The sequence below is a fragment of the Bicyclus anynana genome, chromosome 9 (assembly GCF_947172395.1).
Source record: "Bicyclus anynana chromosome 9, ilBicAnyn1.1, whole genome shotgun sequence".
NCBI lineage: Eukaryota > Metazoa > Arthropoda > Insecta > Lepidoptera > Nymphalidae > Bicyclus > Bicyclus anynana.
Window position 1 is genome coordinate 6,949,884 of NC_069091.1, and position 72,089 is coordinate 7,021,972.

Sequence of the window (72,089 nt, forward strand, 5' to 3'; positions counted from 1 at the left end):
GTGTTCCCGGTAAACCGCGGGCATTCTTGTGAGTTCCCTTAGTTTCTGTCAATACCGTCTGTGGTTTCCTCGGCTTCTCGCGCTATAAGGCGAAATGGCGTGCCATTCCATTTTCCACCAATGTAAATTGAGTAATGATTATTCGTGGATTTATAATATTTTTCATATCGGTTACAGATAAGAATGGCGGTATATTCGGTAGAAAAAGGAAATATAACTCACTTGCTCTATACGTACAAGTTAAAGGATCCATGCAAACATTTCGCTTTAGAAGCAATGATAAGGAGTTTTACAAAGACTTCCAGCTGTTACGTAAATAAGGTATTGTTATAATAAAAAAGGTACCTGAGCATTTTTTACTATTAAGCTGTTCACTGATGATAAGTCACGGTAGTAAGCGGGAGATGGAGTGAGCTATGCTCAAAGTATCTCTGAGTGATCGAATCAGCAATGAAGAGTTCGCTGAACCAAACCTGAACCTGAAAAGAACCAAAGTCACCATAGTAACATGTAACGTTCAGAGTCGTAAAGCTGAAATGACGATCGGTGGGGCCCATAGTTCGTAGAGCCGATACGATGGACGTGGCCGGGTTCCTAAGGTGCTGGAATCCACATTGAAAAACGCAGTGTTGGTCGACTCTCCGCTTAGTAAACCGATAAACCTAGTGCATTTTATAAATTGTACTGTAAAAAATAACGAAGTGTAAATTTTGTAGAGTTACATTGCAATTATGAGTTTTATAATAGAGAATGCTTTAATGACAAGTTGTGAACGGTTCATACTCTACTTTATCTAATATCATGCATGCAAAAACTAAAAGCGCGTAAAATATAAATAGTTGTGTTTGTACTACATCAGTCGGAGATTGTTCAATATCAGAGCTCGTAGCAGAGCCTATAATTTTGCTAAAAATAACACTTAAAATATATCACTAACAACCCATATTCGGCTCACTGTTGAGCACGAGTCTCCTCTCAGAATAAGAGGGGTTTAGGCCAATAGTCCACCAAGCTGCACTGGCCCAATGCAGATTGACAGACTTCACACACGTAGAGAATCAAGAAAATTCTCAGGTATGCAGGTTTCCTCACGATATCACCGTTTGAGACGTGATATTTAATTTCTTAAAATGTACATAACTGAAAAGTTGGAGATGGATTGGGCTATCACGGCTTAAAAAAAAGTATATCTAGTAGTAAGTAATTAAATTAATACTGTAATTCCAGAGACAATTAATTATTATGCAAACATTAGATTAACACCAACCAACTTAGCACCGCTCAATCTTTGAAAGACTGCGCCAGTTGCATAAATATTATATACCAACTTGAAGTTTGATAACATAAAGTAAACTATCTGTGTTATAATTGTAAAAAAGTTACATTTTGATACACTTTCCATAAAAAGAGTAGGGTTAGGTAACTTTTTAATTTATACGATATACATTGTGATTATGATATAGGTACCTATACATTTGTCACTATAATATAGTTTTTTAATTTGATGATTGGAGTATTATGATTCGAAATTTGATAAATGATCTTTTGTCGGTTTCAGGGTCTATCAGGATACAACCATGATGTAAATTTAAAAGAATTCTCATCAGTGTTTTTCGGTAGATCCTTTTTTTATGGTGAATATCTTATAAAGGTGCAAGCATTTTCAAAGAAAGGTAACATAATGTGTATGTATATGGGTATTTTGTTCACAAAGAAACATGATATGATACAGATTACATGATGTATGCCATGATGCAGATTTATGTATCAATATATTAAATAAAATATTTGGTTCTCTTTTATATATTATTATAAATGTGCTTAATTAAAACTTCACAATTTTTCTCACCCATCCCCTTACCAGTACAGACATGCAAGGCTTATGAACTGTGACAACCCTACGTAGTAGCATTCAGTGACGGTTTTATCCTTGATACTATCCAAAATCCTACTATATTTTAAGCGCAAATTTTTGTTTGGATGTTTATTACTCTTTAACGCCGCAACTACTGAACCGATTTTGAATGGAAATAAATATTACTCTGGATTAACACATAGGCTACTTTTCAACCCGGAAAAATTCATGGTTCCCGAGGGATTAGTGAAAAACTAAATTTCACTCGGACGAGGTCGCGGGGGTCCGCTACTAAAATATAAAAACAAAAATTATAAACAGAAGAAGAAGAAGAAAGAACAAAACAAGAAGAAGAATATGAAGTCGGTCCTATTAACAATTTTTGGCTGGTGGTAGGCTTCGGCCGTGGCTATCTACCCTACCGGCAAAGACGTATCGCCAAGCGATTTAGTGTTCCGGTACGATGTCGTGTAGAAGCGAAAGGGGTAGGATTTTCATCCTTCTCCCTAACAAGTTAGCCCGCTGCCGTCTAAGATTGCATCATCACATCATCAGATGAGATTGTAGGCAAGGGCTAACTAAATGTAAAAATAAATAAAAAAAAAGTTCAAGTGGCGCCCCAGGAAGTATATTTTTTATTGCTATTAGGTACTTTTGATTAGGCTGGTTGGATCAAATTCAAATTTCATTTATTTCAATTAGGCTTAGTTCACAAGCACGTCGAAACGTCAGGTACTAAATTTTATTAGATGATGGTGATAATAATTACCTCGGAGAGCACGTTGAGCTTTCGATCCCAGTCTACTCTACTCTGTCTACTCAGGTAGGTAGTGCTATGAAATACCGAGTTTCCCTTCTAAGAAAATTCAGTGAAAATTCGAAGCCCGGTGTTAGAACATTAGTGATCTTAAGCACATCCCTCGTGTGTAGGGAGAGCACTTTAAGCAATCGTTTTCGATCACTATTTATTCTACGGAACCCTACATTGCGCGTGACCCGACAGGCACTTGGTTTTTAGTTTTGAATACCCCTTACCCGGGCAAACGAACACACAAATAGTGTAAAAATAAAGCACACTTACAAACTGCTTACATAATAATTGGTAATCATGATAAGGTAATTAAAAAAAAAACATATTTTTTTATTTTCAGTCAATATCATGATTACCAATTATTATGTAAACAGTTTGTAAGTGTGCTATATTTTTATTCTTCAGGGTTTCAAAAAAGGAATTAATGTCCTTAACTTATACTTGAAAGTTATTTTTAAAGTCACAGACATAAAGCAAAATGCTTTCCAAAAACTCCTTTTGGTGATCTTTTGTTTTTTCGAGAAAATCGTAGATATGTATAGTAAAATAAAATAGACTTTAAAAGAGGTCTTTAAAGTTATTGTACCAATTAAATAGTAATGATTATAGGAACTGATTAGTATCAACTTCAAAATGATATGTTTAAAAACCCATCACTGGAAATGAAATTTAGGTGGTATTTTGTGGTTCATTAATGAGACGCAAGCACGTCCTTATTGTACCTGAACCATGTTTATCTCTTTATGCACAATAGTTTTATTATTGGCAATTTCCAGAGCTAACAGTGGTATAGTAAACTTAAGTATTCAGGATCCAAATCGCTTTGTAAGTAACGGACTATTTTTGTTTGATACAGTAACATTATGAAAAAATATGAGGTGTCACCTCATCAGGATTTTTTTTATAAATATTTTTCATCAAAAATTTTTAATGTATATTACATAGGTAGTATAAATCTCCTCTCTTTTTAAGACCTTCTTATGATTTTTTTACATCTTCATAAAAAAAACTAAATTTTAATGATTTTTACATGAGTATTTTAATAAAAAGTTATACATCGTTTCATACGCTACTTTGTCTAATAATTGATATAATTGCACATAAATAATTTATTATAATATTTTTTCAATTTCATAATAAATTTAAGTTTTATAAAACGAGAATAGAATAGAGTTTATAGACTATTAATACACAATTTCAATTCATGTTGCTTTGTTAAGTTATTGTTTTGTACTTATATAATAATTATCTATGACTTATTATTTTTCAGGTAAGTACAATAAATAATTAAGTATAGGTATTCATTTTTGATATTTGGTCGCTAACTATTGGGCCTCATAAAAAGGTTCAGAGTCACACAGCGAGCGATGGAACGAGCTATGTTAGGAGTATCTCTGCGTGATCGAATCAGAAATAAGGAGATCAGCGGAAGAACCAAACTCACCGACATAGCTCAACGAGTCGCGAAGCTAAAGAGGCAATGGGCGGAGCACATAGTTTGAAGAGCCGATGGACGTTGTGGTGCAACCCGACGTGCTGCAATGGCGACACCGCACTAGGAAACGCAGTGTTGGTCAACCCCACACCATGGACTGACGACATCAAGCGAGTCGCAGGGGTTCGCTGGATGCAGGCGGCACAGGATCGTGATGTTTGGAAGTCCCTACAAAAGGCCTATGTCCAGCAGTGGACGTACATGTGCTAAAATGATGATGCTGATAATTTAAATTTTTAAAATTTTTCATAGTTTCAAAACATTGTATTTTAAAATTTGTATAACATAAATAATATTAATTGAACAATAAAGGAATAACTTTGCAGGGACCTTATAATTTGAATATTACGAGATTAGATTTATGCATGGGGCCTAAGAGCAAGAATTTAACCAGAATAGAAATTAGTTTGACTTCTAAAGGTGACGCTCTCTTAAACTTCACATATCTTGAGTCGACCCCCGTAGATGAGGTGAGTGTAAATTATGGGCTAAGCATAGATGTAGTCGCTTATTATAGTCTGGCAAGTTCGTTGATGACACTCCCATGATATGCGGGCGACGAGGGGAAAGACTGCGCGGGTGTAAAATCATGCGTCCGGGGAAGTGAGGTGCGTCAGTCGTGGGTTTTTCATTCATCACCCGCTCCCGCATCTAGAGTGTTACGAATGAAGTTGTCAAGCTATAGTTTGACGGTCTCCGTGGCGCAGTGGAACGCGCGGTGGATTTACAAGACTTAGGTCCTGGGTTCAATCCCTGGCTGTGCCGATTAAGATTTTCTTAATTGGTACAGATCTGGCTGGTGGGAGGCTTCGGCCATGGCTAGTACACCCTAACGGCAAAGACGTACCGTCAAGTGATTTAGCGTTTCGGTACGATGTCGTGTAGAAACTGAAAAAGGTGTGGATTTTCATCCTTCTCTTAACAAGTTAGCCCGCTTCCATCTTAGATTGCATCATCACTTACCATCAGGTGAGATTGTAGTCAAGGGCTAACTTTAAGAAGAATAAAAAAAATGAGAACCTCCTCCTTTTTTTAAGCCGGTTAAAAAGTAGCCGCGTGTCTTCCCGGTAATAGCGCGCATTCTCGTGAGATCCCCTAGTCTCTGTCTATACCGTCTATGGTTTCCTCGAGAAGTGTATTCTTGCGCTATGAGGCAAAATGGCGTGCCATTCCATTTTCCAGCATTGTAAATTGACTCATTTTGATTAATCGTGGATATATAACATTTTTCATATCGGTTACAGATAAAAATGGCGGTATATTCGGTAGAAAAAAGAAAAATAAATCAATTGCTCTATACGTACAAGTTAACGGATCCATGCAAACATTTCGCTATATATGCAATGATATGGAGTTTGACAAAGACATCCAGCTGTTTTATGAATAAGGTACCACGAAAATTCTACCGATGAGCCGCGATAGCCCAGTGGATAAGACCTCTGCCTCCGATTCCGGAAGGTGTGGGTTCGAATCCGGTCCGGGGCATGCACCTCCAACTTTTCAGTTGTGTGCATTTTAAGAAATTAAATATCACGTGTCTCAAACGGTGAAGGCAATCGTGAGGAAACCTGCATACCAGAGAATTTTCTTAATTCTCTGCGTGTGTGAAGTCTGCCAATCCGCATTGGGCCAGCTATTTTTAAAGCGATATTTTTTTTAAATTAAATGATCATTTGTTGGTTTCAGGGACTATCAGGATACAACCTTGTTATGAATTTAAAAGAATATTCATCAGTGTTTTTCGGTAGATCCTTTTTTTATGGAGAATATCTTATAAAGGTGCAAGCATTTTCAAAAAGTGGTAACATAATGTGTATGTATATGGGTATTTTGTTCACTAAGAAACATGATTTGGTACAGATTACATGATATATACCATGATACAGATTTATGTATAAAAATATTATTTTACTATAATAAATGTGCTTACAACTCCACTATATTTTTTTCCGATCTCCTTACCACTACAAGCAAGGTGTCTGAACTGTGTCAACCCTACGTAGCAGCAGTCAGTGACGGCTTGATACTATCCATACTAATATTATAAATGTGAAAGTGTGTGTCTGTCTGTCGTTTGAAAGGATGGAGAGAGTGACATAGGCTACTTTTAGTCTCTTTCTTACCCCCTACTACCCTAAAATGGGGGGTGGAAGTTTGTATGGAGCATACCGCAAATTTCAAGGTAGATAGCTAAAAATTGGCATGCAAACTATTTGTTACTAAACTGCTTACATAATAATTGGTAATCATAATATTGACCTAAAATATTTTTTTTTATTTTTTATTTTCAGTAAACAACTTTCAAGTATAAGTTAAGGAAATTAACTTCTTTTTAAAACCCTGAAGAATAAAAATATAGCACACTTACAAACTGCTTACATAATTGGTAATCATGTTAATGACTGAAAATAAAAAAAAAAAATTCTTCAGGGTTTCAAAAAATAAATTAATTACCTTAACTTATACTTGAAAGTTGTTTTTTATTATTTTTATTGTCACAGACATAAACCAAAATGCTTTCCAACAAAAAGTTCTTTTTGTGATCTTTTGTTTTTCGACAAAATCGTAGATATGTATAGTAAAATAAAATAGATTTTAATAGAGGTCTTTAAAGTTATTGTATCAACTAGATAGTAATGATTATGGGATCTGATTAGTATCAACTTGAAAATGACATGTTTAAAAACCCATCACTGGAAATGAAATTTAGGTGGTATTTTGTGGTTCATTGATGAGACGCAAGCACGTCATTATTGTACCTGAACCATGTTTATCTCTTTATGCACAATAGTTTTATTATTGGCAATTTCCATAGCTAACAGTGGTATAGTAAACTTAAGTATTCAGGATCCAAATCGCTTTGTAAGTAATAGATTTTTTGTTATGAAAATCACCGGGTTTTTTTTCATCAGACAAGTTTTAATGTCCATTATGTAGAGAGTTTAGATGTTTTTCTTTACAAGTTAGCCCTTGACTACAATCTCACCTGATGGTAAGTGATCATGCAGTCTAAGATGGAAGCGGGCTAACTTGTTAGGTGGAGGATGAAAATCCACACACACCCCTTTCGGTTTCTAAACGGCAATGCATCGGAACGCTAAATCGCTTGGCGGTGCGTCTTTGTCGGTAGGGTGGTAACTAGCCACGGCCGAAGTCAGCCAAAAAATCTCTTTTTAAGATTTTTCGATATTTTAAGGTAATAAGAAGGACTTTATAAAACGAACGAATTTAAGCGCATTTTATAAAACGAACAAATTTTTATAACAAGTATTTAATTCTGCATCGTTTCAAACTCTTTTTTATATTTTTATCTTATGCATGCAGTGATATATGAATAATCTTAAAAATTATAACATTTTTTCAATTTCATAATTTAAGATTTATGTTATGAATTTTTTTTTATTGAGAAAGAAAGAATTTAAGCTAACTCATCCTAATAACTATTACAAATCATGTCCACATAATCGTATCGATAAAGATCACTATTACACATTTTGAATTCATGTTGCTTAATTAAGTTTTTTTTATGCTATCATTGCTTATTACATTGAAGGTAAAATATCATGATCATCATCAACCCATATTCAGCTCACTATTAAGCACGAATCTCTTCTCAGAATGAAAGGGGTTAGGCTAATAGCACAGTAGATATAACAAGCAGTATAATAACTCGGCCGTATTTTTGAAATAAATACCTACAGCCGCGCGCACCGTAAACATGTGATAGGGCTGCCCGACTCCAGCATTTTAATTACATTTGCCAACTTTGTGTTTCCATTTAGTTATGTGATTGTAAATATACTTTTTTAAATAAACAAATAAAATACTTTGTAAATTGTAGTAAAATAGGAAGTGATCAATAAAATGCGTGTTGTTTTTTGATTGGTAGATTTAAATAAGGCTGATACTAATCAATGATCTTGAAGGACCTTCATATATTTATATTGGTGATGCCATCCAGGTATTACCACCACACTAGGTGACCAAATAATAAAAAATCGGTCAAGTGCGTGTCGGGCCACGCGCAGTGTAGGGTTCCGTAGATTATGTTAGCACTTTAATCCCTTATGTAATGCACATAAATACCGATAACGATACCCCCACACTATAGAATAGACGATAAAAAATTTATCCTGACTTGTAGGGAAGGAACTACAAAAAACAAATTGTGATTGACCGGGTTCGCTAGTAGTTTAATAAAAAAAAAAGTGTGTCAGCTCCGTCGCACGAATGGAGTTTACTCTTTTCAATAGCAACGCCTGAAAAGTGAAAGGTGCGCAACCGAGGTGCAGCGCTGCGTGCGCGCCCGCCAACAGCGTGCACGTGCGTGCGGACGCGCTAGGCATGTGCACGCTATGGCGGCTACGTACGGTGAAAGGTGCGCAGACTAGGTTGCGCACAAAAAACGTACCGAGGGGTATAAATGAAAAATCGATTGTTAAGGAGTAAACTCCAATAAGTTATGAAATGACATGCGTTACGTTTTTTGTGCGCAACCTATTCTGCGCACCTTTCACCGTGCGCTGTGCCGCCAACAACTTGCACATCGCACCCATGTGCACGCTGTAGACGGGTGCGCACGCCGCGGCCTGCTGCACCTCGGTTGCGCACCTTTCACTTATAAGGCGCGAGTATTGAGACGTGCTTCGAGCTAACTTTTTGTTTTTTTTAACATACACACTTTTTTTTGTTGGTAAACAGTGCACATCGAGTAGGGCTTTAGTAATACTTATGTTAAAGAAGACTAAATGTATAGAATTGTAAAATAACTAATAGACTTTATAATATACTTCACATTATATATTTTACTCTTACAATGATATAATCATTAAACAAACAAGCCCAATAACATATAGTATATAGGTATAGTCGCCTATACAGCATACCCTATGTACGTCTCAATACACTCACAGCTAAATTAGAAAGTTGCGCACTAAAGGTGACACTTTTTCGTTAGTTCAGTTGGTTTTACCCCTCGGATTTTTCTCATACCGGGCGCCTTATATATAAAAAATCGATTCTTAAGGAGTAAACTCCAATAAACTCCAAAAATCTGGATAGGTATATTAATATCAGCTGGCTCTTTACTCTTTTTATTCAAATACATTAAAGTATGAGCAACACAATAATGTTGTTAAATTCAAACAACTTCTTTACTTAACTTCTTAATTACATTAAAATACAGGTATACAAAACATACATGTCATAAGATTTAAATCTATGTATTACATAATAATCAAAGAAAACAACCTAAATGAAGAAGTTAATAAATAATTATTTAATAAAATTATATTACCGTTTACGTCATTTACCTATTTACACAATTTTATCATTGAAGCATTTATTTATATATATATTTTTTAAATTATGCCTTTAGAATACAAAATATTAATCAAACTTTATAAAAATAATAACTTTTTTCCTAGTCGTCATAATTAAAAAATCCAATACACTGCGTTCGTCACCGCGGCACAGTCGCAACGGTCTTCACCCCACGATCACCCCACGTACGAGGTGCGTAGGTATAGCTCGCGTTTCGACCTTTAGTATGAAGTCCACCTACTGTTATACTGTGCTAATAGTCCACCACGCTGGCCTTATGCGAATTGGGAGACTTGACACATATAGATAAAATTAAGAAAATTATTAGGTATGCAGGTTTCCTTAAAAAATAATTAATTATTAAATAGTATTTTCATTGTCACGTTTTGCATACTTTCAAAATGTTATTTTATTTGCAGGGACCGTATAATTTGAATTATACGAGATTAGATTTATGCATGGGACCTAAGAGCAAGAATTTAACCAAAACAGAAATTAGTTTGACTTCTAGTGGTAACGCTCTCTTAAATTTCACATATCTTGAATCTACTGTCTTAGATGAGGTAAGTGAAAAATGTAGACATTGTATACATATATAATACTAGAAATATATAAAACTAAAAAACTTAGGAATTAAGTTTAAGTTCTCTTGGGATCGGGCACGTGTCGGTAAACGTGAAGAGGGTACCGAATGATGATTATGATGATGATGATGATGATGATGATGATGATGATGATTGGTTACAGGTAAGAATGGCGGTATATTCGGTAGAAAAAGGGAAAATAACTCACTTGCTCTATACGTACAAGTTAAAGGATCCATGCAAACATTTCGCTTTAAATACAATGATAAGGACTTTTACAAAGACTTCCAGCTGTTACATAAATAAGGTATACCTAAGCAATTCTTATTATTAAGCTCACACACACACACTCACAGATCCGAGAATTACTTGCTAATTAATGGCCTTATATGAAGGCTCAGAGTCACTCAGCGGGAGATGGAGTGAGCTATGTTCGGATATCTCTGCATGATCGAATCAGTAATAAGAGTTCGCTGAAGAGCCTAAGTCACTGAAATAGTTGAAAGAGTCACAAAGCTGAAGTGACAATCGGTGAGGCCCATAGTTAGAAGATAGATAGATGTGGTCGAGTTCTCAAGAAGCTCATGTACAAGCAACGTAATGTTTATTTCGTACGATACGTAGTTACGATTTTTTTTTTATTCTTTACAAGTTAGCCCTTGATTACAATCTCACCTGATGGTAAGTGATGATGCAATCTAAGATGGAAGCGGGTTAACTCGTTAGGAGGAGGATGAAAAACCACACCCCTATCGGTTTCTACACGACATCGTACCGGAACGCTAAATCGCTTGGCGGTACGTCTTTGTCGGTAGGGTGGTAACTAGCCACGGCCGAAGCCTCCCACCAGCCAGACCTGAACCAATTAAGAAAACCTCAATCGGCCCAGCCGGGTTCGAACCCAGGACCTCCGTCTTGTAAATCCACCGCGCACACCACTGCGCCACGGAGGTCGTTAAAAATAATGATAACTTATCGGTTTCAGGGACTATCAGCATACAACCACATTATAAATTTAAAAGAAAGTTCATTAGTGTTTTTCGGTAAATCCTTTTTTTATGGTGAATATCTTATAAAATTGCTAGCACTTTCAAAGAAAGGTAACATAGTGTGTGTGTATATGGGTATGTTGTTCACTAAGAAATCTGTATCAGAATTAAAAATGACTAATAAATAAATGTGCTTACAGAAACTCCTCAATATTTCTTTTCCATCTCCTTACCACTACAGACAAGCAGGCGTCTGAAGTGTGATAACCATAGATTTACGATTCGGTACAAGTACCTAATAGATCGGTGATGCGAAAGAGATGATAACCCTACGTGTTAGCAGTCAGTGACGGTTCTATCCTTGATATCACAGAACACAGTACAGAAAACGCTTAAATCCGAGACAGAACAGATATCGCTAAAGCTAACGTTTTTCATAAATCCGTGACAGAACAGATATCGCTAAAGCTAACGTTTTTCATAAATCCGTGACAGAACAGATAACGCTAAAACTAACGCTTTTCTTATATCCATGACGAACAGATATCGCTAAAGCTAACGCTTTTCTTATATCCATGACAGAACAGATATCGCTAAAGCTAACGCTTTTCTTATATCCGTGACAGAACAGATATCGCTAAAACTAACACTATTCATATATCTGTGACAGAACAGATATCCCTATAGCTAATTGATACTAACCAAAATTGTTCTCGTTTGGACCGATTTGGACGGCACCCAATCTTATGTTGAGATGAACCATATACGCAGGAGATATTATAACGCACATGTGTGTGCGCACGCACAGGTGCACTCTCTGTTCAATCATTGTCATAGTCCGATGATCGCATACCGACACGACCGGTGAGAAATCAAAGAGGAGAAAAATTTTAATAGAATGGAGATGGTAAGTGGCGGTCTTACTTCCGTGCTTCGCAGAGTACGTAAAGCCGTCGGCCCTGCTCCTGATCTCTATAAAATATTAGAGTAAGTATGTCAATTAGTATTTGTTACTTGTGTTAACAAAAACTTTGAACTTATATAGAAACATTTTTGTGATTTCATCGGGCAGTTGGTTATAATTGACCGTAAACGAATGATTACCTTTGTAGCATGCTGTTGTGTAATTTGTGTAAGTTCATACAAAGCAAACAATGAACTAGATACTAATTATTTCATCTGAACAGAATCTACTTGACGTGTTTAAAAATCCATCAGTGGAGTTGAAGTGAGGGGTATTTGCAGCTCATTAATGAGTCGTACACACGTCATTAGTAGCTACACGTGAACAAAAAATATATATTTGCGATCCTCTCATATATTTGCGACCTAGCACATTCGTGTATCACACGATACAGTTTAAAAAAGTATTTTTTTTTTAAATTACCGTTTTGCCCCCCAAAAATAATTTTAATATTCAAAAATTTTAGAGTAATTTTCCGGAAATCTTCAAGTAAAAACCTAACTTCTGAAGCTTATGATGTCTATTTTAATGGTGGTGCCTGTCTGCATGAGTGTGTTTGTGTGTGTGTGTGTGTATGTGAGAGAGAGAGAGAGAGAGAATCCATTTTAACGAAACAGGTAGATACGATTACGTCTTTTGTCAATTGTCTAGTAGACCTAAGATGCGTTATATCTTGTGGAGACATAACGACATATTGTCGAACAAACGAACCGCCGAACCACGAGTAAATATAGGCATATTCTAGGCAAGCGCGCCTCAACTCACCATTGCTTATGATATTCATCAGGCATGTTTGTAATCAACGTCAATCTTATTTGCTTTTACTTTAATTTAAAAGAATATATGACAGTTAGGTTTTTCAGATAATATATTGCCTTACTTCACCAGCTTGCTATTTCAAACAGTATCTTAGCCTTTCGTAGATACCAATTGCTAATCTCGCCTATCTTGATGTTGGTACATAAGTAGGTATTCAAAAAAATATTAGTAATGTAACAGTTAAACTTTTTTTTTTTTAATAAGAAAGCGCTTAGCTGCAATCATGCCTGATCATGCCGTCTATGGTGGAACGCGCTTGTCTGGAAGATGCCTATTCACTCTTGTCTTGAAGATACCCATATTGTAAGTGGTGGGGAAAACTGAAGCTGGGAGAGAATTCCACATCTTTTAACTGCCACAACTGTTAACTGCCTGGTTAAATGTTTTTGTTGAATGGAAAATTATTTAAATAATTTAAAACGTATAGTCTTAATAGTGTCTTTAATCATTTTATAGTAATATATTTATAAATACTTATAATACTTTATAGATTTTTGTTATAATCTTACATCAACTTATTTTACCTACTACATGTATTATAAATAACAATAAAGGACTTATTATGTTAACATTATAAAATCCTAATAATTAATAACAATTGCTAAAACTAATTGGTGGTTTGTTTAATGAGATAATAATTCTCATGGACTTGTGTGTAAATATATACCACACGCCGTTCGTTTATGATTAGTCAGGATTATTTGTGCCATGCACATTCGGCGCTCCTTAATTTTATTAATGTTTAAAAATCAAGGGTTTATATAAATTATCTTTAATCAAAGTAACAAATGAGCTTAAATTTTCTTCATTATCAACATCGATTTTATACTATTAGACATGTTACCTGTCTACAAAATCACCGTTTAAAATGAACAGAATTTATCTACTCCACTGAGCGCACACATGCACAATTTTGTGTTTTATTCCATTTTGCGTTGTATTCATTATCAACCTATTCGGCTTAGGGGTTAGGCCAATAGTCCACCACACTAGCCCAATACGGATTGGCAGACTTCACACACGCAGAGAATTAAGAAAAATCTCAGGTATGCAGGTTTCCTCACGATTTTTGTCCTTCACCGTTGAGACACGTGATATTTAATTTCTCAAAATACACAAAACTGAAAAGTTGGAGGTGCAAGCCCCGGACCAGATTCGAACGCCTCCGAATCGAAGCCAGAGGTTATTTTCACTGGGCTATCACGTCTCTTAAAAATAATCGCCATTGGTATGATTGTTCAGTATCCTGAGACCAAACCACTCTATACATTTCGTTCATTATCCATTATGTAGTAAGTAGTCAGTATGGAATATCACACTGTCTGTGTATTAATTATATATATATATGTACTAATACATATATACATTATATAATAACTCTGGCGTGACTTTCGTTAACTAGAAAAGTTATCCAAAAGCTTTTGTATATCAACATTTTTGTCAGATCATGCTTTGCCATACACAAGCTTTACATTATTAGCTACTTACGCAATAATGAATTTAAACTTAAAAATCAGTAATATTAAAATTGTACTAGTAGGTGTTTACAATACAAGTTGTCATAACTTATTTATTGTATTCTTTAATTGATCGGCCAAACGGTAACATTTTAAAGACTCAACGAACTGTAGACGCTTGAAGATTTACTAATAAAGACAACTAAGCTAAGGGTAAAAATTAATTAAATGGATTTTAAAACTGTTACAATCGTAAGCAGAGTTTCTCAAAAACGAGCAACAGTTTCTAAGCAAGGAAGACATTAATGCAAATAACATAATAGCCGAAATGTCTCTACATAAAGATGCACTATCATGGGCCATTAAAATCGCTCCATTCATAGGCAATATGGACTACTTATGACTTCACAATTATATGAAACAATTTACTGAAATACTTGGAAATGCCAAAGTTGAACCAACACCGTGTTGAAGAAGATGGAGTAATATGGATCAATTTAGAACAACTGGGCGATATAATAATGCATTAAAAATTTAGTTAAACAGTACTTGCTAGCAAAACACCGCCATAAATCGACAGACCAACGTAAGATGACAAGAAAATTTACTAATACGTCCCTAATGTTTATAGATTTTTGGTAATATGTGTCAGGAACATTGAACAGTGTGGAATGTTTGGAGAAATTTTGCCGTAACAATTGCCGAATTTGGTTGAAAATGCTCCAGATTGCTCCTATAATTGCTCCAGATTGATCTATACGTGTTGCCAAGTAGAAGTTGCTCCATTTCTCGTGTGTAACTTGTACCTTTACAGCCTTTTGTTTGATAGACATTTTAATGTTATAGCTTTACTTTTTGCCATAGACAACTAGAAGATGATAGTTGGTGCTTATGTTTACATGGTTAATGTTATTGTTTACGTGATTAATAAGTTGCATGTCGCGCACAATTTTTACATAGTCTTCTAAGAAGCTGTCTTGCATGTCTGCTGGTAGTTTGAAGGGGCTCACTGCACTTACTGCTCCTGAAAAAAACAATTCAAAACATTACAGTGTAAATATTCAAAAGTGCTTGTAAACAAAACCTACTTTATTTGACGAGAACGAATATTATAGGGAATATAAGCAACTTATTCTAATAATCCTAACTATGGGCCTCAAAATAACTCAGCGGGCGATGGGATGAGCAATGCTTGGCGTTTCTCTGCGTGATCAAATGAGAAATAAGGAGATCCGCAGACAAACCAAAGTCACTGCATAGCTCTGCGAGAAGTGGCAATCACTTACCATCAGGTGAGACTGTAGTCAAGGGCCAACTTGTGAAGAATAAAAAAAATCCCGGCAATTTATCTTTAACATTTTGATAGTGGTCATATAAGTAAGGAGGAGGAGACTATTTTGACGGCCTCCGTGGTGCAGTGGTATGCAATTGCCGATTGAGATTTTCTTAATTGGTCCAGGTCTGGCTGGTGGGAGGCTTCAGCCGTGGCTAGTTACCACCCTACCGACAAAGACGTACCGCAAAGCGATTTAGCGTTCCGGTCCGATGTCGTGTAGAAACCGAAAGGAGTGTGGATTTTCATCCTCCTCCTAACAATTTAGCCCGCTTCCATATTAGACTGCATCATCACTTACCATCAGGTGAGATTGTAGTCAAGGGCTAACTTGTAATAATAAAAAAAAAGGAGGCCTAGCCCTTAAACGTTACGTTAAAAATGCTGATAATTATGAATATTGTCTATTATTGTTACTTACTTTTAAGAGCCTCAACGCTGGTGTAAATGTAAGACTTCCCTATACACTTCACCTCTACGCCGGTGAACCCAATAGACGTCATCATTCTTTTGATTTCTTTTTCTGGATCCTAAAAAAGGAAATTGCTATTGATTTTTCAGGTTTAAGGACATATTTTATGTATTACTAGCCGACCCAGTCAAGCTTTGCTTTGACTCATACCCCTATTCTATTCTATTCCTACTTCTATTCCTACCCTACCCCTACCCTACCCCTACCCTACCCCTACCCTACCCCTACCCTACCCCTACCCTACCCCTACCCTACCCTACCCTACCCCTACCCTACCCCTACCCTACCCCTACCCTACCCCTACCCTACCCCTACCCTATCCCTACCCTGTCAAAGCAATTTCGCCGCGGTGACATGATTCGGAGAATTTTTTTTGTTTCTTTTTCCAACGGCAAAAGGAACAAATATGTAACTCTCAATCAAAGAAGCATAATTGTTTCACTTACGGGTTGTAGCATTTTCTGCTGCGGCTCCCGGTCTTGATTCTGTCTCCCTGATATGACACGGTGCTAATATGTCAACGCATGTAGCGTCCTACTTTAGGGCATCTATTAACTATTTAGCTGGTGGGAGGCTTCGGCCGTAGCTAGTTACCACCCTACCGGCAAAGACGTACCGCCGAGCGATTAAGCGATATACGTAGATACGATGTCGTGTAGAAACCGAAAGGGGTGTGGATTTTCATCCTCCCTCTGAACAAGTTAGCTCGCTTCCATCTTAGACTGCATCATCACTTACCATCAGGTGACATTGTAGTCAAGGGCTAACTTTAAAAAAAAAAACTAAAAAAAAAATCGGTTGTCTCTAAAGCTTACTGACGATAGTTGAACGTGACAACGTCATGAGAAAATACTGATCGAATGGTTGCATTTTTCAAGAGAAAATGTTCGTTTTTCTAAAATACTGTTTAGTAATCTTTTTAGACCAGAATATACTTTTTTTTTGTAAAAAAAGTTTACAACCCTAGAGCGAGGGAACGACGCATGACGTCATCTTTTTTCGACCATGCAGCTTCATCGAATTATAAGACGTTGTCACGTCAAAATGTTTAGTTTAAAAAAAAAAAATCTTACCCGAGAATCGTGGTAAGGTGATACGAATTGGTCGACGTCCTTCAACCAGTAGCTCCATTTTGGACTCCGCGCCAGGATCCGGTACACATCAAACACTGGCATATGACCCAAGAATATCAGCAAACAGTCTCCACCTTTACCTAGCAGCTTGTAGATGTTGGTGAAAGCGGTCCTGAAAATTACAAATTAGGGTTCCGTCATTAAAATAATCTACTAACTTATCCATTATACTAGCGGACGCCTGCGACTTCGTCCGCGTGGAATTAAGTTTTGTTAATGTCATAAATGCAAAAGCATTTATGACATTAGTAGGATAGGATAGGATGCGCCGTGATAGCCCAGTGGATATGACCTCTGCCTCCAATTCCGGAGGGTGTGTGTTCGAAACTGGTCCAGGGCATGCACCTCCAACTTTTCAGTTGTGTGCATTTTAAAAATTTAAATATCACGTGTCTCTAACGGTGAAGGAAAAAAATAGTGAGGATACCTGCATACGAGAGAATTTTCTTAATTCTCTGCGAATTGTGTGAAGTCTGCCAATCCGTATTGGGCCAGCGTTGTGGACTAAGGCTTAGCCGCTCTCATTCTGAGAGGAGACTGGAGCTCAGCAGTGAGTCTGGCCCGGAATCGGAGGCAGAGTTCATATCCACTGGGCTATCACGGCTCTCTCTTAATAACTTTGGTTTTATTTATTTGTAGCAGAAACTCGCGGTTCCAACCGCGAAGTTTCCATTATCATGGGAATACGCGGAATATATTATATATACGAATACTCAACGAGTCGCGAAGCTAAAGTGACAATGGGCGGGGCACATAGTTTTAAGAGCCGATGGACGTTGGCGTCGCAAGGTGCTGGAATGGCGACCCCACACTAGAAAGCGCAGAGTTAGTCGACCAGATGGACTGACGACATCAAGCAAAACGCAGGGATTCGTTGCAGGCTGCTTAGGTCCGTGCATAGGCGTATATAGCGGGTGGGCCGGGTGGGTCGAGCCCACCCTTGAGTAGTCCAGTGCCCACTCTAGGATACTGGGCTACCAATTTGAAATTCTATGATGGACGCCGAAATACTAATAATTTTACACAAAATATCAAATAATAACAATTACAACTTATAATAAGGATTTTGAAAAATATATTAGGACCTTTTCTGATACCTATACGATAGATACAAAGAAAAAATAATAAATAAGTCGAGCCGTTTCAGAGGTCTACGTCCACAAATATTGCTAACGAAATGAGCGTCGACTCTGTTCAGTGATGTGGGCCCACCCCAGGAAATAATCCTAGATACGCCAATGGGTCCGTGATGTTTGGAAGTCCCTACAAAATGCCTAGGTCCTGCAGCGGTAGTCAATATGATGATGATGTCGTCGTCATCAACCCATATTCGGCTCACTGCTGAGCTCGAGTCTCCACTCAGAATGAGAGGGATTAGGCCAATAGTCCACCACGCTGGCCCAATGCGGATTGGCAGACTTCACACACGCAGAGAATTAAGAAAATTCTCTGGTAACCAGGTTTCCTCACGATGTTTTCCTTCACCAATTGAGACAGATGATATTTAATTTCTTAAAATGCACACAACTGAAAAGGTGGAGGTGCATGCCCTATACCCTCCGGAATCGGATGCAGAGGTCCGGAGAGAGAGATGATGATGATGTAATAAACATTAAATCTAAAAAAAGAACAATATCAACTAATAAAATACAAGTATGTGATAAGTTGCGCAGTTCATCACATTGTTCTGAAAGAGATTCAGCCGAACAACTTGAAGGACAAACATAACACGTGTTGGGTTCATAACGAGTACTTACTTATAGTTTGACTACAGGTTTCCAAATATAAAAGGTACAATACGAGTAGGTACCTCCATTGATGAATTACGAAGCATCAAAGTATTCCTTAAATATAACTAGTCCCCATAGAGCCGTGATAGCCCAGTGGATACGACCTCTCCCTATTCCTGCCATTCCGGAGGGTGTGGGTTCGAATCATATTTTTTCGTGACGTGAAAATTTTAATAATTAAATATTTTTTTTACAATACGAACCAAAACGCTGTCGGCCATGATGGTCTATATTTTAACTGTTTCATGACGTTACGTTAACAAATATTTAACAATCGGAGCGTTTGACAAAAATATTAGCAATTATTATGACGTCTTGCGCCTACATCAAGTAACATTTTGACGTCACAAAACGGTCGACAGGGTTTTTGACGTATGGAAAATTTGAAAAAATTCATGATTTTTAAAAATTTACTTTTACAGTAAATCCTTAACTTTTATTAATTAAGATCGATATATTTCGGACCCTTATTCCCTGTACCTACTATACGAAATTAATTTGTAATAAGTCCATATTTTTTTCCAATTAAGCACGCATCATCGTCACTAAATAATAAAGCATTAACTTTTAATTTAATAAAAACTAGCCGACGTCGACGCTTTTACCCACGGAGTTTCCATTCGAGAAAACGGGAATAAAATATAGCCTATGACACTCACACGTATCTAATTTCTAGTAGTAAAAGAATTTTCAAAATTGAATCAGTAGATCCAGAGATTACCCCCTACAATAACACAAACCTTACCTCTTTATAAGTAATATTAGTAGACATAGAAAACTGTCATTAATTTAAATACTTATATAAATTCAATAGGAGATTCTTGGATATGGTTTTAATTCAAAACTAAAATATAAATTGAAGCATATTAAAAAAAAGTAAAAAAAAAAAGAAAAATATACTTACTCTTGGTGCTTTATCCAGTGGAGCGCGTAAAAAGAAAATGCGTGATCGAAATTTCCTCTCATCTCATCGGGCAAACGTCCCTCTATATCGAGCACTTTGAAGCTGGTATGACTAGTAGCGTGGTGCTTATTCGCAAACTGGACCATTTTCTCGCTAATATCACAGCCTACGAGCTTCTTGTAATTATAAGGCAAAAACGTTTTCAGGATACTACTAGTCACACTTCCATCCCCACAGCCTATGTCGATGACTGTATCACCATCGTTTTTCCATTTGATTTTCTTCGCGTATTCTTCTAAACACTGAAGGGCATCCCTTTTCTGTAAAGTGTTGCTTTGTTGATACAATTCGGCATTGTTCATTTTTGTTTTTTTTTTTTTGGTTGTATTTTTTTTTATTGACGCGTGAGCGTGCGTTAGGACGCTCTGTTCGGCGCGGTTTCGGCGGACGGAGTCGACGGGAGCGTGGTTTGTAAGTATTTATATGTGCCACCGATGCACGACATCGTTGACTACTGTGGATGCGGAGAGTCCGGCCGAGGGTTCAGACTTTCCAAACCTGAAAGTGAAGTATGAAAACACTCGCAGTTAAATGTAACTTGCGTCGTAATAAGTGCAATGTTTCCTGATCGAAAACGGGTTTTGTATGTGGGCTCTTTTTTTTTAAAGTAATTTGTTGTAGGTCTCTTTATTACGAAACATTGTGAGTTTATCAGTCATGATTATTTGTTCTTACTTTATTGTTACTCTAGAAACTTGGGTTAATTTAGAAGTATGACGAATGCTTACTACCAGATTGTGTAACTGAGTAAAAAAAATTAATAAAATAAATACAACCGACTTCAAAAATATAAAACATAGTGACTAAACTAGAAAGTGAAAAATAATATCATTCCAAGTTCTATATATCATATTATGTACTAACTGATGATCAGTTTGAACGCGGTGCCACAATGGGACCACTTCAGGAGTATATACATTAAAAAAAAAAAAATTCAAAATTGGTTAAGAAATGACGATGTTCTGAGGTAACAAATATTAAAAAAAAACATACGCGTCGAATTGAGAACCCCCTCCTTTTTTTTGTCGGTCGGTTAAAAAGATCATCTAATTTAAGCTTAGTCAAAATTTAAGCAAGATGTAGATATACCAGATTGTGTGATCAAACTGTATTATTTTATGCTCTTCTCATATATATACAAATTAATTGCTGATAATTAGTTTCGTTAAAACTCGAGAAAGGCTTGATCTAATTTTCATGGTTTTTCGTTTTGTTTGCTTATTTATTTAAACAAACAATCTACAGGATGAGCCGTGATAGTCCATTGGATACGACCTCTGCCTCCGATTCCGGAGGGTGTGGGATCGAATCAGGTCCGGGGTAATTTCTTAAAATGCACCTCCAACTTTTGAGTTGTGTGCGTTTTAAGAAATTAAATATCACGTGTCTCAAACGGTGAAGGAATACCTGGTGAAACCTGAGTAGCAGAAAATTTCCTTAATTCTCTGCGTGTGTGAAGTCTGCCAATCCGCATTGGGCCTGCGTAGACTATTGGCCTAACCCCTTTCGTTCTGAGAGGAAACTCGAGCTCAGCAGTGAGCCCGAATATGGGTTGATAATGATGACTACAGGGTACAGAAAATTCCCATACATGAGCTTAATATGGGAGTTTTGGATGATATAAAGTCCACAGCTTCAGCTAACACCTAGCACGAATTATATGAGTTTGTGGTAATGGCCACACAATTTATGGTTAAACTCTATGTTATGAAACTTTCAAACACTCAATTCCATCAATAAGACTCAAAATCATTGTTTTGTGTTCTAACATGTTGATAGTTGATCCTGTTCAGTTTTCCAAACATCTGTACGTTTACAGTCCCCTTAACTTTAGTTTTATAATAGTAGCTGTGTCTTTATAAAATTAATTTAAAGTAAAAATACATATGCGATCAAGGGAGCTATGCTTGGAGTTTCTCTGCGTGATCAGGAATGAGGAGATCCGTAGACGAACCAAAGTCACTGAAATAGCTCAGCGAGTCGCGAAGCTGAAGTGGCAATGGGCGGGCCACATAGTTCGAAGAGCCGATGAACGTTGGGGTCCCAAGCTGCTCGAATGGCGACTCCGCACCGGAGAGCGCAGTATTGGTCGAGCCCCCGCTAGGTGGACTGAGGATATCAAGCGGGTTGCAGGGAGCCTGGATGCTGGCGGCTCGAGACCGTTGTGCTTAGAGGTCCAAGCAAGAGGCCTATGTCCAGCAGAGGACGTCTATCGGCTGATAAGGTAAGGTAAAGTAAAAATACAAAATTAATCTTATTTGATAGATAAATCTATACTTATCTATACTTATTATAAAGCTGAAGAGTTTGATTGTTTGTTTGTTTGAACGAGTTAATCTCAGGGACTACAGCTCCGATTTGAAAAATTCTTTCAGTGTTAGATAGCCCATTTATCGAGGAAGGCTATAGGCTATATATTATCTCCGTATTCCAGCCGGAACGGGAACTACGCAGGTGAAACCGAGCGGAGTTCGCTAGTATTAAATACATAGGTACGCCTAAAAGTTTTTCTTAGTCATAAGGCCCATGTGTATTTTTTACTTCCGTCCTGATGTATTGAAATCAGCCAAATACGTAATAGAAAATCAATAGAATATGTTTTACAAAAGGTTAGCATTGTGATTTTGGTTTATTCAATCTTTTTCCTGTCTCATTGCGTGTGTGTTATAATCAAAAGAGGCTATCGGCGAAATCTCTGTCGCTTCGGTAAGTAGATGTTTCTAATATTGTAACAACAATGAGACTGGCGTAATTCATATTTATCTGAAAATAGATCCATTTACCAGTAACAGTGGCGAAGAATGGAATTTAGATGGAGGTGAGCCGTCCCAAAAAAAAAAGAAATTAATTTACAAACTCCGGTTTCTCATATATCTAGATACAGTAGATTTTTTTTTAATTTTTAAAGGTAACCAGGAATCGGCTTGCACGAACACTTCGCCACTGGTACCTACTCGAATGATCGACAACCTCTGTGAGGACTCATTGTGTAACAAATCTATGGCCTTGATCTTACCTATTTTTATAAGCCAAACGTCTTTTGAATACTTTGCTAACACAAGTCAAATATTTAAAAGACGTACTCGAAAATGTAATCGCACAAGGTTCTTCCGTTGTGCGAACTTCGAATCGAGTTATTTTATCAACTGTAAGGTCAAAACTCACCATCCATTGTTAGTTTCAGATTAATCCCGTTCGAGATGCAGTAGTAACAATGGGTAATAGAGCTATTTGTGAAAGAGCTCGCGTGATCTAGTACTATGCGTATTACTGCCACTTAGCATTGCTATATTGACTTTGAAGGGCATGGTTGTTTGTGAAACATCGCCTCACTGCCTGAATGAGACGGGTGGACATCTTAATATATAAATGCGAAAGGTCATTCATAACGATATCTCAAAAACCGCTTAACGTATAAAAATGAAATTTGGCAGGGAGGTAGTTTATAGATAGTAGAGGTCCTCTAGCGGTCGATGTCGCGAGCGGCCCTAGGGGCATAGTGCAATGGAGGCACCGGCGAGTTTTAGTAAGGTCCAGGAGCCTACTAAAATGCTCTGAGGGTGGGCATCGAAGGGATTTTAGTGGTAAGTCCCACATAACCCGTCTTCTTCCCCAGTAAGTCGGGTATCTCAAAAAGAAATTTCCACCCGTGACACAAAATAAAAGGAGCATTTTTGTGGTGAGGTCGATGTCGCGGGTGTCCGATAGTAGTAACAAATAACTTGTTCTCAGTCTCAGACAAGCCTTAGAGGCATAGTGCAACAGAGGCACCGGCGAGTTTTAGTAAGGTCCAGGAGCCTACTAAAATGCTCTGAGGGTGGCAAATCGAAGGGATTTTAGTGGTAAGTCCCACATAACCTGTCTTCTTCCCCAGTATGTCGGGTATCTCAAAAAGAAATTTCCACCCGTGACACAAAATAAAAGGAGCATTTTTGTGGTGAGGTCGATGTCGTGGGTGTCCGCTAGTAGTAACAAATAAATTGTTCTCAGTCTTAGACAAGCCCTAGAGGCATAGTGCAACGGAGGCACCGGCGAGTTTTAGTAAGGTCCAGGAGCCTACTAAAATGCTCTGAGGGTGGCCATCGAAGGGATTTTAGTGGTAAGTCCCACATAGCCCGTCTTCTTCCTCAGTAAGTCGGGTATCTCAAAAAGAGATTTCCCCCCCGTGGCACAAAATAAAAGGGGCATTTTTGTGGATGATAAATATAATTTTCCACTTAAAGAACCATTTGCCAAGTAAGTATCATTATACGCCTAGTTCTCTGGACTTGTTACCCGGGTGTAGGGATAAGGAGGAGGGACATATCTGGCTACGCAGGCTCTGGTCTATGGCATTTCATTGATTCATCGAGTCCATAGTGTGGCAGCGATGTAGGACCGAGCACTTCTCTGGACTTGTTATCCGGGTGTAGGGATAAGGAGGAGGGACATATCTGGCTACGCAGGCTCTGGTCTAGTGCAGTTTATGAAGAGGGTTTAGGTATATAATTTATCATGGATCAGTTGAAATATGACGTGTCGGAAAGAGTCAACCCGCCAGGGACTTCTGGGACTAGACATTGAATACCCTGTTCTTCGAGATATAAGAAAGAAAGAAAGATAGAAAATCTGAAAGTTACAAACAGTCTAAAAAAACCCTAAAGACAGCATGGCTGTCTGTCGCCCTTAAAAAGAAATGATGTACAACTCAGCATATGCCGTACATTACATACATGCATATGCACTACGTACATGCATAATACACGGCGCTGATTTTCAGCTGAGACCCGTGTGACGTCACAGCTAATATAAAATATGAATAAATTCAAACAAAATTAAAACTTTTGAGAAACCCCCGGAGGTCATGAAATTATTAATTACACCCTCGATCAAGTCATCAAAAAGTGCGTTTTCATTTGAGACCCAACTCGAGCATATTTGCAGACATTCGGTTAATCTTTCAACCCCTAGAACTTTAAACGGCTCAACCGATTTTCATCAAACATATCTAAAATACTCGCCCATAAGTTACATTTCATACAAAAAATACTAAATTAAAATCACTTCATCCGTTCTGGAGCTACAGACACTGGTGTCACAGACAGACTTACAGACAGATAGTCACGTCAAACTTAAAACACCCCTCTTCTTTGTGCCGGGGGCACGGGGTTAAAAATAATAACAAAGAAAACAATGTCCATACATTGTTTTGTTACATCATGCCATCGGCCCCAGTCAAGCTTTGCTTTGACTTATTCAACTATAGACAACTTCATAGGCTAGTAGTTACGTAAGCATCCAATAAGCTATCAGCGACAAACAGAAACTTTATACGCTTATAATTTCATGGGTCTACAATAAAGTCTAGAATGGTGTGCTTACTTAATGAAACGTTATTTAAACGTAATACCACCCCAAAAATATTTAGGCCTAGCTGATTCTTGCGACGTTGAGGTACTTTAAAGAAAAATGTTTGGTTATTTCTTATCGACGCCCGCGACTGCGTCCGTCCTTAGACATGCTTATTCTGGCCTTTGTGCAAAATTCGTTCTTAGTGGACATCTGCTAACTGTAAACCTCCCTGCCAAATGAAAGAGATAGCGATATTTCTGGTTGCACCGCCATTGGTTGAAAGTCTATTTCTCTTCACGAGATTATCTCGTTGATCGCATGGATCATGTGACTGATCCGTTAATGAGAATGTTACAGTTCACCTCACGATTTTTATAAAAATGTTCTGAGCAGGATTTTCTTTCAAATACCAGACCGGAGTTTATCAACGGGGTATGTCACCCCGGATTTAAAGGGCAAAACACTATTATTTAATGAAACTCTGTCAGGTTTTACAATTACCACCAAGAATGTTAACAATAAACCCTCGAATGTGCATAGAAAAGAATGTTACCAATAAACCCCCGAATGTGCAAAAAATAAACATGAGTGAAGTCCCGGACTTGTGACCGTTGTGTGTAGGGTTAAAGACGTCTTTTTAGTTAACACTTCCCTTCTCTCCCCGCCTATACCAAAATAATCCATGAAGGATTATCCAACAAAAGGTGTGGACGAATCACGACAAGAATAAGTTAGGCCACCCGAACGGTCTACCACTACTCCCCAACTAACTCACGGAACATTTCGTACTATCTAGGCTCATGATGACACGAGTTGACCGATCGAATGACTCACTAGCGTAACATGCTTCAGACGGTGAAGTAGAAACATTATTTTGTGTTGTCTATCAATCCGCATTGGGCGAGCGTGGTGGAGTATCACCCTAACCCCTCGCATTCTGAGAGGAGACTCGTGCTCAGCAGTAAGCCGAATATGGGGGTTGTTACATAATGATGAAAAAAGATTAATAAATTGGTGTTAGCCCTGCGCCCAGTAACGTGCACTTCATAGAACGTTCCTTTTGGCTGGTGGGAGGCTTCGGCCGTGGCTAGTTACCACCCTACCGGCAAAGACGTACCGCTAAGCGATTCAGCGTTCCGGTACGATGTCGTGTAGAAACCGAAAGGGTTGTGGACTTTCATCCTCCTCCTAACAAGTTAGCCCGCTTCCATCTTAGACTGCATCATCACTTACCATCAAGTGCGATAGTAGTCAAGGGCTAACTTGTAAAGAATAAAAAAAAAAGAAGCAATAAAGCACAGTCTACCCTGATGGCTCATTACGAAACTGTATTTCCATTTTGTTTATTATTTTTGTACTTGTAATGCCTACTCTAGTTGAAAACCTAGTGCACGCCATTGTTTTTACCTTATCTCTTACCGTAACGAACTACGAGAGTGCACATGTGTTTGTGTAGGTATATGCTTGTGCACTGTATTTCCTGCGTAGATCTTCTCTAGTCTATAGGTATGTTACACTGGCCGAAATTCAGTTCAGAGGACAAAGAGATCTTCGTTGACTACGGAACCCTAAAATTCTATTGACGTCTCAATCCTACCATTTGACGTAATCACAAAGAGCATGTGCCTATATGATGATGTAAATGAGGATGATTGGATGTGTTGTCGTGGGATAATATTATTCGTCACCCAAAAAAACGTTAGGTTAGGTTAGGTATAGTGATTGGTCAATATACAGCTATACTGTGGCGTCGATGACCCATTACGTCATTATTTTGCATCGCTATCTCTGCGTAATATAAAATACAAAAAGGTTCATTACTTTGAACTTGATTGTTCGGTTTTAATTCACTATTTATAAATTCGGAGACAAACTGTCGGCGTTTGTTTTTGTTTTATCACTGTTTTTTTTTTGTTATTTCAAGTCACGGATTTTATTATATTTACAATTATTTTTATACATTCCTAGTTTCCTTCCTCCTTTTTTTTTGTTTTCAATAAGGTATTTAATTGAATTCAGAAATACGAGTACATATTTTAAATTATTGGTGTAGGTGAATGAAAGATTTAAATGAGAGCCGCTATAAAATTTAAAGGCGACAGTTACAATGCGGTGTATTTAGAAGTATTATTTTTTTAAGAAGTATTAAATCAATAAGCAATTAGACTTCCGCTACCATCCCATACTGATGGTAGATCATGTATCACGTAAAATTATACAGTTACTTTATGATGACTACAGGCAGAAGGCTCAAAGCCGTTCAGCGGGTTATGGACCAAGTTTTGCTCGGAGTACGTAGCTGTACTCGGAAACAAAATCCCTGACATAGCTCACAAGTCGATAGGCCGATGTGGCAGTGGTACACATATATAGAAGACTAGCTGACGCCGCGCGGTTTCACCCGCATGGTCCCGTTCCCGTAGGAATACGGGGATAATTTATAGCTTATAGCCTTCCTCGATAAAGGGGCTATCTAACACTGAAAGAATTTTTCAAATCGGACCAGTAATTCCTGAGATTAGCGCGTTCAATCAATCAAACAAACAAACTCTTCAGCTTTATAATATTAGTATAGATTCAATGGCGGTTGTTATCCTGAAAGTGATGCAATGGTGACTTCATACCGGTAATAGTTAGTCGACGTTACCACAGTAGATATAATGTTACTCTAAGGTGGACCGTTGACGCAAAGTGGGTAAAGGTGAAGCAGGCGGCTCAAGACATTGGTGTTTGTAAGTCCTTGTAGGACTCTTGGCTTATGTCTGGCAGTGGACGTCCATCGGCTTATTGATATCCTTAAGATTTAAGGAAAATTAAAATCATACCTGACTCTCGGTGGGACAACAATACAAATAGTTTTGACAGTGACATTGTAGTCTTGCAGTGATTGCACTCAGTCTAATTGTTGGTACCAAATGTATTCGTAAATGCATCTTCTGTATCATGACCTTAGCTACACTGAATCACATGTACCCACCTCACGTTTGCATTCCTTTGCGTATGCATTACGTTTTTTGGCAAACAGCGTCACGGATTTATTCACTTTACAAGCTTAGAATTAGACGTTATTTTCGTTTGCCCATATCATTTGGATGTCGTTCGTAATTTGCGTCGTTTCATTTGAAATTAATATCAGTTGCATACATTACAAGGTGCGTTTTCGGTTATGATGCTTGCCATTTTTTGGCTTGGCCCACCACAGTGTAAAAACGTCATAAGTTGCTATCGTTTGTGTATGGTAAAAAGAACTTAAATGTTTATTTGTTACAGTGTAATTTTCATTGGTGTGAGCAATGAAATTGTCATGCTATTCACAAATGTTGAGCAGGACCAGGCATTCGATCTTCTTTGACCGTCTACAAAAAAGTACATTGCCCTGGGCTCGCTGCGCTTTTCAACTTTTTTATTGCCTTTATTCGTGTCGTATCTACTCAGCTGGGTTAGGAGTCTTGACCTAGCCTAATGTGTTTTGTATTGATCTCACGACCGTTCGTATTCAATTAGACGCCGACGATAACGGTGTTTAATTATTTGCATAATCTATACATCAATACATTTAAATAAAATTGAAGTGTCTGTGATATCATGTAATACCTGTTACTTTCAAGAGCTTATTTATGACACTAAAACATATCGAGATTTTTTTTTTAATTTTCGCCTGTCTGTATTTCTGTTCGTCCAGGATAATCTCTAGAATGACTAGACCGATTTTAATGGGACTTTCACTGGAAGATAGAGAAGGTTTAGGAACAATATACAGGTTATTTTTAATCCCGAAAAATTTATGGTTCTCGCAGGGTTAGTGAAAAACAGAATTTCTTGCGTATGAAGTCGCGGGCGTTCGCTAGCAATTTATTATGCCATCTCTAACGCACGATTTACATAAATATGTTTGTATATACAATTACGTTTGAATGCGATCTCTCTGGCATAGTTAGAGATAAAGTTAACCGAGTATGCTTTCTGGCATGATGTATTTATTTGGAACAGTTTATTTTTAAGAATATTTTCCAAATCTTTTATTTCTTAATTCTTTTGTTTGGGCGTAAAAAGAGTTAGGAGTATAACGACAAAAGACCAACGATCGTGATCGAACCTATGAGCTCTCGGTGAAGGTCCGACCGCATTGCCGCAGAACCATTGAGGATGGCAATGATTAGGGGACTCCTATTGATTGCGGGGCTATGGGCACTTACCCATAGTTCCATGCCAGAGTCCCACAACCAACCTTTATACATATACTAGCTGACGCCGCGCGCTTTCACCCGCGTGGTTCCCGTTCCCGTAAGAATATGGGGATAATTTATAGCCTACAGCCTTCCTCGATAAATGGGCTATCTAACAATGAAAGAATTTTTCAAATCGGACTAGTAGTTCCTGAGATTAGCACGTTCAATCAAACAAACAAACAAACTTTTCAGCTTTATAATATTAGGTACTCGTATAGATTTAAAAAAGTAAATGTTTCAAGAAATCTGAATTTTAGATATATCGTGGGGTTGGCCTAGAAAAGCTACACTTCAAGTTCTCGGCTAAGATTTCCTATGCGCATTTTCTACCATCTTGTAAAATTGAAAAACGGTTGAATTCAGTTTTTTTACAGTACCTAACTCGGTTCTCCCGGTTACCGGTTCTCTCAGTTTAATCAAAATTTTTGTATGTCAACAGATACAAAAATTTTGATTAAATACTTTTTTGTTGCAAATCTAAGTCGAGAATTTGTATAGTTAAGGTTTTCTAGGCAACTCTCACATCATATCCAAAATTCAGTTTTCTCGGTACATTTGATTTTCAAAGCCGTATATTCTGACGTAATACCTGTATATAATCTTGATGACAGCCAAAAACTAACTTGTTGAATAAAAAAAAAACACCAGATGGTAATGACATTGGCTTGGCAGAGTACAAGTTCGGTTGTGGTAGGTACAACAAAAAGCGCCCGCATATTAAGTACATAACAACGTATGCACGCAGTGCACGCGACTTGCACCTCTGCACCTGAAGTAATACACCTGTGTGCAAACAACGCGTTTGGTAATGTGCAAGCTGTAATCTAAACTTGAAATTCAAGGACGAAGTTAAAAAACGCCGAAAAAAATTCAAGACAGTGCATCCATACGCCATAATGCAAGTGCACGGTCGGTACATTTTGTGTTAGTCGGTTTGAGCGGTTTTGATACTTTATGTTTTGTTTTTAAGATATATTAATTACTAGCGACTTCGTTCGCTTGCAATTCATTTTTTCACAAATCAAAGTATGTGTATAATCCAGAGCCTCAATAGCTCAACGGTAAGAGCGCTCGGACTCATCACAGGGATAATGATTCGAACCCCGCCTCGTTGGTCTATTGTCGTACCCACTCCTAATACAGTCTTTCCCGACTAGTCGGAGGGAAATAGGAATATTGGTCATATTTAAAAGATATGGTAAATATTCTTTAAAAAAAAAAACGTAAAATCTATATCCATTCCAAATTTCAGCCAAATCGGTTCAGTAGTAGCGGCGTTAAAGAGTAACAAAGATCCGTACAAACTTTCGCTTTTATAATATTAGTAAAAAAAAAAAAATTTCCTCCCCTTTTTATTCCCAATACATTGTATCCATAAATCTTACCTTGAACATACTTGATAAATGATAGACTTTAATAAAAAACATTTGTGACATTTTTAAAATTCTTGTAACACATTGTTTTATATTTGACCCCTTTTAAACCTCTAGTGATGGATTTTAAATCTCATTATATTACTAAAATTCATAACTATAACTTTATAAAAAAGGTTTTTCCATACTCAATTACGCCACTTTTAATTATTATCGCCAAAACACATTGGTGTTAAATCGAATGGATCTTAAAACAATATGTATTCAAAAATAAATGTTTTCGGACAATGTTTTTATGTAAATTTCATACATAATGTATATGTATTGAAGTATTTAAAAGCAAGCTTCAATAATTTATGTTAATGATGCTTTATAATAATATAAAAAATGTACATTATATGAAGTACCCCCGAATTATATTACTGTAGGTTAAAAACAACAAGTATCTAAAAGGGTCAGCGGTTGTTCACTGCAGTTCGCAATGTCACCCCGTCCGAGTTCAATGCTCAAGATCAGGAGAAAGGGCTCGTATTTAGGGAATTTTATTATACCATACCATACATATACTTTTTCGGATATTTATTACCTTTAAAACTTTTAGTAACTCGCTTATTGCGGCAAATTAAATTTGTTTCGGATGATCGAAATTAATTCGTAATTATAGTGGTATTTAGTTTAAATTTTCTTACAATATTTATTTTTCCCACCAGGTGGACTGACGACATCAAGCGAGTCGCAGGGATTCGCTGGATGCAGGCGGCTCAGTATCGTGATGTTTGGAAGTCCCTAAAAAAAGCCTATGTCCTGCAGTGGACGTCCATCGGCTGATATGAATCATATAGGTAGTTAATACGTTGCTTCAATATGCATAAACCAAGCCTAAGGTGTTGTGTCTACACACATCCAATTACAAACAAACACTTTCTTCGAAGAGAACAAGTCTTTCGAAATATTTATTATCTCATTCTTGTGCCTAACAAATTAAATGTAATTGCATCACGTGGCGCATCTAACTGGTACAGATGCTGTTGGAAGGTATTTTCTAAATTAGAGATCTGTACGCTTATTTGATACAATTCAAAAATATTTACATTTTTTATATCTTTTTTATATGTTGATATGGATATAATAGTTAATTAAATAATGATTTTCCATAAAAAATTATCTATATTGTAGATTTTTTTTTGTATGTAACGAATAAACTAAAAACTATTGGACCGATTTGAACAATTCTTTCAGCGATAAAGACTACATTAAAGATGGATAGAAAGATATATTCTTTATTGCACATAAAAAAATCAGGGAGTAAACTAGGCTATATTTTATCCCCGTATTCCCATGGAAATAGGTACTTCAGATTGCCATGGGAATATGGGGTGGTAATGGATGTAACCGCAAGTTAAAAATATATAGACCATGTTCATAAGCAATAACATACATATGAAACGGTTAGAATAATTTTGCAAATGGTTATACTTCCAGAAATAACATTCTACATTATTACTAACCATATTCGGCTCACTGTTGAGCATGAGTGTCCTCTCAGAGTGAGAGGAGTTAGTCCACCACGCTGGTCTAATGCGGATTGACACTTGTAAAAACTACACACACGTAGAGAATAAAGAAAATTCTCAGGTATGCAGGTTTCCTCACGATGTTTTTCCTTTGCCGTTTGGGACATTTGATAATTTAATTTCTTAAAATGCACATATCTGAAAACTTGGAGGTGCATGTCCTGGACCGAATTTGAACATATGCCCTCCTCTCCGAAGGCAGAGCTGATATCCACTGGGCTATCACAGCAGGGCGGCTAATCTATACTAATATTATAAAGCTGAATAGCTTGTTTGTTTGTTTGTTTGTTTGTTTGTTTGATTGTCTGATGACTGCGCTAATCTCAGGAATTACTGGTCCGATTTGAAAAATTATTTCAGTGTTAGATAGCCCATTTATCGAGGAAGGCTACAGGCTATATATTATTCCCGTATTCCTACGGAAACGGGAACCACGTGGGTGAAACCGCGCGGCATCAGCTAGTGTTTTATACGAGTTACATTCTACATACACTTAACATTCTACAATGTTTAAACAGAAATCGGATTCTTTCGATTTATATTCTAAAGTATTTAAATATATATTAGTTTGTATGTGTATAATTTTTAATTGTAGATATTTCGTACTTGAACAAATATGGATTAATTTTCTCAATAGGTTCCGTACAGTACTATCTTAGAGGAGGTATTACCACGCTTCGAATGACCTTAGGAAATTGATGATGAAACCAAGGAGTGAAAGTTAGAAAAAAGTCAATATCACGAAACGGGCCGGGAAGAACATATTTTGGTATCACTTTACGATATATATTACATTTTAAAATGGAGAAAGTAGTCGACCTTGCCTCTTGCATCTTAATTCTTAACTAATCGTGCATTTTTAGATAAAAAACCATAGTGATGTAATAACATTTATAGTCGTGTAGTAACTTATGGGGATTTTATGTGAAGTTGAGATTATCTTGCGTTGATAAATGAATTAATAATCAATAAAAAGCATAGAGTTAATGTAGTTACTTGTGCTTATGTTCATTTGGTAAAGTACTTTTAGTATCTAACATTATAAAGAGGAAAGATTTCATTGTTTGTTTGTTTGAATTGAGCTCCGAAACTATTGAGCCGGTTTGAAAAATTCTTTCCCTGTTGGGAAGCTACACTATCCCCGGATGTTATGTGCTACATTTTATTCCCGTATTCCTACGGGAACGGGAATCACGCGGGTGAAACCGCGCGGCATTTGCTACTCTGTAATAAGGTATATTTATTTTTTTACAAGTTGGTAAATACTTTACACAAGTATTTTAAAAGCTAGAGAAGAATGTTTTTGCTAACATTAACTAATAACTATAAACGAGTACTCTATTTAGTCCAGTAATTTTAGGCATTTTAAACTCCACATAAAATTTTCTACAAGAAATGTATCTTGCATTTTTCTGTCAAATTAACCGTTTTCTAGGTTAACAAATTAAACTGTGTTCACGTTTTGTAACAAGTTTACACAGTAATTAACTAAACAAACCAAGTCTCGGACATCTAACTAGTCTAGTTTTTTTTATTTTTTTTTTATTATTTATAATAGCCCTTCACTACAATCTCACCTGATGGTAAGTGATGATGCAGTCCAAGATAGAAGCGGGCTAACTTGTTAGGAGGAGGATGAAAATCGACATACCTTTTCCGTTGTACCGGAACGCTAAATCGCTTGCCGGTACGTCTTTGTCGGTAGGGTGGTAACTAGCCACGGTCGAAGCCTCCCACCAGCCAGACACGGACCTGATTGAATCTCAATGGGCCCAGCCGGGGATCGAACCCAGGACCTCCGTTTTGTAAATCCACCACTGCAACACGGAGGCCGCCAAAATCTAACTTCTAGAATCTAGATTACAACTAATCACAGATCTCTATGTTTTCACGAATTTCATTCAGAGAAGTGATTGTACTTATGTATCTTTTGTTCAGTTTACTTTGAAGTATATTAAATTCAACATTACACTCTTTAACTTGTATTATTGCAAAAATCGTACTTTTGTCCTCTCCCAACCTGTTGTAGAGTGCATTGCCCCATACATTACTACCCAAATTTTAAATTGGTCTGCTTTCTTACTCACGCTCGCGTCATATCCGTTAGTGTAAAAGAGTCAGAGATACGAAATAAATTGTTTAGGCACTGTGCGTCGGTTTAAAATTGCTCTCTTATTGAAGTGCAATGGTTCAGACATTAAGGCAGGTTATGTTTAAGGTCATAAGAGTTGTCGTAGGCTTAGATATGTGACGATTCTGACGTATGATTTGGTTCCACTCATCGTCTTGTGAATTCTTCTGTTCTTTGATTACTCTAACATATTCTGAGGTAGTGGCTTAACATCTTCCCACTTAAAGTTATGTATTACTTTCCACTATTCTTATGTTCAGTCGACAATTGTGGAAAATCTATTCTCATATCTCTGAATGAAAAATTACAAGTTAAATAAAAAAACGGTAGAATCCCTTTTACCAATTATTTTGGTACCTAAAACAAAATCATTTCACTCCCTACAAAAAAAAATGTTATAGCAATTAAATATCACTTAAAGATAAGTGCCGAAAAACAGCGGGTACCTACCCTCATAACACAAGAGGAACTAAGAAATGTAACTTAGATTAGACTCAAACTCAGTGAAAGAGTTTATTTAATTAATTATTATTTTGTTTAGTTTACAAACATGGTTTTTTGTTAATTTAGTGTTCATAACTTTTCATATTAATTTTATTTTAATATTTTACCTAATACTAAAGCCATACTCGAGGATATTTATCAACAAACAAATTAAATATGAGGGTACAAATCGCTAGTCATTTCACTAATAATAATAATTATAATTAACTTGTTCTTAAATTAATGAAAATAAATGTGATTTAGCTTAAAACAATTTCATATAGCTAACATATTTTAAATAATATTTTCTAATAAAAATACATAATTTACCTACAACAAAAAGTTATGAAATGACATGCGTTTTCTACCCCCATTTCTAATTTGTTTGGTAGTAACCAGTACTCTCGAGGAGTACTGGTTACTATATGGTATGGCTTTAGTATAATAATAATTATTACCAGTGTTCGTTATCAACCCATATTCGGCTCACTGCTGAGCTCGAGTCTCCTCTCAGAATGAGAGGGGTTAAGCCAATAGTCCACCACACTGGCCTGATGCGGATTGGCAGACACACGCAGAGAATAAATAACATTCTCTGGTATGCAGGTTTTCTCACGAAGTTTTCCTTCACCGTTTGAGGCACATGATTTAATTTCTTAAAATGCACACATTTGTCGACTGAAAAGTTGGAGGTGCATGCCCCGGACCGGATTCGATACTACGATATTAGTGTACCTTGTGAAATTCAAATGATGATAAATAGGTATATACTTGTAGATCAAAACTTTAACAACTTCGTTCCTATAATATGGATATATTTATTTTTGCATTAAGTATAAATTGTCCTGTTGAAAAGAGGCGATGAGAGCCATCTATACATAAACTTGTAAACCTCGGGGAGGCAACAATTGGTTTAGCTTAGAAGGAGTGCTTCGCTTACTCCCGTGCATTCAGAGGTTCAGAGACAATGCAAGAGAGGGCGTAATTCATTATTCGTTTTATTATAAAGATATTTTTGTGTTGAGTATAACGTCTCTCTGATAATCATTTAATTCTTTGAAAAAGGTAAGTTATAAATAAAAAATTGGATTTTTACCAAAACATAAAACAGATTTCTAATAATAAGATGTTAAATATTTCTAATGATACTAATACAAATTGATCTTTATAAATAACCAACGTATGTAATAATACAAAAAATATCATAACTTCTTTATGATATTATCCTTAAAATGATTTATCGTATTCTAAAAAAAAAATACTTTGTTAAGCTTATAGCTTAGGGCTTAACTAGGTACTAACTACTACAAAATGTTCTTAGGTTTTTGTGACAAGCTAGACTTGAAGTAGACATTCTTGGTGGACCTATAGAAGATGAGTTAACAATTTAACTAAGCTGAATATATTTTTTTCAGGCTTTTTGTTTTAGGCTTTTCTTAAGAATGCGATTAAGATTATTTTAATTTCATGCAGTATTCCATGTATAACGAAATCGCGGTCGCGTCCTCGTTGGGCCAGTGGTTATGTCGCTTCGGTCCTAGGTTTGAGTCCTAGATCGGTATATGGAATATTGAGCGTTTCTGTCTTCCAAGAAACTTTCAATATAAATGCCAGCTGTGAGTAGCCAGTAAGCTTTACTCGTACATTCTCGAAAATAAGTTAAGCTGCCGCTCCCAGTTTTTACCTTTATCATATAACTAGCGGACGCCCGCGACTTCGTCCGCGTGGAATTCAATGTAAACTTTCAAGCCCTATTTCACCACTATAGGTTTAATTTTAAAATTTTTTGAATCACATTATATTTCGTATTTGTTTTATGATTTATGAACAAATTTTTAAAACTGTAACTCTAATAATGAAGGACTTTCCATACAAACTTTCAACCCTATTTTTATTTTATTTTCGCAATAAAAAGTTTCCTATAACCTTCTCCGTATTATGGTCTTCCGTGCAAATTTCATTTGAATTAATTCAGTAGTTTCGGCGAATAACAAAAAACACGGACAGACAAAAAAATCGAAAAAATTATTTTTTGCTTTAGTATCGATTATATAATGCCCCTCAACAAAAAATTTCAAAATATCTTCAATGTACAGAATGTACAAAATGTACAGATTCTAGATGGCGCTGGCGTCCTTTATGCCACGCGAACGTTTGGTGTTACAAATTATATAATTAAAATCTCAAATTGCGAATAAATGTATAGAATTCTACCAGTTTCATTATAAATATAGATAGTGATCGTAGCAGACAAATAATAACACCCTCAGAAGTTAGGCCGCTAACCTGCGTTAGAGAAGCGTTGTGGGTCTAAGCTCTATATCCTAAGGATCTCCATAAGTAAGAGCGCCAGTAAAAGATGAACGTGCGGGTATCCGCCATCATTTTAATTAACATAACAGTTAAGCGAGGATTATACTTATCTGACGTGTCGTGTCGTGACGCATGAGAACAGAATCGGTATCATTTTGTATGACAACATTTACACTTATGTGCCGTGACATGTTGTGATGGCTGATGTGTTGCATTTTGACAGCCTCCGTGGCGCAGTGGTATACGCAGTGGACTTACAAGTCGGAGGTCCTGGGTTCGATCCCCGGCTGGGCCGATTGAGGTTTTCTTAATTGGTCCAGGTCTGGCTGGTGGGATTCTTTGGCCGTGGCTAGTTACCGCCCTACCGACAAGGACGTACCGCCAAGTGATTTAGCGTCGTGTAGAAACCGAAAGGGGTGTGGATTTCATCCTCCTCCTAACAAGTTAGCCCGATTCTTTTTTTTTTTACAAGTTAACCCTTGACTTCAATCTCATCTGATGGTAAGTGATGATACAATCTAAGATAGAAGCGAGCTAACATGTTAGGAGGAGGATGAAAATCCTCGGTTCCTTCTTTCGGTTTCTACACGACATCGCAACGGAACGCAAAATCGCTTGGCGGTACGTCTTTGTCGGTAGGGTGGTAACTAGCCACGGCCAAAGCCTCCCACCAGCCAGACCTGGACCAATTAAGAAAACCTCAACTGGCCCAGCTGGGAATCGAACCCAGGACCTCCGTCTTGTAAATCCACCGCGCGTACCACTGCGCCACGGAGGTCGTCAAAATCGATTCCATCTTAGATTGCATCATCACTTACCATGAGGTGAGATTGTAGTCAAGGGCTAACTTGTAAAAATTTAAAAAAAAATCATATAAGATGTATGATACCGATTCTGTTTTGACGCGTCACGACACGACACGTCAGAAAAATATGACTCCGTCTGAAATTTCATGTAAAAAACACAAAGTCGAGTACATTTGTGGCGCGCACCCGAAATTAATATTTCTCTCCAACGTTCATTCGCACATACAAAGTATTTACTAACACAAGCACTCAGCCGACACACAGAAAGAAAAAGTATACAAAAATATACAAAAAGCTTTTCCCAAGAATAAGCAGGACGGCGGATCTTATTTTTCTCGCGGACTTTTCAGTCGCTCCCGGGTAGTGGAGGTGGGGGCGACCCCCTCTCTCGCCACCCCCTGCAATAATACTGCGTCACTATTTTGCGCCATTACCTACACTCGCTTCCTATTCTATAAGTAGCGCGGTTACTAGAACGTAACTGTACATGTAAAGTTAAGAAAATTATTTTTTGTTTTTTTTTTTATCCTTACATTTATCGAGGGTCTTTTTTATTTAAACAAGTCGAAACTTGGTTATACATACGTAATAAAACCCATTAAACAAGTACGAGATTTTTTTCTTTAAACAAATACAGTATTTCCTACTAGTTTGACGGCCTCCGTGGCGCAGTGGTATACGCGGTGGATTTACAAGACGGAGGTCCTGGGTTCGATCCCCGGCTGGGCAGATGAGATTTTCTTAATTTGTCCAGGTCTGGCTGGTGGGAGGCTTCAGCCGTGGCTAGTTACCACCCTACCGGCAAAGACGTACCGCCAAGCGATTTAGCGTTCCGGTACGATGCCGTGTAGTAACCGAAAGGGGTGTGGATTTTCATCCTCCTCCTAACAAGTTAGCCCGCTTCCATCTTAGACTGCATCATCACTTACCATCAGGTGAGATTGTAGTCAAGGGCTAACTTGTAAAGAATAAAAAAAAAGTTTCAAACATACAGGTTATATTCCAAGTATAAAGCAATAAAAAATAGGCGATTATAAGTCAAAGTCAAAGTTCATATAAGGCTTAGTTTACAAGCACTTTCTAAACGTCAGATAATAATACTATTAGATAATGGTGATAATAATTGGTCAAAAACTTAAAATTAAAGTTACGAGGGTTTCTAACGCGCCCAAGGTATATGGAACTACAAGTATCCTTCTTAAAATATATTAGATACCGGATCATATCTTTCTGTTAAAATATTAATAATTTATATTATTAATAATTTTATTAAAATATAATGAAATACCTCTGGCAAAATATGGCAAATAATCCGTCTCAGTCTCGAAGTCAAATGACTTATAATAAATTAATCTTTCTTATCAGGGAGACTCGTACTCAGTAGCGATTCAATGATGGGTTAGTGAACATTAGAACCAGGAATCTTAAGTAACGTAAAAACTTATAAAAATTCCGTTAACGTATAAAATTTTCCGTAACACGTTACGTTCTACGTCTCCAGGATTCAAATACATAGCGCTATGTGGAGCACTCTATACATAGTGCTGAATGCGAGACTGTTCCAACTTTTACATTGCAACCTCGCTTGTAGAATTTCATCTTCTATATTAAACTGCTCGCAATTACTGAATTTAATTGCAATCACACTAATATTATAAAGTAATCACACTATATATAAATGTTTATTTCTCTTTTGCGCTGAGGCTACTGAAGCGATTTGGCTGAAATTTGGAATGAAAATGGATTTTTTTCTGGATGAACACATAAGCTTTTCATGCCGAAAAAATCCAGGGTTCCCGCGGGATTTGTGAAAAATTTAATTCCACGTGGATGAAGTAGCGGTTGTCCGCTAGTATAATAATAAAAATACGGTTTTAAAAACAATTTAATTGATCAAATAAAATGGAAGATACTCTTTTTTTATTCTATCTTGGATGAGGCACGGGTATATTCTATTCGTACCTCAAACGGTTTTATGCAGTTTAGTACCGGAACGCTAAATCGTTCGGCGGTACGTCTTTGCCGGCAGGGTAATTACCTGACCTGAGCCAAGTTTGGAATTAAAAAATCCTAAACAGGTCCGAGCTGGGAATCTAACCCAGGATCTCTCTGTTGAGAACCAAAGCACTACCAACTGCGCAGGAGCGTTGACTGGTAGATATTTTTTTTTTCAAACGCTCTTGTCTGTGGTCTCACCTGTAGACTGTAGTAAGTGACGACAATAACATAAAATTGAAAATTTTGAAAAACCTTTAATTTTTTTCATGTTATATTCTCGATCAAGTAATCAATATTCTCTTCCAGTGCGCTTTCATTTGAGACCCTACTCGAGTATATTTGCAGACATTAGGTTATTCCCCACTTTCACATACCACAACTTTTAAACGGCTCAACCGATTTTCATCAAACATATCTAAGAATATTCGCACATAAGTCAACTTTAATACAAAAAAACTATATTAAAATCGCTTCATCCGTTCGGGAGCTATGGTGCCACAGACAGACTGACAGACAGACAGACACGTTTAACTTATAACAACCCACTTTTTGCTTCGGGGGTCATAATTATATCATAATTATGCCACTAATATAGAACAGTGCCACAAAGAGAATTTAGAAAACCGGTCTTTGAAACTTTCAAATCAAGACAAATCTTACCTCTGTAACATTAATAAATAAATAATAAAATGAACACACAAAGCTTCATTGAGCTTACAGTCTCTGCTATACATAGATATAAACAATTTCCTTTAATTTCAATATGTACCTACCTGTATTTACGAGTATGACAGCCATTATGCGGTGAAAATGGCAATGTAAACGATAATTTAGCGAAACTATGCATCGCCTAACAATATCGGCGCGGAACGCAAATTATTGACAATCGATATACGCGTCGATTATACCGAGAGGACACAGAAACTTTTGTGGGGGTGTTTGATCATTGAGTAAGTCTATTTTTTATCTTCTATATTAAACTGTTGGTAATTACTGAATTTAATTTGTAATAACTCATTAAACAACTTAGCCCTTAACTGCGATCACATCTGATGTTAAGTGATGAATTATTCTAAGGTGGAAGCGGGCTTTCTTCTTTCTTTGGTTTGCACTTGCCTGCCTGTCAACTGGATATGGCCCAGTAGCGGCGTAGCGTGCCTTGGAGGGGCCCTGTATCAAAATTAGTTGGGGGCCCCAAATTAAGGGTAAATAGAATAGACTTGACACAAAAAAAACAAAAATGCTCACTTAAAGTAAATATGACAGTGACAACTATAAGATGTTTCCAACTTTTGGGCGCACTCTAATCCAGGGAAAAAAAGAGATTGTGGATTACCTACATTTTACTAATTTTTGCTTCTACACGTAAGGGGCCCCTGTACTCCGGGGGCCCCATATCTTTGATACGGCTGATACAGCGGTAGCTACGCCCCTGATATGACCTCTGCCTTCGATTTAGAAATTGTAGGTTTAAATCCGGTCGGGGGCATGCATCTCCAACGTTTTAGTTAGGTGCATTTTAAATACCACTTGTTTCAAACGGTGAAGGAACAACAGTTAGAGCAAGATACCTGAGAATTTTCTTAATTTAAAACCAAAATCTTAGAACAACTTAGGGACCGCTTAGGGACCTGTAAAAGAAATTATTTCCCTTCCGGCGTCTCTATTCAAGGCTTGGTAGCCTCATCAATGGAATACATCAACATTTAATTGTAATTCCTAGATAGAGGCCTAAAAAGGATAAGGAGCAGACTCAGGAGACATCAACTCTACGTCATGACGTATGACGTCGTGTTCAAACGCCTTCGTCTATTGGTTGGTTGTCACCACTAAGTTACTATATATTCAAGTTATAAAACACCTCCTTTAAAAACGCCACGTGCTCTTGCATCTCAAGCTTTAATACTACTGTAATACTAGTTGTCGGGTGTATATACAATCTGTGATAAGGAATTCAATAAGCAATTCAAAGCTAGAACCTACGCTTGATATGAGAATTGACGATCTACGTTGTTCTTTGAGAATGATAAGAGATCTGTGATTGGAACTGTCTAATAATGGTAGGCGTCCACAGATCCGCATCGTACGTATTGGATGCATCGTATATAACGGATTTTTAATTTCACGGTAGATTCCTGCGAACTGTACGATACGGATCAGCGGACGCACTTGCATGAGTTTCTATAAAAAAAATATCCCGCCCTAATGGATGCACTTCGAGCCTTTTGGAACCTAAGACTACTTTCACAGACTGTATCATTAACATAACTTATAAAAAAAAATTTAACCCTCCCGCATTTTTTCCGACATTTGAGTGTCCAAGCAACCGGTGGTCAGGGCTCCAGAGTGAGGAACCTCCTCACATTACGCGCCGTTTCAAGAATCACTGCCTTCTGTATCCATCTCTTGATTCAACAGTTAAACGAAAGCTTTTTAAGATGTTGGTGGAAGCTTTTCGCTATAAGACCATTGACTGAAACAACTATCGGAATAATAATAGTTGACTCAACATTCCACATGGAGGTAATCTCGTGAGTCCCAGTATTTTGATACTTTTTCCTTTTCAGCTTTAACCAGATTATCGTCATGTGGAATAGTGATATCAACAAAACTCTCATTATTCTTACAGAATACAATTTTATTTAGTTGCTATTAAGTCAAACTTTGCAGCACTATTAGAACGAATAGTTCGTTAGTAACAAACTTTCGGGTTCGCCAATAATCTACAGTAAAATGCTATGGATGCAATCCTTTATTATGCTATAAACTCTAGTTTAACATATCCCGTTTGTTTACTTAATGTAAATTGTGTAGTGTGTGCTTACTCAAAATATTCATGACACATTATGGGCGTAGAATATTATTAGAACGTTGTTACACAGCGTTCTAATACATATTATAAATAACTGATTCAGGAATTCAATTAACAACGGGGGGAATATTTACAAAACAATATGGCAACAACTGGCGGCTATATAAAAGCATAAACAAGAGGCAAACAATGTTAAGCTTTAATAAAACTCCATGAATAGTTATGTATAGGAAATGCAACTATCTGGTCTGAGGACACCTAAGCATACCGTTGCAGATATAGGCTTGGAGACACAAAGTATTTACCACTGAACGAGTTCTGAAACAATTGAAAACGTACGCACGACATCCATTGCGTGTTATCCTCATGTTATTTTAAACTTGTTCTTTGCCACTACGCGATGTACTGTTAGTGGGTATGTGTGTTGGTTAGGTGGTAGTCGATAGGTGAGTCTCGTTTAGGGTGGGTGTGAGGCGACAGTCCTTTGATTCCGGCGAGATTAAACGTGCGGCAGACGGTGGCGCCTCTATCGATTGTTGTTGTAATTACAACGCTATCCTCGCCCAGTCGCAAATGAAATTGTTCGGGGCACAGCCTGCATGGACGTCCGATGTTATTGCAGTTCTCTGGCATATATTTGTACCGTCGCCTTCGATGGCATCTATACTTAGATCTATGTATTGTGCTACGTTGCGGTTGTTAATGCAATTAAACGGTTGATGTGTTCTATGCTATTGGTTGAACTAGATGTGTTTATTCTACCTATTAAGCTATTATGAGTAGGTATTTCAGAAGGATAGTTATAGATAAGTATTTCGTTAGGGTTGCGCAGTTTAAGCAAGACTACTATGATATAGGGTGGGTGAGTATCGACAGAATTTTAAACTTCGTCTTAAAAGCGAATCTAAACCAACCAGCCTTCTAGCCAAGTGGCATGCCTATTTTTTTCTACGATCGCTAACGCTTCGAAAACTAGAAAAATGTATGGGAATGACAGATCTTGATCACGTGAGCGATAGCGATCGTAGAAAAAAAATTGACATGCCACTTGGCTAAAGGGGCAGTTAGCTAATATTTCATCAATTATCTCAGTAAGTCCTAATACGCACTAGAGTTAAAAAAGCGATACGTTAAAACCCATAGCGTTGGCGCTTTTATTTACGTTCTTAATTTAATTCATGGTCTATTTCCAACGCCCAAAATTTAAAATGCAACACTGCCCGATAAAAAAGCGTTGTGTTTTAAAAACGATGTCGTGTGAACATAAAGATACTTGGGAATGCATTTGTTGTATTTGAACGTTTTTTTAACGTCCGTCAAAAAAACTCTCGTGGGCTTATTTAAAGTAATTCAATAAGTCATAATTTGCAATTGTTAATCAGATAATCAAAAATAATCAAGTTATCTAAAACGCTTCCTTATTAGAGATGAGTACCAAATTTATCAAGGTTTTAAAAAAAAATTATTCCCATATGAAAGCAGGAGGCTAGAGAAAAGGCTTGCTAACTCGTACAAGTTCCTTTTGCCATTAAAATTAAGTTAAATTTTTAATGAAGGACTATAATTGAATATTTTTGTAAAGTAAACTACCTGAATCAGCAAACGTTGTTTTACCATATTTTGGGGTGGACCAACCTTATCATTTAATAGAGCAACTGTTGAGTTTCTTGCTGGTATCTTCTCAGCAGAACCTGCCTTGCGAACCGGTGGTAGAATCTTTACAAATAGTCAACTGACGTATCAAAAGTGCATGTATACTCAGCCTACTTGAAATAAATGAATTTTGAATTTAAGGGTACGAAAGATGGTGGCCGATTCGCAGACCTAACCGATTTGCACATAAAATTTCATAAAAATCGATTCAGCCGTTTCTGAGGAGTTTGGTAACAAACATCACGACATGAGAATTTTATTTATTTAACGCCTATAGAACCTTAAGATAGAAGAAAGACGTTATATTATGAAAATTACAACACAGAACAGTGCTACGGATGTAACGACACAATTTTATTTAAATCATTTAACACTAGGCACATGTATAAGGCTGCGTTTGCGGCCAGTTGCCATGTTGCTAGGTCGTCGTTATCAACCCATATTCGGCTCACTGCTGAGCTCGAGTCTCCTCTCAGAATTAGAGGGGTTAGGCCAATAGTCCACCATGCTCAATGCGGATTGGCAGACTTCACACACGCAGAGAATTAAGGAAATTCTGCATATGCAGATTTCCTCGCGATGCTTTTCCTTCACCGTTTAAGACACGTGATATTTAATTTCTTAAAATGTACACAACTTAAAAATTGAAGGTGCATGCCCTGGACCGAATTCGAACCCCTCCGGAATCGAGGGCAGAGATCATATCCACTGACTGGGCTATCACGGCTCTGTTGCTAGGTATATGAGTACTAAATAGTAAATAGAATTTTTTGTATTGTAGTTTTTAGTACAATTAAAATTATGTATGCCTAGTAATAAGTATGGCTATAAAGTTCTTATTATTCTTATTAAGATATACTCAACAATTTACTACCAGACTACTTAAGCACAAAGAAAACTACAGCCTTAAAACCGTTGGTGCAGCTTACGACTGCGCAGTAAGCCCAAACCGGCCACAAATCCACATTCGAATACGAAATACAAATGAAAACGGAGAGAGCAGTCCAATAAAACATTCGTAGCCCCAAACGTAGATACGTTCACGTGACGTAGACGCCTACCCGCCGCGCCTGCGCCCAGCACTCGTACAGAACAAACCGACAGTGCCAATTTCAATTGTAGAAAAAAAAATAACCAATTCGAAATGCAGAAGGCTTCGCGGCGACCAATGGGAGCGCTTACAGTCGTCATGCCGACTGTGTGGGCGGGGCGAATGATATCTAGCATTGGAATGTGCGTTGTATTTGTTTTGCTGGATGCGAAGGCTTTATTGCGCGGTGTTTGAGCCTCTTTCCCCTTGAGGACGACCTCGGCGGAAACCTCGAATCGGATTTGGGATGAGACTTTCACATTATGTACCCGACTCCTTTGCAGCCTACGAAATCGCAATGTAATATTCACAAATGGAATCCATTTAAAACCTACCCCTTAAGCCATGCCTACTGATTTCACCAAAATATGTACAATTGCAACATTCCTTCATATAATCGATTATAACGGTAATTAACTGTATTGTTGCAGTGATTTTAATCAAATGTATTGAGTATAAGCTTATTACTATGAAAGCAATAAGAAGTGTCTTCTCATATATATATAACAGTCGGTATTGATTTTTCGATAGGAAAAAACGAAGGCAACGATCTATGCAGATCTGGAGTGCTCTCGGCACATCAGATGGCACCGGCGGGGCAACCTCCGCAGACAATCGAACGGTGGGGGGGCCCCCCACTGGAGGTCGGAGAACGGCAAAGATTAGAGTTGGCATAATAGATGTACCATTTTATAGGTATAAGACCTACTACAGCTGTTTGTGATTGAGTCTCAGTAAACCAAATGAAATGGAGGTGTCGCGTTTTAGCTGTGAGGTTGTTTCTACATTTTTTTAAACAAAATCATGTACCTATACTAGTTACTTAAGCATTACCAGCCATATCTTTAAAAATAGTAGATTGGATAGCATATGAAATATTTTCTAAAGATTTATTTTTTAATCATTTTAATTTATTGTACAATTTTAATTTCTTAACCGCAAATCTAAAACCAGGTATATTCGCAACTCCTGCCTAGGTATATCCGCAACTCTTGCCTAGGTATATCCGCAACTCCTGCCTAGGTATATCCGCAACTCTTGCCTAGGCACATCCGCAACTGTTGCCTAGGTATATCCGCAACTCCTGCCTAGATATATCCGCAACTCCTGCCTAGTATCCGCAACTCTTGCCTAGGTAGGTATATCCGCAACTCTTGCCTAGGTATATTCGTAACTTTTGCCTAGGTATATCCGCAACTCCTGCCTAGGTATATCCACAATCATTACCTTAAGCTCATACCAAACCGCATTGGAGCACCGTGGTAACTATAACCTCCATCTATACTTAATATTATGAAGAAATAAAATTTGTGGTAGGGTAATCTACTGAACCGATTTAAAAATACTTTTACAAAGAAAAAGCCGCGTTATTTGTGTGTCACAGGCTATATTTTATCCCCGTATTCTCTCGGGAACGGGAACTACGCGGGTGAGACTGCGGGGCGTCGGCTAGTCTTGTATAAAGGAAGGGCTGTTCTTGCAGTAGGGCGTTAAAATAAGCAGGTAATGTAAATAAAATCCCACAACAAGAGCAATATCAAATTCACATCTGCGGCCTTTATCTTTGGTGATATCGACCCGTCGGCGACTTCCCATTCTCGAAGTAAAACACGGCGGGAAGGAAACCGCGGGATAAACCCCACCACCCCCACCCGATCTTTACGTTTCAGGAATAAATATTTCAGAGCGTGTGCTTCGGAAGTTAGAGCTATGTATCGCCCGGCGGTAACAATCCTAGAATGACGAACACATTTTTATATACGACTTGACATGCTTCTTACGACGTTATATCGGAATTTGTGTATAAAATTTTGCACAGTAAAAGGATTTGTTGGGATCACAAATGATCAATATTTAATAAAATTAAATAGTAGCTGTACCTACAGTTTATTTACTTTGCAGTTAAAAAAAATATTGAAATTGTGATTGGACTCTTTACATTTCAGGAATAAGTTCTTCGGAAGTCAGAGTACGGTAATGTATCGATGGTGAAAATCCGAGAATGACGAACACATTTTTATGTACGACTTGACATGCCTCTACATCGTTATTGTTGGATTGTCTGTAAATAATTTTGTATAGTTGGGATCACAAATTATTATCAATAATTGATACAATTTATATATACAATTAATTTACTTTAAATTGAAAACAATTATAGCGTCGGAATATTGTTTGGACGTCTTTAGGTTCAGAAATAAATATTTCAGACCGGGTGCTTTTGACGAACAGACTTTTATGTAGGAACTCGTCGGAGTAGACGTGTTTCTAACGACGTTATTGTCGGAATTTCTGTGTAGATTTTGCACAGTAAAACTATTTGTTGGGATCACAAGTATTTATCAATATTTGATTCTGAATTAGTAGCTACTTTGAACTTAAAACAATCTAAAGGTTGGAACAATGATTGGACTCTTTACGTTTCAGGAATAAATATTTAAGACCATTTGTTTCGGATGACGAACAGACTTTATGAACGAGTTGACATGCTTCTAACGACGTTATTGTCGGAATTTGTATAGAATTTTGTAGGGTAAAAGGATTTGTGTGGGTGTGTGTGTTTGTGTGTGTGTGAAAGAGAGCACAAAACATCTACAACTGACAAAATTGTAGGGAGTTCTTGAACATAAGATCAAGAATTTAAAGCAAGATTTTTATCCTCTATTTGATAATTTGCAAAAATACTTACATGTATTTTAACGTGAAGTTAAAATAGACAACAATAACACAAAATATTAGTTATTCTTTTATGGGTAATTGTATACGTTTTTATAATAAACTCCCACATTAAACCATGGGCATGTCTCTCAATGAGTTAATTTTTTTATTAAAGATCATTTAGACGATAAAAAAGACGCTTGGTATTGTATTGCACTATACAATTGTATACTTAGTTCTAGATAAATTTGTAAAATGGTTATGAATAAAAAAATATACCCTAGCTGAGTTTGCTGTGCGCTTTTCTCGGGCCAAGGTGTATTTGGAACCCTCGTAGTGTTAATTTAAAATTTTAAATCTCCATTATCTCATCATCATCATTATCATCAACCCATATTCAGCTCACTGCTGAGCGCGAGTTTCCACTCAGAATGGCAGACTTCACACACGTCGAGAATTAAAAAATATCTCTGGTATGCAGGTTTTCTCACGATGTTTTCCTTCACCGTTAGACACGTGATATTAAATTTCTTAAAATGCATACAACTGAAAAGTTGGCGGTGCATGCCCCGGACCGGATTCGAACCCACACCCTCAGGAATTGGAGGCAGAAGTCATGTCCACAGGGCTATCACGGCTCTTATTTATCTAATAATATTAAATACCTGACTTAATATATAAAAATTCTTGTAAACTAAGCCCAATTGAAATGAATGAATTTTTACTTCGAGTTACTTCCTTGTGTTACAGCCTCCGTGGCGCAGTGGTATGCACGGTGGATTTACAACGGAGGTCCTGGGCTCGATCCCTGGCTGGGCCGATTGAGATTTTCTTATTTGGTCCAGGTCTGGCTGGTGGGAGGCTTTGGCCGTGGCTAGTTACCACCCTACCGACAAAGACGTACCGCCAAGTTATTTAGCGTTCCGGTACGATGTCGTGTAGAAACCGAAAGGGGTGTGGACTTTCATCCTCCTCCTATCGAGTTAGCCCGCTTCCATCTTAGATTGCATCGTCACTTACCATCAGGTGAGATTGTAATCAAGGGCTAACTTGTAAAGAATAAAAAAAAACACTCGGGTAAAGAGTACAAAGGATTTTTTTTATAAATATTTTGTATCATCTTTTCTCACCTAATGTTGTTGTAACTTTCCAAATTCTGAGCCAATTTTAAGTAAATATACTTTCTCAAACAAACTTTCATCCCCCACGTCTACCTACTCAATTTTCAGGACAAAAATGACTGAAGTCATAACAGAGGTTCGAATTAATCTCACCAAATAGTTTCAGCGTGTTCTGACGACCTCGTGTGTGCTTAGTGCGTGTGTGTTAGTGTTAATGAATACGTTAACGACATAAAAATTTTAATAAAAAAAATTCAACCGACTTCCAACTCAAAAATTAACCTAAACTAAAAAGCAAAAAATAACATCTTACCTATGTACTACCTTCTGATCAGTTTGTAGGCGGTGCCAAGCCAGTGATGTTTTAATTTAAGCCGTTTAAATTACAAAATTTCTGTGGTTCTTTCAGAAACGGCTTTAATTAATATTCAATCATAATCATAGTAGTAGAACCTCCTTTTTGGAAGTCGGTTAAAAATTGCTTGGAAATGAAATGTATTATCAACATGACTGGCTACTTATGTATATACCTATTGTTAAATGGTGATAAACTAAAAAAGAATAAACCTGGCTGAGTTTGTTGTGGGCTCTTCTCAGACCAAGGCGCATTTGGGACCCACGTAACTTTAATTAATTAAATTAATTTTCATATAATTATTATCACCATTATCTCAAGTACCTGACGTTTCGAAAGAGTTTGTAAACTAAGCCTATTTGAAATAAATGAATTTTGATTTGATTTGATTTGGTTTACAATCATTGGCGTAGCGTGCCTTGGAAGGGCCCTGTATTAAAATTAGTTGGGATGCCCAAATTAAGGGTAGGTAAATATTTATCACAAAAGGAACAAAAATGATAGCTTAAAAGAAATATGACAGTGACTTAACCTATGTGTTCCAACTTTTGGACGCACGCTTAAAAAAACCTTTTTTTATGGACTACCTACATTTTACAAATTTTTGAATTCACACGTAAGGGTCCCCGGCCCCTATTGATACGGCGGTAGCTACGCTCCTGTTTACGCCTAGAGGTTCTGGGTACGATCCCAAATTTTTAACTAGACTAAGTATGGCTGAGGTCAGGTCAGGTATTTTTTTCTTGTAAGGCTTTCGCTTAACAACAAGTTAAGCCCCATTGATTGAGAAGGTCTAAGTTAATACAACTCTATACAACACAAAGCTTAGACGTAAGTATATAGCAGAAAACAAGGACTTTCATAATTATTTTCAAAGGAATCAAAGTAAAAGGTACTGTTTTTTAGGCTACCGTACGTCTGAGTACAAAACGGAACTCTTATAGGATCACTCCGTGTCCGTTCGTCCGTCTGTCATAGTAAACAAAAATAAATGTTTTTATATCATTATCTGTGACCCAAACACAGATGTTAGCTAAATCGATACGAAATCTGACTAGAGCGGTAACTTTTGCTAAATATATATATTTTTTTATAATAATCATCATTATCATCATATCAACCGATGGACGTCCACTGCAGGACACAGGCCTTTTGTAGAGACTTCCAAACATCACGATACTGAGCCACCTGCATCCAGCGAATTTTTGTAATACCTATATGTAAATAGTTTCCCATTTATTTTAGAAAATCGACGATCCTTGTCGTAATTTGTATTTTAACTTAATAAATACCCACGGGTCAAGGACAGATCATATTACTACATTTTGTGTAATACGATAAACCACTGTTTATTCAATTATGTCTATTGGTTAATCTCCGTAACTTTCTTAAACGCTCACCTATTTTTGTTAAGCGGATATACTCGTACTTACTGGAGTTTAGTTGTTTATTGCTTTTGTTATAATATTGGTTAAAAATAAGTAATATAGTATAAAAGTAAAGTAAGTATCAAAAATATTTTATAAATGTGATTTTGACATGAAATTGATTTTTAGGTAACACTAGCTGACCCAGTCAAGCTTCGCTTTGACTTTAGTGCACTTCTTCCATACCCTTACCTACCCTACTCCAACCCTACACCTACCCTACCTCTACTCTACCCCTACCCTACCTCTATCCTATTATTTATGTTATTTTTATTAGATAACATAATCATTTAGATAATTTACGAGTAGGTATTTATGATTTAAGAAATTTAAAAACTTCATGCCATTCAAAATTTCACCAGACAGAGCAATATTAAAACTTTAAATTCACTTATTTTTATTCAGGAGAAGTCGCTATAAACGACCCTGGCATATTTTAAAAACTCTTCTAACGAATGTAATCTAATGTGTTATAAATAAAGTAATTTTAAAAACAAAAAATTACGTTAATGTTTTAAAAAAAAAGTAGTTTACATACCTATAAAAAATAATGCAGAACAACAGTCTAACATATATTAGCTGTAGACAGACACACACTCACAATATTAATTAAATCACTAATTATAAAGAGTTGACTATAGACGAGCTAGGAATATATTGATCACCGCGAATGCTAAGCGCGTAAATGAATTACTCCGATGAATATCGTTTATAGACTATAGTCGTAGGCTGTAGAGAAATACGCAACAAATCTGATTACGTTATTCAATGCCAGTTCACCAATTAGTGACGGCCAAGTCATAGAAATACTACGTTTGCAGATCTGCGTCGTTGTTTTAGGGTTACGTGTTAGTCGCCGTAGATGTTACTTTATGGGATTACTAGCCGCGCGGTTTTACCCGCGTGGTTCCCGTTCCCGTAGGAAAACGGAGATAATATATAGCCTATAGCCTTCCTCGATAAATGGGCTATTTAACACTGAAAGAATTTTTCAAATCGGACCAGTAGTTCCTGAGATTAGCGCATTCAATCAAACAAATAAGCTCTTTAGCTTTATATATATTACTATAGAAGTATAGATAAAAGCCGAATAGCGAAAACCTAGCTGTTCCAGTGGTTTCGGAGCCTATTCGTAAAACACAAAAAAATCTCAGTTTGGATCGTGCGTTGCAAGAACCAGCTCATAACTAAGGGCCCCGTATGGGTTCGAAACTAGTCGGGCATACTTTGAAGTTGTATCAAGTGAGTTTTAGTGTTTCATAATCAACTAAAATTATACGTCTGCTAAAATAATATGCACCTAATCTACTTACTTATGTTTTTCTTTTTACTTGTGGAAGAAAATAATGTAGTGCACTTAAAATTAAGAAAAATGCACTACCTACCCTAAAAACATATTAAGAACCTGCATTGGAGAAGGAATATGAATTTTATACAATTTTCTATACTCAAAAACCTAGTATACCTACGCCACGCATACGTTAGTTCGGAAGTACGGAACCAATACGTGGCGTAACTCATACTCGAACTTCCCATCTTGTCACATTAAGCGTGCCAATTGATTAAGGTTTTGCGCAATTTTCCTGATAAGGAAATCTACTATCTACTTATACTATCTTAGACGTCAGTTGTTCCGTATAAATGTAAAGTAAGCCCTCAGTCCTCAGTCGCACTAGAGTTTTTTTTACGGACGTTAAAAAAGCGATCAAATATAGCATGAAGTTATGTGAAGGTATATTCCAACGCCCAAAATTGAAAATGCAACACTGTTTGAAAAAAAGCGTTGTGTTTTAAAAACGTTATCGTGTGAACATATGAGCTATGAAGCTAGTACCAAAAGAAATGTCTTTGTAATATTAATGTGATGGGTGCTTGTTTCTTGTCGCAAATGGATTCAATGTTAGGAGTAATTTTGGACAATTTCAACCTTAATTCTTATTCGGTACCAGTTATCAAGCCACCATTACGTAAATCTTGTCGCGAACCCCCTACCGTCGAATGGCGAACTATGGGTTCGCGTACCCCACTTTTGAGAAACCCTGATCTAGTGGCAATGGTGTGCACTTCATAGACACATAAATGCACTGCCTACCCTAGGGTTTCAATATAAATCCATTTTGGATCACAGAATACATAGTTGGACGAGGAATTTTCCAATTTTTACTAATAGTGCACAGTTAAAAACCTTATGCACGCTACTTGTATATAATGTAATGGCATTGTACTTCGACCATTGAGGATCCGGATCTTTGACCTGTTATCTACAAGAGTCACCATGGTGGAAATTCTTGTTAAGAATGTTGTGTACTGTAGTTACCCTTAGCGAGCATATCCAGACTTTTTAGTTTTTATAAAATAGACCTGACCATCTGACCAGGTTCTCAAATCACTGGTCATCTTTATAGCAATTTTTTTATTTGACATTGTTATACACCGTTATAGTCTAAGAGCCGGTGAACCCCAGACCTTTGTTATTTTATAATAGCCGAAAGTTTGCCAGCTCAAGCTCCTACCATAAGTAAGTACGGTAGCTAATAGAGTAGTTGACTCATATCAATTTTCAATCAAATTAATATTGTTTATATTACAATTTAATATAAACAATATTAATTTCGTCTAGTACATGGAATAAGGGTCTGAAATATATCTATATCAATAAATAAAAGTTAAGGATTTCTTTTAAAACTTAATTTAAATATAGTGTGTGGGTGTTAGTGACGTCACAAAATGGACGCCAGCGCTTTTGACGTTTGGAAAATTTTAAAAAATACATGATATTTAAACTAAGTTTTAAAAGAAATTCTTAACTTTTATTTATTGATATAGATATATTTCAGACCCTTATTCCATGTACTACACGAAATTATTATTGTTTATATTAAATTTAATATGAGTCAACTACTCTATTGGCTACGGTACTTATCTATGGTAGGAGCATGAGCTGACAAACTTTGAGCTTTTCTAAAATGACGAAGGTCTAGCAGTCGCTGGCTCTCCGTCTATTATGTTTCTCATCAGCAAAAGTATTTTGGTTTCATGTTATTATTTTGTAAAATCTTAGATATAGGTTATCTTTTCTGTTATTCATTAGAATTTACAGTGGCAATAGAAGTAAAGAAAATCGATTTTCCTTATCTGTTTACATTGTTGCACTCGAAGGCAACATAAGCGCATTAAAAAGTTAGTAGAGTAATTAGTAATGCGTCATATATTGTCTTTGTACTTTTTAATACTTGGGACATAGACTTATAAAATAGGCAGACGGTATCTCGCTGTAAAACAACTGAAGCACCATAATGGCGCCGAGTCTATGTGTGAGTGTGAAGTGTATTGCCAGACATAGGAAAATAATGGCGATCTGTCTTGATGTTCTCGTGTGTATATATGTGATATTTCAGGAATATATTGTTTTATTTATTTATTTATAATAACTTTATTGCACAAAAAAGAAAGACAACAAAAGAACACAATAATTTCACAGGCAAAAGGCGACTTTATCACTAATAGTGATCTATTCCAGGCAACCTATACGTATTGGATAGAAGCAGGCGTTACTTTGCGAAAGTTCATCATGATTATATAATGATTTATTTATTTTGCTATCATCCGCGAAAAGTCGACGAACCCATGCGACAACGTCATACTTACATACAGAGTCATACTCTACATACTCTACAACGTGCAATTGCAAAGTACTTTGCAATTGCACGTTGTAGAGTCAACATCTCCTGAGAATGCTCCGGTTTCGGGGTGAAACGTACGTAGAGAGTATTTTGTCGGACCTGGGTGACGTTGTCGCATGGGTTCGTCGACTTTTCGCGGATGATAGCAAAATAAATAAATCATTATATGACCTATACGTAAATGATCCTAGGGGAAAACTTTATACAGTTTGAATACTGCTGACTTTTAAGTTAATGGTATACAATCTTAGAATCAATTATCAAGATCAAGTGAGATCGTAGTCCATCTCTAACGCGTCATTAGATAAAAAGGTACTTCCCCCAGTGAGCTCACTGTCTAGAACTGCGTAGAACTGCGTGTTAGGTATTAATTAGGTATTGTACACACATACTTAGTTAATACCTAACACGACACAAACTATGTACTTCCATATGTATTGATGAATAAGATGATTTCGCTGAGTCTTGTGATACGCAACTAAACTATCGATAAATTATGCAGGAGCTCCGTTATGAGATCATTAAGTGTTCCTATACTCCGAGAGTTGCCGGACATTTTTGGGTGGGTATTTGAGGCAGGCTGAAAACTTATCCTGCACCTCTCAGAACAGTACTGGAGACGTGGCTGAGGAGTAGTAAGGACTTTTTGCAACAGTGAACCCTTCTATTTTGCTAAAGATATAATTGAGGGAATATGAAATGTTTTCTTTTTGCAAAAAATATTCTTGAAGCAATATAAGCACTCTTGGTATGCAATTTAAATATAAACATGAATATTTGAAGAGCACAAAAATGTCGACCAACACTGCGTTTTCTGGTGCGAGGTCATCTTCCTTGGGACCTCAATGTCAATCGGCTCTTCGAATTATGTGCTCCGTTTTGCCATTTCAGCGTCGCGACTCGTAGAGCTACGTTCATGACTTTGGTTATTCTGCGGATCTCCTCATTTTAATTCGACCACGCAGAAATACCTAATCCGAGCATAGCTCGTCCCATCGCCAGCTGTGTGACTCTGAGCCTTCTTATGAGGGCCATAGTTAGCGACCAAATCTCGGAACCATAGGTCATTACTGGCAACACGCACTGTTCGAAGACTTTTCAGGCACTGTGTTGTGTACAGGAGAAATTTTCAGCTTGTCTCAAATACATGCCTATAAATGTCCGCAAGCTCTCGGGCTACTAGGCCTATGAGGCCAATGCGCAACGGCTCTCAAACCTATATTAGCCTTTCGTCACTAGAGCCCTTCATAGTTCACCGTGCTTTTGTTTTATATTAAAGTGAACACTTGAGGACTAATAGGTGGCTACTTTATAGCTAATTTTCATATTCTAGTCGTTATCGATATTTAATTTATGACACACAAGGTGTAATTAATTAATCCAGCCATCCAGCCATAATATTAAGCAGATGCCTGTGACTTCGCTTGCGTTGAGTTTTGGTATTTGATAATATTCAGGGAGAAGTTTTGGAAAATCTTGGGCCCTTTTCATATTTCATTTTGGGTCATATCATGTACATACACTTAACATATTATGTTATTTCTTCTCCGTAATGTGTAGGTATACTTAATATCTAAAAAACAAACTTTTCTTTCTTTCTTTTATATTAGGTAAGTTATATCCAGTTATTTGTCCATCTAAATCTGAATTTACTCTAAAATAAAGCAAAGCGCAGTGTTGAATGACCCCCCACTAATTGGACAGAAGACATCAAGTGGGTTGCAGGGAGCCACTGGACGCTTGCGGTTCGAGACCGTTGTATTTGGAAGTCCATGCAAGAGGCCTATGTCCAGCAGTGTACACCCCTTATCTAAACAGCCTTAGAAGCAGAATATTTACAATTCGACCACAGAATACCTAATAGTTAAAGTTCATTAACGTAAACTAGTTCCATGACGATATGAGATTTTTAACTAGGGTATGCACTATAGGTAGGTACGAAAAAATTGTAAAAATGGTAAATTCCTTTTTCAAAACAGGTGTGTAATGAAACCTCAGGGTAGAGAGTGCATTTTTGCATTAGTTCTATAGTTTAGCGCGAGTTTGAACAAACAAACTTATCAGCTTTCTGCTATAATCTATACTAATATTATAAAGCTATAGAGTTTGTTTGCTTGAACGCGCTAATCTCAGGAACTACTGGTCCAATTTGAAAAATTCTTTCAGTGTTAGATAGCCCATTTATTGAGGAAGGCTATAAGCTATATATTATCCCCATATTCCTATATTTTCCGTGTGTATTCTTTTATACACGCAGGTGAAATCGCGCGGCGTCAGCTAGTCTAGTATGAATAGGAAACTGATCACGTCCCTATTGATAGACCTAGGCCAGCTAGGCACTTGGTATATATTACGTAAGGTCTGAATAATATGCAAAGAAAAAGAAAACAATTGAATTGTTAGATTCTTTACTTTACTGTTTAACATAACAATTAGATTGTTTCGCAATCCACCTTGTAATGTTTTACACTTTTCAATACTAGCAGACGCCCGCGTCTTTATCTGCGTAGATTTTTATTATCTATATACTAATAATATAAAGTTCAAGAGTTTGTTTGTTTGGTTGATGACACGTTTGGTTAAACGCGCTAATCTCAGGAACTACTGGTCCGATTTGAAAAAATCTTTCAGCGTTAGATAGCCCATTTATCAATGAAGGTTATAGCTATATATTGTCTCCGTATTCCTACTGGAACGGGAACCACGCGGGTGAAACTCCGTGGTGTAGCTAGTATACTTATAATTGACACTATGAGTAGTAGAGTAGAGTAGAGTAAGTGGAATTTCAAAACGCTGCCGTATGTCCAGAGAGTTTTGTATGTACCTAAGCAATGTTGCTTGGAGGCAGAAATAATACGGAGCATGGTGGTAGTGGATATGACCTTGGCCTTCGATTCGGAGGGCTTAGTTTCAAATCCGGTTCGGGGCATGCACCTCCAACTTTTCATGTGCATTTTAAGAAATTAAATGTCACGTGTCTCAAACGGTGAAGGAAAAACATCGTGAGGAAACCTGCATACCAGAGAGTTTTCTTGATTCTCCGCGTGTGTAAAGCGTGGTGGACTATTGGCCTAACCCCTCTTATTCTGTGAGGAGACTCTTTGATAATCATGATGATTTTCTACTACTTTAAGCTTTCTCAGGCCCACACTTGACTCGTTATCAACCCATTTTCGGCTCACTGCTGAGCTCGAGTCTCCTTTTAGAGTGAGAGGGGGTAGGCCAATAGTCCACCACGCTGGCCCAATGCGGATTGGCAGATTTCACACACGCGGAGAATTAGGAAAATTCTCTGGTATGCAGGTTTCCTCAGGATGTTTTCCTTCACCGTTTAAGACACCTGATATTTAATTTCTTAAAATGCACACAACTGCAACGTTGCACGCACGCCTCGGACCGGATTCGAACCCACACCCTCCGGAATCGGAGGCAGAGGTCATATCTCCTGGGCTATCACAGCTCACTCTTGACTATTACAAGTTAATCATATTATCAGCCTATTTGAACAGCTTACTACAGGGTTTGCTACAGGGCACCGGATACGGAGCCAAAGATTATACAGCTTAGGCCTACCACACTGCTCTAACGCATGTTGGCGGGCTAATTGATAACTAAAGTAAACGATAACACGTTAATGATAATGACTGGGACCGGTTTAACGTGATATAGTTACATAAAATCTAGTAATCATCAAGGTATAGAAATGTAATTTCACTTTTCTATTTCCACAAGGATTTCTGCAGAAACATCTGCCGAGTTTATTTCCCGCCCCTCACACGAGCGCGTAGATAGACAAAGCTTAAAGAATGATCTTCACATGATGCAGCACTTAAAAGAAAAATAGCGCCCATTCCCTCTGCGCAGTTTGAGACAATTTAGGGTTAAATTGGTTTTCAATTCCACTTAAAATAGTGCATTTTCTTGCTGGAAAAAACATTTTCTTTACATAAAACTAACTGATGTGTCTTCTGCATGAACTTTTTCTTACAATCGTGAGGGAAATATTGATCCTTTTTGGATTTTTTTGTGTCAAATTAACCAATTAAGTAACAATTTATGAAACCAATAGATTTTTTCAGGATAAAAATATAATCTATCTCCGTACTAAAATCCAGCCAAATCGGTTTAGTAGTTGCAGCGTGAAAAAGTTATAAAGATACACACACACACACACACACACACAAACTTTATAATATTTGTAACTTTATAGGTACTAAGGTACTGGTAAACTTAATTTTAAATTTTAAACAAATTTCCCAATTTCAGTTAGTTGTTCAGCTACCGATCGGTAGTTGGAAGATCACTTACAGTTAACATATCCATACTATATAATAGTACAACATTGTCGGAACGGACAAATAATTTACAAAATCTCAATTCTTGAATTAATGATCTGATTTGGGAATCGAATCCACGACCTTAATTTTTGCCTGTGAAGCAACGAAACAATTAGTGCAAAAGATACACCTGTATCTTTTGCACGCATTCTTATCGCATTGTCTTCCTTTCATATCATATTAGAAAATTCACTTAGTTTCCATATATTAAACTAATTTCCCATATTTTTTTTTGTATAAAGTAAGTCTTCATTCGCACGAGAATTTTTTTTAACGAACGTTAAAAAAGCGTTCAAAAACAACAAATGCATTCCCAAATATATGTTCACTCGCGTGAACGCGACGAACGTGACGCGTTTTTTTCGGGCAGTGTTGCATTTTTAACTTTGAGCGTTGGACATAGACCTTGATTTTACTCTATGCTATAACTGAGCGATTTTTTTAACGTCCGTTAAAAAAGCCTTCGTGCGAATGAGGGCTTAGACACAAATTAATCTCTCAACCCATAAATAAGTCGTGACAGCCAGAAAAAGTCTCCCATCAAAGGGTCGAGGAAATTCGCAAAAATCAGACTCGATGACTTGTGGAATCTTGACTCCAATTCTATACCGTGGCCAACTAAGTTCGTGCCATCAAAAACTGTTTTATTTGTCCCCCTCTTACATACATATTTAGAAAGAGAACGATGTAACGCTTAGGACTAAGAGCCTGCGATACTCAGATATACCTCATTTTATGAAAGCTGAAATTTTGTCTATGCTCCTACCATAGGTAAGTAAGTATACCTATTGTGGAATTTATACTCTAGTAGATTTGGAAGGTAGATCCAAACTATACTCATCATTAACATATTGGCTCACTGTTAAGCACGAGTCTACTCTCAGAATGAAAGGGGTTAGGCTTTATTCCGCCACGCTGGCCCAATGCGGACTGGCAGACTTCACATACGTAGACAATTAAAAAAAATCTCAGGTATGCAGTTCCTCACGATGTTTTTCCTTCATCGTTTGTGATATGTGATATTTAATTTCTTAAAATGCATATAATTGCTTAGTTAGAGGTGCTTGCCCCGGACTGGATTCAAACCTACGCCATCCGAATCGAAGGCAGAGGTGATATCCACTGGGTTATCACAGCTGCTAAACTACAAATTAAAGCATAAAACATACTTTTATTTCATTTTAATATTCTCCTTGGCTTAATATGGCAATATAATTTGCCATGTTATGCCCCAGTGGCCTCAGCTTCGCGGCAACCCTTTGAAAAATATCGGTAAAGATCAAAATTTCTAATTAGTAACTTAACTAGTATTTAGTTAGTAACCGGTTAGTAACGCAACTGCAAAACTTTTCGTACGGGTTGACAGTACTTTCATCTTATTAGTGCTTTCTTACTTTTATCTTACTAGTGCGGGGTCTTCATTCCAGCACTTTAGGACCCCAACGTCCATCGGCTCTTCGAACTATGTGCCCCGCCTATTGCCACTTCAGCTTCGCAACTCGTTGAGCTATGTCGGTGACTTTGGTTCTGCGGATCTTCTCATTTCTGATTCGATCACGCAGATATACTCCTAGCACAGCTCGTTCCATCGCCCGCTGTGTGACTCTGAGCCTTCTTATGAGGCCCATAGTTAGCGACTAAGTCTCGGAACCATAGGTCATCAATGGTAACACGCACTGTTCGCACTTTTGTACTTTAAGCGTTCATAGAATGAGGTAAGTGTGGCAGGTTCTCGCTCTATAGACGTTTGTTCGTAAAAAAAAATATATTTGGTCGGGTAACCCTTACGTACCAAATCTCAAACCCTTCCGTGCAATATGATTTGCGTGAGTGGAGATGCGTTAAGAACTGATCAGCGGACGGTAACCGACTGGAAAAAGTGCTTCTCATCGGACCGCTGCGAAACACGATCTGAATGAGTATTTATTTTTAACACAACGGTCAAGAGGGAAAAAGGAAACTTTTTTTATTAGAACTTATAGATGTTTGGTATGTTTTTTTTAGTCTTTACAATTTAGCCCTTGTCTACAGTCTCACCTAATGGTATGTGATGATGCAGTCTAAGATGGAAGCGGGCTAACTTGTTAGGAAGAGGATGAAAATCCACACACCTTTCGGTTTCTACCCGACATCGTACCGGTGTGTGTGTGTGTGGGAGTTGTCAATATTTTTATACTGTTACTTTTGCGTTAACGTGAACGCGAATATATATGGAATTGAAACAGTTGTGCAGTATAGTAGTGCCGCTAGACGGCGCTGTTCCAATTCTTTAGAAATTCGCGTTTATGTTAACTCCATAGTAACAGTATCAAACTGCCATTAGGCCTTCTGAACGCTAAATGCGGTACATCTTTGCACGTAGGGTGGTAACTTGCCTAGGCTGAAGCCTCCAGACCTGGACCAATTGAGAAAATCTCAATCAGTCCAGCCGGGGATTGAACCCAGGACTTCCATCTTGTAAATCCACAGCGCATACCACTGTGCCACGGAGGCCGGCCAAATTTATACCAAACACCTTTCGTCTGAAAAAATTTTGAGGTCTATCAAATTGCTCTCATTCGCGATACTTTTAGAATTTAGATAATAATCGGCGCTACCTTCCAGGTTATTGTGTTCCCAAAGGCGTCAACCGCGAGGTGGGTAATGTTATCATTCCATTAATTACAACAGCCGACCCCCCTGCTTTTTAAAAGTAAATTAATCCGATTAAGGGGGAATCGAAGAACCCGCTCCGTCCGAGTTTATTCAGGCAACTTTCTTACGAATAATTATTTTTTGTAATTAAATCCATCAACACGATTTTTTTCCTAATGATTCCCCCATGGGAGGGGGGTGGCGGGCGCTTTCGCGGGAGGGCATCATTATTTGTTATTTTCCGAGTTCATAAAAATGCCACGTACGACGTTGGCGTAAATATGGATCAGGGAATTATTATCTGAAAGAATTGCTGCGTGTCAAGGATTTTGCTTGATCTTTTTTAATGAGAATTTTCATTGATTTCTTTTTATTACTCGCTAGGAACACGTTGTTTAACGACTGTCATCCATGCGAATAGCATCTCAGAAACTAAAGTTTTTTTTATTTTAAAATATATAAAAAAAAACTTTAGTTTCTGAGTTTTTATTACCGTTTATGAAATAGGTAGGTAACCTCTCTTTTTATATAAGATAAGCGATTATAAATCCACGATAACTATAATTTTTTTCAGGATAAAAAGTAGCCTATACTTAGCTTTAAAGTCCAATTTATCTCTATACCAAATTTCATCCAAATCGGTTCAGTAGTTTAGCCGTGAAAAGGTAACAGACAGACAGACAGACTTACTTTCGCATTAATAATATTAGTATAGATTTAAAAAGTTCTGTCTAACATATTTTCATATTTGTCTTTGAAACGACTTACCTACATGGTGTGATACTTAAAATGAGATTTAGTTATTAAAATTACGTGTTTGGTTCAAATAGATTAAATAACTTACAATATTGAAGAATTACTTAACAGTAAGTATCCTTGGTGTCCATAGCTCATCATAAGTATACTTATAGACATATCGACCTCAAAAAGAGAATCCCATAGAATGTACGAAACAGGAACATCCCTACTACAGTATCTCTCCCTACTGTAGTGTTAATGATATCTCGCTCAGAAAAGGCACATCATTCACTCACTTTTAAGAAAATTAATTGAAATGAGTTCTGACGATGAAAAGATGTCTATACAAAGAACGGTGGCCGCTAGGTGTCGTTCAGAGATAACTTGTTCGAGTTTAATTAATTATTATGCCGCAAAGAATTCTCGCTCACTTTGTAATTTCGGCCCCATTCACTCATTTACGCAATTTATGTTTTCGATTAAGAAGCAATATAAATAAGGTTTTATTATTTTAGTACATTTTTGTTGTAAATTAATTAGATCTTATTTCTTAAGGTGAACGTAATTTTTACCTTCCATAGATTTTTCTGTGATCATTAAAAACAAAAATTTTATGCCGAATTGGTTGAATATTTAATTAATTAACTTAATTCATGTTAAACATAATTCATTTTAATGAACCCATAATAGTTATTTAAATGATTTAAAAATGAATACTTTAAAACACCTATCAAATTTTTGAAAATGGAAACATAGTTTAAGCCGTAAAACCTTTTTAATGTTGTAGTTAAAATTTTCAAAATGAAGGTATATATATATATATATATATATATATATAAATAAAACTTTACAATTGTTTAACAAACTTATGCTTACCTATTGTAAAAACAAGCTTTTACGAGTATATAAATACTCTAAAAATTAGAAAGTTTGCTATTTAAATTAAATGTTTATGCAAGGTTTTATGTTTGCATTACTTAACATTCCTCATGAGCTAGTGCAGAACATGTAATACCTGATAGTCCATTTACCTAATAATCCTAATAGTCAAGGATCCGAGGAGCATGTTTACAATTGATTACTACCAAGTTAATTTTCCGTGAGAAGCTTCAGATTGATGAGAAGCTCGTCTTTTATTTTTACGAAAATCCTTGATGGAAGCTTCAGTATCGGTTATATGTATAAAGATAAGGCCCTCCAAAAAACATTTTCAAAATATCTTCACTGTACAGTATTGGACCTGTTACAGTTTTTTTATAAGCATCTATAGATTGTCCTATTACTTATGTATAAGTAAATTGTTCATGAAACTTGTAAAGAATAAAAAAAAAACATAATAATCCTAATAGTCCAGGATCCTAAGAAGCATTTTTACAATTGATTACTATCAAGTTAATTTTCCGTAAGAAACTTCAACTTGATGAGAAACTCGTCTTTTAAATTTACGAAAATTCTTGATCTAAGCTTCAGTATCGATTATATACCTAACTAGCTGCCGCCGCGCGGATTCACCCGCGTGGTTCCCGTTCCCGTAAGAATACCGCGGATAATATATATATAGCCTATAGCCTTCCTTGATTAATAAGCTTACTAACACTAAAATATTTTTTTAAATCGGACCAGTAGTTTCAGAGATTAGCGCGTTCAATCAAACAAACAAACTCTTCAGCTTTATAATATTAGTATAGATGCCCTCCAACAAAAAATCACAATATCTTCAATATACAGAATTGGGCCTGTTACAGTTTTATTATAAGTATCTATAGACTGTCCTAGTACATTGTTCATGAAACCGTCGCTCGTTTTAGTATCCTAGTTGATTCTATATAGATATATAACGTCTGATGTCTGTATATATTGCGGGGTCACATCTGCGTACAGAGCAGTATGTGGGCCACTTAATGTATCGACGGGGACCGCAGATTGATGACCCCCCTCCACCCGACCCCGTGGGACTGTATTGCAATACGTCGAGGAGGTTTTGTTTCCTACGCGCCGAGCTCGCCGGGAAATCTGATTTGATGATATTTCCGACGTTATCAGTGTCTTTATTGACCTAATTCGTCTTTCATTTCTTGTTACTCCCATTAAGTGTGACATTATTACAATTTATGGGTTATAATTCTTTGTTTTTTTTGGTTAGTTTTAATCGAAAGTCTAAACAATAGGGATGATGACAGTTTTTTAAATTGTATATAAATTAAGAGTATACTAATAGCTAACCAATTTTGTAAAAGTAACAGGGTATCTGCGATCATTACTTTCGGAGCTACAGCGATTTAAAGGGTCAGATTTGCGGCGCTGCCGCGGATCCCTAAGAAACGCCTCATACAAAATGGCACGATTTAGTGACGTCGTTGGCTCGCTGATCGTTATGTTTGTATGGGCGTTCAAACAAAATTATTAATATCTTTGTTATTTGTGCGTTTATGTTTATAGTTCATTTATTGAAAATTGTCACATGTAAGGAAGCTAAAACTGTATAAATTTTCATCTAATTACGATAAAAAAATTTTAATAGATTTTGAAATTTTATAATTTTATTTATTTTGCAAATATCCAGACAACCTTTGCTTTCTATGTATAAATTAGTTAACATTGACCTTATTTACCCGAATGTATCATAAATCAATATATTCAAACTTAGTCATCATCCCCATTATTATTATTGTCCTAACATGTTCTAAATGTTCAAATAAAAATTGCATGTTTGAAACGTTTCAAGAGCCGTGATAGCTCAGTGGATATGACCTCTGCCTTCGATTCGGAGGGCGTTTGTTCGAATCCGGTCCGATGCTTTCATCTCCAACTTTTCAGTTATGTGCATTTTAAGAAATTAAACATGTGTGAAACGGTGAAGGAATAATTTTCTATGTGTGTGAAGTCTGCCAATCCGCATTTGGTCAGTGTGGTGGACCAAGGCCTAACCCCTCTCATTCTGAGAAGAGACTCGTGCTCAAAAGTGAGCCGAATATGGGTCGTTAATGATGATGATGATGATTGTCTTAACATAGTATAAAGCAAAGTCGCTGTCTGAATGCTTAGATCTATCAAAATACGCAACGGATTTTAATGCAGTTTCCATTAATAGGTAGAGTAAATCTAAGAGGAAGATTTATATGTATAGTATAATAAAGAATATCGATGTGGATTTTAATAAAATAAACTACTTGTTATATAATTTATCCGTTACGTTATATATTCTTCTTGGAAGCACATTTCGTTGGTTTAACCTCTCAGCTCTATTTATGGGGGTATTTCTGAAAATATATTATTGTATGCAATTTATTATAAATAGACACATTATAGCTTCGCATTCGTTTCATTGTTCTCCCCGAGGGCACACGCGGAGAAGTAATGTTGCGGCTTCTGTGCGTATTTTTAAGACTCCCTGTAAGGGAAGTGTGAAATAATGTTTTGCTTTTTATTTTATCGTTCCACAGGGTAATGTCTCTACGCCCACCGCAATATTACGAATTTGTAAAAAAAATATTACGTTTTATAGTAAAAATTCTTGGTTTCTTGTTTCTGTTTAATTTCTTACATTTTTAACATAGAATTGTTATTCATATATATCATTTTCGGAATTCACCTCGGAATTCGAGATACTCAGCTGGATATTTATATAAACTTGTGTTTTGGCATTCTAAAAGTTGTTTCAAATCCAACATATTAAGGTAGGGTATCCGCGTCTATTAAAATTTGAGGATAAAGGTTAAAAAAATCATTTTTATTTGCAAATATCTCATCACCTATAGTGTTTTTGCTATTGGTTTATAATAAAATCAATATACCTACCTAATTTTGGAGTCAGATAATTGAGATATCTACATTTGGGACATCCACCAATAGCCCCCCTGGGTAGCTACACCATTGTAGATAATCTTTTTAATTAATTATTCTTTACAAGTTAGCCCTTGACTACAATCTCACCTGATGGTAAGTGACGATGCAGTTTAAGATGGAAGCGGGCTAACTGTTTAGGAGGAGGATGAAAATCCACACCCCTTTCGATTTCTACACGACATTATACCGGGACGCTTAATCGCTTGGCGGTACGTCTTTGTTGTTAGGATGGTAACTAGCCACGGCCGAAGTCTCCCACCAGCCAGACCTGGACCAATTAAGAAAAACTCAATCGGCTCAGCCGGAGATCGAACAATGGACCTCCATTTTGTAAATCCACCGCGCATACCACTGCGCCACGGGGGCCATCAAAAAGGTACCTACTGACTTCTGACTATTCTTTGTTAGTTGTACCAGAGTAAAATTATATAACTGTGTTGTTGACAAATTTTCCTAACAAAACAAAGAATACCATATTTTCCTATGAAATCCTGAAAGAATTATTAGAATATGAACAAAAGAACTTATTCTAAAAATACTGCAGTATTAAAACAAAAAATATATAATTCAGTGTCAGAAAAAAGCGGGTCTGGTGTTATGGCAGAGATAGGATCGCTTGAGAAAGCGGCGCGCGGTCGGGGGTCACCGCGGCGCCGATACATTCGCTCTAACGCCCTATACTTCACAATACTTACGATATGAATCATCTTTAGCGTTTTATATCTTACTATTTTCATGATTTAGCTTACGAATACAGGTTTCGTATATGTTTTAATAAATAACGTGAAACCACCGTTAGCTGTAACGTTTTCTGTTATGCATAGGTAAATTCATGGTAACGTAACGCGTTAAAGTTGAAGTTTCATAATTAATTAGATTCAATTAATTAAAGAAATTAGTTCAAGTTATCACTTCTGTCTGTTTTTATATCACTTCTGTATGTTATAATATGTTAAACGTTTGACGTGTCTGTCTGTCTGTCTGTCTGTGGCACCATAGCTCCCGAACGGATGAAGTGATTTCAATTTAGTTTTATTTGTATTAAAGGTAACTTATGTGTGTTTTTACACATGTTTGATGTAAATCGGTTGAGTCATTAGAAAGTTGGGGGGAGGGCGGGGGGGGGGGGGGGGCGGGTTGAAAGTGGGGAAGATTAACCGAATGTCTGCTAATATACTCCAGTAGGGTCTTAAATGAAAGTGCACTGAAAGAGAGTATTGATGACTTCATCGAGAGCGTAATTAATAATTTCATGACCTTCGGGGGTTTTTCAAAATTTTCTATTTTATGTTATTTTAATGTATCGTAATAAATATAGGTTGGAATATGGAGAACATAAGGACTATTGATTGATCTTTCCAACTACGTGAAACCTATTTTAATCTGACACGTTGATCTATTCCATTATGTGTGTCTATACAAAGGTTCCGGTGTGTGTGTAAGCTCGTTAATCATAATTTCAGACGTTTGTGCGTGTATATGTGTGTTGGTTCACAATATTATGTTTTGGGGATAAGAAATTAGTTAGTGGACATTAAACTTGAGTATAGAGGGCAAGTTAGTTTTGATACTTTATAAGACACTAATAAACTTTATTGAGTACTTTTTTGTAAACGCGAATTTATATGGAATTGAAACAGTTGTGCAGTAGTGCCAATAGATGACGCTGTTCCAATTCCTTAGAAATTCGCGTTTACGTTAACGCGATCGTCACGTTATCAAACTGCCACTAGGCCCTCCGTACATTTACATTTGAAGACATCAACTATTTTCTAGTAGGTATGAACGTAAGTATAATTAATAAAGTAAAGAAAGTATTAAAAATTAAATTTAAAAATTTAATTAAAAAATCATATTTCATTCATTCAAAGAATGAAATATGATTTTTTAATAAAAATATGATTAGAGTGATTAAGTAAAGGTTATACCATAAAAACCCAATTACGTGGACCGAGAACATCAAGCGGATTGCATACTTGCAGGTTGTTTTTTTTTTTCGAATGTTTAATAATGTTTAATACAAATAGTAACACGATTGTGACGTTAAGCTAAGATTTACTTGATATTTAGGACAGAGTTAGGGTTGAGTTATTCTTGACTATTCTTGGGCGTAGATAATATGAACTCGTGCAAATGCACTATATATTTTCTGTGAAAAACTGTCAAATACGTGTGAAAACGCCAAAACACCTCAAAACACTCACTTCTAAACCGGAGACCTTAAGTCGTTGACTAAACGATAAATTTCTACCGTTACCTTTTACCTTGCAAAGTTACATTTTACCTTACATAGTTTAGTTTACCTTACATTGCTTATACCGCAGTAGTACCATTGTTTATACAATAATAGCGGACGCCCGAAACTTTGTCTGCGTGGAAATCAGTTTTTAAAAAATCCCGTGGGAACCATTAATTTTTCCCCGGAAAAAAATACAAGTATAAGCCTATGTGTTAATACAGGGTATTATCTATCTTCGTTTTAAATTTCAGCCAATTCTCATTGCGGCGTTAAAGAGTAACAAATATCCAAACAGACATCCAAACAAACATCCATACATACTTTCGCGTTTATAATATTAATAGGATAAGATTTAGAAGCTTTTCTTCAACAGATCAAGTCTGTTTCGTCGCGCTACACGGAACTTTGTAAGACGCATTAAGGGCTCGTACATAGCTGGGACTGACCCATCCTGAAATTTAAATCTAGATCAATACCCGCGCTTCTATCATTGTCTTCATTAGAGATAATTGAGTGCTCCCTGACGACCAACTTTGTTTGCTGACAATATAACTTGAGACGAATTACTTGGATGTTATGCCTACGTCATACCTTAGGTTGATTCATTATCCCTGCCCGTCTTTATCGTGGACGTCCATTCGTTAGTTTATGCCACGCATGTGATATTATCCCTTGTATGTAACTAGTCTTCGCTCGCGGTTTTGTTTGCAGATTTTGTATCGTTGAGAACTGTCTAAAATTTTCACATTCTCATCTAACGAGAACAGTGTACTTTTAACTCTTAACTAAATAAAAACTTGGTTAGGTACCTATTTTAAATGGAAGGTATATATAAAATTAATTTATTTCAAGTAGACTTTGTATGGTATGCGCGGTGGATTTACAAAACGGAGGTCCTGGGTTCGATCCCCAGCTGGGCAGATTGAGATTTTTTTTAATTGGTCCAGGTCTGGCTGGTGGGAGGCTTCGGCCGTGGCTAGTTACCACCCTACCGGCAAAGACGTCCGCCAAGCGATATAGCGTTCCGGTACGATGTCGTGTAAAAACCGAAAGTAGTGTGGATTTTCATCCTCCTCCTAACAAGTTAGCCCGCTTCCATCTTAGACTGCATCATCACTTACTATCAGGTGAGATTGTAGCCAAGGGCTGACTTGTCAAGAATTAAAAAAAAAGTTACTCGTTACCAAGACCATGATAGCCCGGTGGATATGACCTCTGCCTTCGATTTGGAAGGCGTAGGTTAGTATTTAGACGTAGATAGTAACTACCTGCATACCTGACTTTCTTAATTCTCATCGTGAGCGAAGGCTTCCAATCTGCATTGGTCCAGCGTGGTGGACTACTAGCCTTACCCCTCTCATTCTGGTAGGAGACTCGTGAGCCGAATATGGGTTGTTGACAAGCACGGGGACACATTGCCAACTTCTTAACTCCAGGCTGAAAATATTTACCGAAAATTTTGTAGAAGAAATAATAGCTCAGTACAACGGGCACGGTTTAGGACTCGAACAACACGATATAACTATTTAAAATGTAAGGCAAAATAAAGTATAGGCAAATCGGTATGCACATATATGAAACTGCGTGAAAAGGCTTTTGAATACAATATATATGGTTGTTGTAAGTTTTATACATAAACGTGCGATCATAAAAGCCTGCTAGTACATTTATTTTTCATTTTCAGTAACTCCAATATGTATGAGTTGATATGATTGGCTCGGCGTGTATATTACGTGTATTACATATACATATAAACAGGGACTGGCGGAATTTATTGTCATGTAAAAATTTAAAGTGTATACCCAAAATTGAACAGGTAGGTCGTAAAGTCGCGCGCATATGTTTTGAAGTACGTTCGGAGGCAACGCTCATTTACTACGTAATATGTTTGCACGCGGATAACGCATTACGGTACAGAGGTACCTACTGTTTTATTTTATGTCATGTTGATTCCATACAAAGTTCCATGCTATGTTAGGAGTATCTCTGCGTGATCGAATCAGAAATGAGGAGATCCGCAGAAGGACCAAAGTCACCGACATAGCTCAACGAGTTGCGAAGCTGAAGTGGGCGGGGAACATAGTTCGAAGAGCCGATGGACGTTGAGTTCCCAAAGTGCTGGAATGGTGACCCCGCACTAGTAAACGCAGTGTTGGCCGACCCCCCACCAGGTAGAATGACGACATCAAGCGAGTCGCAGGGATTCGCTGGATGCAGGTGACTCAGTATCGTGATGTTTGGAAGTCCCTACAAAAGGCCTATGTCTTGCAGTGGACGTCCATCGGCTGATATGATGATGATGATGATGATATATTTGTGATAGCACTTGTTCAGGGAAAGTACTGTCACGCTTATTTCTGCGTTCTGAAATCGATATACCTACCTAGCATTGTTTTATTCCAGTCTAAAGAGTATATATAGTACCTAGTCTTAGAAAATACAGGCCTCTTTGACTCAGGCAGTTTTACTTACTTCCAATTTCTCAGCTGGTATTTGGGAAGTTAGATACATCCCCGTGCCTCAAGCCGTTATTGTCAGACATAATCATACGTTTCTAATCATGATAGTTACGAAATTGGACATTATCAACTTTTTTAACGAGGGTGATAATGTCGGTGACTTTAGTTCTTCACAAATATATACTACTGAGAAATTAAAGGGTCGTTCATAATATTATTGTTATCGCCGTTTAGTGTTGGAAATAGTAGTCTGTGACGGATATGACGTCGCTCGATCTCGTATTGGCTTCAGTGTGCTCGTGGCGTTCGAGCTGTCCACATCTCTTGTTGTGTAATTCTTTATGGGTTACTTGGGATGGTGGTGGGGTGAGGTGAGGTGGGGAGAGTGACTTGAGTGGAAAAGGGGAGTGTTTGTATACAGTCAAAGGTACCTTTAACCCTACACACATCGTTCACAAGTACGTGACTCCACTCAAGGTCATTCTCTGCCATTCTAGGGTCTTATTTTGGTTACAGTTTGATTTGTTAATTAAGTTGTCCTGACAAGTGTTGTGAATCATAACCTTTGTTCGACAATAGTTTTCTTATATTTGTAATCTCCTTTGAGTCGTATAATATTATGCTAATTACAATGTAATAAAAGTCATATTCGCATGTAAATTACGAGTATATGTATGTAAACTCGGTACTCGGCGTACTCGGCGGATTTTTTGATACTCGTACTCGGCCGAATAACTCGGTCGGTGAATGCCGAGTATACCTTGTTTAAGAAAAGCATTATTTAGGTACATATAATTAAAACAACAGCGTT

General features: G+C 37.0%; 1 protein-coding gene across 2 annotated transcripts; it reads right to left on the reverse strand.

The window, feature by feature from the left end:
* Positions 1-13,263: 13,263 nt before the first annotated feature.
* Positions 13,264-51,992, reverse strand: LOC112044720 (juvenile hormone acid O-methyltransferase). 2 transcript variants are annotated; one of them, XM_024080675.2, is made up of 5 exons: positions 51,881-51,992; positions 19,929-20,486; positions 17,175-17,346; positions 16,051-16,159; positions 13,264-15,320 (listed from the first exon to the last, which is right to left on the reverse strand). In XM_024080675.2, exons 2-5 carry the CDS (start codon positions 20,288-20,290, stop codon positions 15,145-15,147), a joined length of 819 nt encoding a protein of 272 aa, XP_023936443.1. In that variant the 5' UTR covers positions 20,291-20,486; positions 51,881-51,992; the 3' UTR covers positions 13,264-15,144. The 2 variants fall into 2 exon arrangements, with proteins under 2 accessions (XP_023936443.1, XP_023936451.1); XM_024080683.2 differs by lacking the exon at positions 51,881-51,992 and adding an exon at positions 28,145-28,264.
* Between the last annotated feature and the right edge of the window lie 20,097 nt (positions 51,993-72,089).

Coding starts and splice junctions, on each gene's coding strand:
- LOC112044720 (XM_024080675.2), bottom strand. CDS start 20,290: ATGAACAATGCCGAATTGTATCAACAAAGCAACACTTTACAGAAAAGG. Junction 17,347..19,928: donor CACTGGATAAAGCACCAAGA/GTAAGTATATTT, acceptor TGTAATTTTCAG/GACCGCTTTCACCAACATCT. Junction 16,160..17,174: donor CACCTTACCACGATTCTCGG/GTAAGATTTTTT, acceptor TTCCTTTTTTAG/GATCCAGAAAAAGAAATCAA.